The sequence below is a fragment of the Boleophthalmus pectinirostris genome, unplaced genomic scaffold (genome assembly GCF_026225935.1).
Source record: "Boleophthalmus pectinirostris isolate CB_2022bp ecotype Guang Dong unplaced genomic scaffold, ASM2622593v1 HiC_scaffold_21, whole genome shotgun sequence".
Classification (NCBI taxonomy): domain Eukaryota; kingdom Metazoa; phylum Chordata; class Actinopteri; order Gobiiformes; family Gobiidae; genus Boleophthalmus; species Boleophthalmus pectinirostris.
In genome coordinates, this window is record NW_026571175.1 from 21283051 (window position 1) to 21355139 (window position 72089).

General features: G+C 38.8%; 1 protein-coding gene across 2 annotated transcripts; it reads right to left on the minus strand.

Moving 5' to 3' along the window:
• Nucleotides 1–18750: 18750 nt before the first annotated feature.
• LOC110167264 (TGF-beta receptor type-2-like) lies at nt 18751–56122 on the minus strand. 2 transcript variants are annotated; one of them, XM_020932594.2, is made up of 7 exons: nt 55774–56122; nt 50136–50277; nt 47706–47920; nt 36964–37727; nt 35460–35601; nt 22489–22613; nt 18751–20922 (listed from the first exon to the last, which is right to left on the minus strand). In XM_020932594.2, the coding sequence occupies exons 1-7, from the start codon at nt 55844–55846 to the stop codon at nt 20743–20745; spliced, it is 1641 nt and encodes a 546-aa protein (XP_020788253.2). In that variant the 5' UTR covers nt 55847–56122; the 3' UTR covers nt 18751–20742. The 2 variants fall into 2 exon arrangements, with proteins under 2 accessions (XP_020788253.2, XP_020788254.2); XM_020932595.2 differs by having other exon boundaries at nt 47730–47920; nt 55774–56113.
• Between the last annotated feature and the right edge of the window lie 15967 nt (nt 56123–72089).

Sequence of the window (72089 nt, forward strand, 5' to 3'; positions counted from 1 at the left end):
GAGATAGAGAGAGAAACAAAGAAAGTGGAGAAAGAGCGAGAGCAAGAGAGAGAGAGAGATACATAGTGAGATAGAGAGAAACAGAGAGAGTGGATAAAGAGAAAGATAGAGAGAAATAAAGATATATAGAGAGAGAGACGGAGAAAGAGAGAGAGAAAGAGGGAGAGAGAAACAGAGCGAGACTGGAGAAAAGAGAGAGAGCTAGAGAGAGAGAGAGATACAGAGTGAGATAGAGAGAGAAACAGAGAGAGTGGAGAAGGAGAAAGATAGAGAGAAAGAGAGAGAGAAAGTGGGAGAGAGAAACAGAGAGAGAGCGGAAAAAGAGAGAGAGCTAGAGAAAGATACATAGTGAGATAGAGAGAGAGAGAGTGGAGAAAGAGAGAGCAAGAGAGAGAGATACAGAGTGAGATAAAGAGAGAAACAGAGAGTGGAGAAAGAGAAAGATAGACAGAAAGAGAGATATAGGGAGTAAACAGAGAGAGAGAGACAGAAAGAGAGCAAGAGAGAGAAAGAGGGAGAGAGAAACAGAGAAAGAGAGAGAGCAAGAGAGAGAGAGAGAGAGAGAGATACAGTGTGAGATAGAGAGAGAAACAGAGAGAGTGGAGAAGGAGAAAGATAGAGTGAAAGAGAGATATAGGGAGAGAGAGAGAGAGAGAGAAAGAGGGGAGAGAGAAACAGAGAGAGAGTGGAGAAAGAGAGACAGCAAGAGAGAAGGATACAGAGTGAGCTAGAGAGAGAAACAGAGAGTGGAGAAAGAGAAAGATAGAGAAAAAGAGAGAAAAAGATAGAGAGAGAAAGAAAGCGGGAGAGAAGAGAAGAGAGAGTGAGATATGAAAAGAGAGAAACAGAGAGAGATAGAGAGATAGAGGGAGATAGATAGAGAGAGCATTCTCCTGCTCTTGTCACAGAACATGTCTTGTGGATGGGGGGACACAGTTTGCACCTTCCTCTGCTCGTCGTTGTATTGGAATAATTAAAAGCAAGAGTGCAAGAGCATAATGGGATTTTTCAAAGATCTATGAGCCAAAGGTTTTGATAAGACTTTCCAAATCCAAGTCTTAATCCAGTTTTAATAAGTATCTCTTCTTCTTAGTGCCATTCAATTCTATAGAACTTTTTTATTACATTATAACTTTTGTTTTCATTATAAGCGATGATGTATAACTTGCGTTCACATATTTGAAATAAAGCTTAAGGTGTAATCTCTACAGAAACTCAGTCATTCTGACAGCTCTCCACCTGCCGATGATCACTCCCATCCTTCTTCTTCTTCTTCCCCGTCATTTTACTAGTGGTGCACAAAAATATTGAAATATCGAAATATCGTGATACTAAATTTGGTGATACAGTATTGTTATCATGGGCTGCTGTATCAATATATTACTAAGAGTTTTTTTTTTTTTTTGTATATTTTAGCTTTTTTGTGATCGCACTAGAATTTTCAGTGTGCTGATGATTAAAATGGATGTATTTCATATTAAAGGTGCATTGTGTAACATCATGGAGACCAAACCAAAACAAGTTACAGGTCACATCTGTGGAGAGTCGAACCCTCACAAAGCTTGTTTTTCTAGGTATTTTTGAGCTAATACTCCCTGTAAGTAATAATATATATATATATATATATATATATAAATATATATATATATATATATATATATATATATATATATATATATATATATATATATTCAATACGATATATTTCAAATTGATTCGATACAGTTCAGTAAAAAATGAAGGCTAAATCATGGCTGTGATATTAAAAGTCTTTGTTAAACCACTTCCTGTGCAAAGTTAATATGAAACATGCACATTTTAATCATCAAAACAACAAAAATGTCAAATGTGCTGCATAAACGAGTTCCCTCCCATTGAAAAAGCAACAAAACTGTAGTGCTGTAACAAAATTATTTAGTAAAATATACCAAAAAATACTTGGCGATATATCAATACAGCAGTCCTCAATATCGATACTGTATCATTACATTAAATGATACGATATATCGATATTTTAATATTTTTGCACACCCCTAGTTATTACTTACTACTGTAGTCTGTATCCATCCTCGTTGTGGTCGCAGCAGCAGAACCATCTTCCTATTCAGCCTCTCCATCTCCTCCTCTTCATCAGCACGACCGAGCCCCGAGGGAGCAGAGGAAATAAATAGTGTCCCTTATTTGGACTGCTATTGTACAAGGGTTTATCAAACTTATTACAGCTCACTCATGTGTCTGTCCAGATCTTCTCTGGTTGATCTTGCGTGCAGTGTAATAACACCAGATGCCCCGTCCAGGATTGATCCAGTGCACTGAGGAGAAGTGTCGAATCAATACAACTTTATTTATGCTCGGGGGGAAATTTAAGCACATTGAGTAGTTAAAAAAACAAGGAGAAAAATAAATAAAAGGGAGAGCTGGGCAGGTAAGGTCACCACATCTGTGTGAGGAAACAGAAACAGAAGTGAGTAAAACATGTAGGAAGTTATATTAATATACAACTACAACGAGCACAGCACTATCAATACTTCTACCATTAATGTACTTCTACTGTTACTACTGCTACCATTACTACTACTACTACTACTACTTCATCTACTACCACTGCTACTACTAATACTACCACTACTACTACTACTATTACTTCTTCTTCTGTTACTACTGCTACGACTACTACTACTACTACTACTACTACTACTAGTACTACCACCACTACTACATCTACTTCTACTGTTACTACTGCTACTTCTACTACTACTATTACTATTACTACTACTACTACTACCACCACTAATACTAATACTAATATTAATACTAATACTAATACTAATACTACTACTAATTTTCTACAACATGCACACTTACTACTACTACTACTACTACTGCTACTGCTCTTGTGGACACCACAAGACTTCTGCAATTATTACCACAGTTACGGCTCGCACCACTTAGATCCATTAGAGATTCAGTAAAGTCTCCACTGTTATGTGTCTAATTGATCCTGTTTCCACCACACAATTGATGTCTGTCATTAGTACTACCATTACTTCTACTATTATTAGGCCTACTACGACCACTTGTATATACTACTTCTACATCTACTACATCCGATCAACTACATCTGCAGCAACTAGAAGCAAGTAAACCCAAGTGTATTAGGTATACCAATATGCAACAATTATACTACAACCACCATCACTACTACAACTACTACTACTACTACTTCCAATAGACATTACTTTTACAATTATTACCAAGGTTGCGGCTCACACCACTTAGGTCCATTAAAGATTCAGTAAGTCTTCTCCACAGCTCTGTGTCTCATTGACCCTGTCTCTTGTGTTTACCACCAGATTGATGTCTGTAGAGGAGTTTTCTAAATATATTCAATGAGAGTTAATGTCGACAGTCTCCTTTTAGAGCAGGAAGCTGGGTCAATACAAAGTGGTTCACGGGTCAGGAGCAGTGGTCATCTCCGTGTCTTCAGCTTTAGACCGGTCAATACTGCACTGGTCACCCCTGTATCAGAGAGAGAGAGGTCCAGATAAAGTTAACTCGGACGGGGCTCCCTGTGGGATTAAGGACGGGAACAGGGGATATTTGGTTATTCATTACAGTATTTCATGTTTATATTTTGGCACTACTACTTTATACTGCAGTTTTACAATGAGGATTTTTTCCACTATTGATACTTTGCAGCTGACGGCATCAACATTTCCTAGGAGTGTGATGCCAACTGGAGGCTCTACTCTGTCTGAAGCTCTATTACTCATATTAAACTTTAATCTGAGTTTTATTCCAAGGCAATTTGACCATTAGCCAATTTTTTTTTTTATTATTATTTTTTTTGCCATTTCATGTTAAATTAAATACCTTAACAGGAACAAGAATGCTCGTAATGTTCACAGGCTCCTGACTCTTTGGACTGTGTTTGTGACTGCACTGTGTCATCATGGAAACTGCTAAACATTTCATATGGATGTAGAACATCCTCAGTGTGATATCACCGCATCCATCCATCTATTTTCATCTGCTTATCCGGGGCTGAGTCGCAGGGGCAGCAGTCTAAGCAGGGACTCCCAGATTTCCTTCACCCTGGACACTTTCTTCAGCTCCTCTGGGAGGACCCCAAGGTGTTCCCAGGCCAGCCGAGAGACATAGTCCCTCCAGCGTGTCCTGGATCTTCCCCTGGGCTTCCTTCTGGTGGGACATGCCTTGAACACCTCCCTGAGGGAGGCACCCAGGAGACACCCGGAACAGATGCCCGAGCCACCTCAGCTGACTCCTCTCGGCATGGAGGAGCAGTGGCTCTACTCCGAGTGTGACTGAGCTTTGGGATGCCACTGCAAAGTAACAATAAGTAGAGGTACTGACAATGTTCTATATAGTGTCAAAAAGTATTTTAAACTAGGACAACGTTAATTCAATATTGATATAGGGGATAATGACATTTGAAACATATTTTAAGTCTCTCACCTGTTTGTCTCTTAGTTTTATTGTATGGCCTGGAATGTTCCAGGGTATGGCATAAAACTTAGTTACAGGTCAGATCTGTGGAGAAGCAGGCCTTATAAGAATGCATGTTTCTTTGTGATTTTATTTATTTATGCTTTTTTAACAATTAATCCATGAAAAAATAATAAATGCCAGATAGATTGTAGATTGTAGATTGTAGACTAGGTCAAGAATCGGAATACACTAGATGGTTTGCAAGAACCCTGGAAGTTGTAGACTGCACACTGACCAATCAGCAAAGAGCTGTGAAGCCATGATGTCAAACTCAAGCGCCTGTCTGGTCTCTTTTGTGATACAGCACAACAGTAAACAAAGCGGTTGAGATGGATGTAGACGAAGCCATACATGCTGTGTTGGCAACGATTCCAGAGATCAAGGATTTAAAGCCAGAACAAAGAGAAAGACGTTATTGCCCTTATTCCTACGGGATTTGGGATAAGCTTAATATACCTGTTAGCTCATCTACGGCGAATGAACAAATCCTTTTGCTGCAAGGTCAGACGGTTACCACGAAGTGAAAACCGGCTGATTAATCAGCCTAGAGAATTACATCCAAACCAGTAACATCCATATAGAGGCCAGCGGACACCACCAGAAAAGATACATAGTGCATCTAGATAGAAAAAACTGATAAATTCATCATGACTCATTTGAATAGTACTGCTTTTTACTCCCAAAGTTAATGACACACAACTGAGCAATATCTACAACTGGATAACAAGCGCATTTGAGTGACAAAAGTAAAGGTTTGTGTGACTTTTAGAACACAAATGGGCTTCACTGCGCTGTGTATTGGCTCTGGAGTCTTGTCCAAAGACAGCAGTAGAGCCTTTAAGTCCTGCAGCTGTGGTGGGTCATGTATTGATCAGTTTGTCTCTTCACACAGACACACTTTAGAGATACAAAAACTTTCAGACGTCTTTGGACTTTTTAAAACTTTTGCTGCAAGGAGATGTCATTTTAACTTTCTGAATAAAGTTGTGCACACTTATACACGGTGACGAGATTCACAAAACACATCAATCATGTACCACTTTAAAGGCAAGGTCTCTTTAAAAGTGCACCGTGTAACTTTTCAAGTGAAGGGTCAGCCACCTGCTTGTCTGATTGGAGATGGTAAATAAAAATAAACTTGGTAATCACTATGGACAGGTTAATGGTCAGATCTATGGAGAAGCACATGAAGAAGAATTTATGTTTTTAAAGGTATTTTTGACCCTTGAAACACCTATAAGTAAACAAATACAAGAGAGATATTCTATGTTTAATGTCCTACTGTGGAATATTCCAGGCAAAGGACTAACATCTCCATGGTGTAGTTTTGTATCATTTTTCTGTATATTTATAGAGAATTGTCATGTGAGAGCACCGGTGACTTAGGCTTGAGGGCTGAGCATCATGGGACAGAACTGCACAACTAACCGTAAAGAGGGTTTAAATAGGGCCAGGAGAGATCACAAAATTACTGAAACATGCATGGATGACATCTAAAACCTCTTCAGGCGTGTTTTTAATGAGGAAACATTATAACATGACAGAAAGCTCAAGAAAATTGATTTTTCTATTATATCCCAAGACATGCTTTTATGGGGGTAACTATAACCTCACACAATATTGATTTAAAATGGCTTGATAATAGAATTTGTCCATTAACTTCCTGTTCAAAGCTGCAAAACTGACATTTCACTGTATGTAGATTATTTTTGTATTTTTACATTTGAAAAACAGGTTAGATGACATTTCTGAACCCAACATGTACTGCTCAGTTTCTGATATTTAACAAAAAATAAACACAGTTAAATACAGAAATGGGCGTGGATAGGGAGTAAGTGAAAACCAACATTTTCAGAGCATTGAAGTCTTGATTCAGAGGTGGGGACTTGCAAGTCGTGACTTGGACTCGAGTCAGACTTGAGTCACTATTTTTAAGACTTGAAACTTGACTTGATAAAATGGACTAAGACTTGGGACTCGACTTGGACTCAAAGGTCAATGACTTGGGACTTGAGACCTGTGACTTGAGAAGCACTTTTAAATCTGAATTCTTTCTGTTCTGAGCTTAATGATTCACACTAAGATCTTGTCAAGACATTTAAAAAGGAAAAATTAACTAAATGAATCTCTGCTACTCTTGTATACTCTATAAATACTCATATATAAATATACCGTGACTTTTTACGTACAGTTTAGTTTACGAATTCATATAAATTGCAAAAATCTAAGCTATATTTGGTACCTTGGCTTAAAGACTTGAAGCTCAAAGCCGACGTCTTAGACTTAACTTATGGGTCAGTGACTCGAAACTCGATTTGGACTTGCCTGTACTTGAGTTGGGACTTGACTTGGACTTGAGACTTACTTGAGCCTTGCAAAAAAGACTTGATCCCACCTCTGTCTTGAATGCCCAAACATGCATAAATCAGTCAAAATACACCTTGTATCATTGTGGTGAGGGAGCGTCTTTACTTGCTCATTGCTGTAGCAAGAGCTGTCATTTAGTGAAATCTTAATAATAACTCACAAGTAAATAGGCTCTTCCATATTATATGCATTTGGCTTTGAAAGCGACCCCCATAATGTTGATGGCTTTGTAGGATGAGTTGATTAAAGAGACAGGAGACAGCAGTCTGGTTCTGAACACCAGTAAATCACAGCTAAATGGGCGAATAATTGTACAGCCCAGATTACAGCATAGCGAGGCAGATGAGCCCCATATGAATATTATACACTTCACTTAAATAACAAGGGTTTGTGAAGCAAGCAGAGGAGACAGAAAAAAAAAATCAAAACTGCCTTCTATTACAATACTACGTTCATTAATTTGAGTTTAATGAAGAATTAATACTGTAATGGCCATGACAAATAAGAGAACAGAACAAAGTAGAAGCATTACAGGCCTATGGTGAAAAGAGGAAGAAGAAGAAGAAGAAAAAGAAGAAACAGGAATCTGAAACCAAAGTAGTAGCCTATAATACATCAATAACTGCAACTATGATGACTGTACTTCCTTTGCTACTAGACTACTACTACTTTGTCTAGCCTAGAGTTTAACATGGCGTCTAAACAGAAGCTAACCACTGCTGCTCATACTTCTACTGCTACTTTTTACAAGGTCACTGGAGTTAGGAGGGGGGGGGCTCTTTCTAATTAATATTAGCAGGGGGCCCATGTGAAGGTTCTTGCCCCCGGCTCTCACATTTCTGTTGACAGGCCTGCCTACAATACAAATATAACTGCAACTACATTGACTGTACTACCTTTTACTACTACTGCTACTACTACTACTACCATTACTACTACTACTACTACTATTATACTATTACAGCTACTACTACTACTGCTACTACTGCTACCACTACTACTACTACTACCAGTACTACCACCACCACTATTATACCACAACTACTACAGCAACAACAACAACTACTACTACTACTACTACTACTACTACTACTACTACTACTACTACTACTACTATTACTACTATTACCACTACTATTATACTAAAACTACTACTACTAGTACTACTACTATTACTACTACTACCATTACTACTATTACTACTACTACTACTACTACTACTATTACTACTACTATTACTACTATTACCACTACTATTATACTAAAACTACTACTACTACTACTACTACTACTACTACTACTACTACTACTACTACTACTACTACTACTATACTACTATTACCACTACTATTATACTAAAACTACTACTACTAGTACTACTACTATTACTACTACTACCATTACTACTATTACTACTACTACTACTACTACTACTATTACTACTACTATTACTACTATTACCACTACTATTATACTAAAACTACTACTACTACTACTACTACTACTACTACTACTACTACTACTACTTCTGCTGCAACAAACACTACTACTACCACTATTATTATACTACACCAACTACTACTACTGCTACTACCACTACTAATATACTACAGCAACTACTACCACTGCTACTACTACTACTACTACTACTACTACTACTACTACTACTACCAGTATTATTATACAACAACAACTCCTCCTCCTCCTCCTCCTACTACCACTACTACTACTACTACTACTGCTAGTACTAGTATTACAAGAGTATAAAATGAGATAAACAGAAGTCAGTTTCTGTTCATATTTCTTTCTTAGTGCTGCTGCTTGGTCAGTCAAAGCTTTCATCCACCTCTGAGCCTTGATGAAAGCTTTGATTGTTAGCACCAGTGATCACTATTATTAACACTATTATTAACCAGACAGTGGACCAATAGGCCTCCTCAGAAGAATCCTTAGAAATCCTCAGAACAGATCAAATATTTCCATGTAAAAATCCCAGCTTGAGCTCACAATGCGAAAACACAGCTCTGCAGCAGTTCATTCGAGCGAGAGCAAATTAAAGTAACATCGAAACCATCAAAACTCCACCACCACAGTCGAAGCAAAGGGAGAGAGTGGAGAGAGAGCAGAGCCACGGGGGAAATGGTCCATAATAAACTACGTCTGTCTCTACGCTGGGATGTCCTACCAGTCTTATCCAAAGCGCCACATCATCTCTGGAACAGTGCTGAGTGCTTCCTGCTTTTAGGCTTGGAAAATGCCCTTCAAGAAGAAGACAATCTCAAAACTGCACTCTGTGGGCTACCACTACTGCTACTAGGCTACTACTACTACTACTAATACTAACCTAGAGTATAGCATGGTATCTAAACACAATCAAATCAACATCAAAGCTTTCCCTAAAGGACTCTTCCTATTCATTAATATTAGAGTGGGGCCCAAATTACTACTACTACTACTATCACTACTTTAAAACTGCACACGACGGGACAATCATGTTTCGTAAAATGCCACAGGCTAAGTCAGTTGTGTATTAGTCTCAAAATAACGATCTCTAACTGTTCAGGGCTCTGATTTAAAAGATGCCCTGGGAGGAGAAAGGTGACGCAGAGGTATAAAGTCATTTGTCTTACTTGTCGTCTCTTTACTGGAGCTTAAAATATTGTTTACAGCCATCACCGGCCCCGAGTCCCTTCAGAGGAGTATGATTGATGGGTGAGGCGTTGTCATGGTAACGGAGGGCAGGGAGTATTTGGTAAATGGATGAAGGAGTGTATATGTCCATCAGCGCTGTGACCACCAAAGGGCTGTGTTGTATTAATGTGTAGCATCTTTGAACATGTCTATTGTGCAGGGCAGTTAAGGTCTATTCTGGAAAAATCCAGTCTAATCTAGTCTAAAAATAAATAAATAAAACATACAACTAAAAAATATTTATGTATATGCAAATGGGAGCAAATTAAGTGAATTGGAGATTTCAACATTTTGGACAAATTATGCAGCTGGGAAATCACTATGTGGGCACTTAAGTGACCATTATAATACAATAATACTCAGATGTGAAAACAATGCTCTTTTTTTTTTTTTTTTTTCCCCTAAATAAACTATATATTTTAGCATTAAATTTGATCTTTACCATACTAACAGACCCTTCAGTACGTGATGCCTAAAGACTGGATGGCCTGCACAACATAACTCATTTGCACCTAGATTCAACTGTTGCTTGATGTTGTCACAAAGAAACAGCTCTATAGTCTCAAATAAATCCAAGTCAAAATGTTTAGATTAAAAAATTGAATGCAAAGAAAATTGTATGTTTAATGTTGTTTTTGAGGTTTGTTATATTCTGTCGTGGCAGACAGCAGTTAATAAAGATGAGCCTATTTAGACCACTGGTGTCTGGTCATCCAATGACAGAAGACGCCTCTATGCCCAAAACCCTCCATGTGCTCCTTTTCCTCCTCATCCTCACTGCTGGAAGAGACCAGGCAGACTCCGATGTACAGGGTGGTGCACAGTTGCCTTTTTTGCAGAAGCCACTTCCTGGTCTTCATCATCAGAAGAAAGGGTTTGTTTATATGACACTTTCCTGGCAGCAGAAGAGGCTGTGCGCTGCTGTTTGGAGATACTCTCCTCTGTGGGATACGCATGCTTACGAAGGAGGAGCTGAACTGGTCTGAGAAAGTTGAATAATAACAATGGTTATTGTTTTGTTCAAACAATATTTTATTTTATTTATTTATTTATTTGATTGGGACAGAGCATGTTAATGAACAAACATGACAACATGATGTAAACACACCGGATGTAGCCTAAGGCTAATTTCCATCCGTTGTCCAAGGGCTGGGGTCACAGGGGCCAGACACTAAAATATTGCACACTCCACTCATTATATAGTTCCATTCGAGAGCACAGTTCCCAGACAGAGAGAGATTATTGCAGTTCCCATTATTGACAGAGAGATTCAGAGAGTTCCAGACAGAGATTCATTACACATAGAAAAACAATTAAAATCACAGTGCAGTTATACATGTGTACATGTTTGATTTGACCATAACCAAGTTTTTGTTTGAGCTTTAAAAGAGCTGTAGTGGGGCTTTCTTTCAGGGTCAGTGGAAGACTGTTCCACAGATTTCCACCTTGTACAGATAACACATTCTGACCAAAGGTGGTCCGTCTCTGGGGTATGACCAAGTCACCCCTGGTGGTGGCTCGTGTGGTTCTTATTGAAATGTCTTTAGTTTAATGTAATTATTTAATGGTGGTGGTGCCAGGGAGTGTAGAACCTTATAAATTAGACAAGTCCTTTTGAGTTTGACCATGTTGCTAAAATCCAGAAGCCTGTGCTTTTTCAGTATGTGACAGTGGTGGTGGGAAATGGGTTTTTTGTCAAGTATTTTTAGACTTCTTTTATAGAGGTTTTCAATGGTTTTAAGTGTTGTGGGGCAGGCAAGAGACCAAGTAGTTAAGCAGTAATCGATGTGAGAGATAATCATTGAATAGAAATAAGTTTTTGCAGCATTCATGAAAATATGACGGAAGTTCTGAATGTTAACATAAGAGAGAGAGAGAGAGAGAGAGAGAGAGAGAGAGAGAGAGAGAGAGAGAGAGAGAGAGAGAGAGAGAGAGAGAGAGAGAGAGAGAGAGAGAGAGAGAGAGAGAAATGTGGACAAAATTGTTGGTACCCCTCTGGTAATGAAAGAAAATTCAACAATTTTCACTGAAATAACTTAAAACTAAGAAAAGCAATAATAAATTTAAATTTCCTGAAAAATAACCATTGAAAACCAGACACTGTTTTTGAATTGTTGTTCAACTTAATTATTTAAAAAAACTAATTAATGAAACTGGCCTGGACAAAAATGATGGAACCCCTAGAAAAGATTGTAAGTTAATGGACAATAGGGACATGTTAAACTTAGGCTGCATCATAGGTGTCTTCAAACTTGTCTGCCCGTTTAAAGGGTGACATGTGTCATTGTGCTATTTGGAGACATGATGGATACAACACTGAACATGGACCAGAGAAAGAGAAGAAGAGAACTGTGTCAGGGGACTAGAAAGAAAATTAGAGACAAACAGGTTAAAGATAAAGGCCATAAGACCACCTCCAAGCAGTTTGATGTTCCTGTAATTGCAGTTGCACATGTTCTTTAGAAGTTTAAGGTCCACAGGACTGTAGTCAACCTCCCTGGATATGACTGCAAGAGGAAAATTTATGACAAATTGAAGAGATGGATCACACGAATGGTAACCATAAAGCCCAGAACAACCTCCAAAGAAATCAAATGTGAACTTAAAGGGCAAGGTACATCAATGTTAGATTGCCCCATCCGTCACTGTTTGAGCCAAAGAGGACTTCATGTGAGGACACCACTGTTGAGAGCAAACCATAAAAAAGTGAGACTGAAATTTGTCACAGTGCATATTGACAAGCCACAAAGCTTCTGGGAGAATGTCCTTTGGACACAATGAGACAAAACTGGAGCTCTTTGGCAAGGCATATCAGCTCTATGTTCACAGACACAAAAATGAAGCACACCAAGAAAAGAACACTGTCCCTACTGTGAAGCATGGAGGAGGCTTGGTTTTGTTCTGGGGCTGTTTTGCTGCATCTGTTACAGGGTGTCGTGAATCTGTGCAAGGTACAATGAAATCTCAAAACTCTCAAGGTATTTTGGAATGAAATGTGTTGACTAGTGTCAGAAAGCTTGGTCTCAGCCGTAGGTCATGGGTCTTCCAACAGGAAAATGGCCCAAAACACACAGCTAAAAACACACAGCTAAAAACACGCAAAAATGGCTAAGAACAAAAGAGTGGACTGTTTTGGAGTGGTCTTCTGTGAGACCCAGATCTCAATCCAACTGAAAAGGTGAAAGGAGCTGAAACATGCCATCTGGAGAAGGCACCCTACAAACCTAAGACAACTAGAGCATTTTCTACAAGTGAAGTGGGTCAAAATACCTGATGACCAGTGCAGAAGTCTCATTGACAGTTACAGAAATCATTTGATTGCAGTGATTGCCTCAAAAGGTTGTGCAACAAAATATTAAGTTAAGGGCACCATATTTTTTGTCAAGGCCAGTTTCATTTGTTTTCTGTTTTTTCTAATGACTCTGTTTAATAACTTTGTGCACTTGACTGAAATCCCTAAAATGAAAAAGACAGTCACTTTGGACAGTTCTATATTGTGTAACACCGCATTAAGTTAACTTAATAGTTTTATTAAAGTAATTGTTAACACAAAACTTTGAGTCCAGTGTCTGTACAAGACATTGGGAAACAGGTTGCATAAAAATAACAAAAAAAAAAAATAAATCAAAATATCTAAAATTGTTTTACTTACCAATTTTTATACACAGCAGATGCAGCATACTTTTCCACTCTCTGTGCTAGGAGCACAGGAGGATCCATGAATGTGTCAAATTAAGTGTTAAAAAATCTTTCTTTTTTAAAAAATATGGAAGATTTGATGTTGCCATGTCATTCAAACAAACCAATCTTGAGGAGAAGCAAGGGTTTTAACTTTATATTATAGGTGACATTTCAAGGGTTTGACCCTTCAAAAGATATATTATGTTTTGACTGAAAAGTTACTGTGGCAACTGAGCTAATTTTTAACAACTATAAAAGACTTCTCCAGATCCACAAAGCACATGTGGACTGGTTGGGAAAACTCCCATGAGCCCTTGAGCACCCGATGGAGCTGATCCAGTGTTCCGTGACCAGGACGAAAACCACACTGCTCCTCCTGGATCTGAGATTCTCCTCTCCAGTACCCTGGTCCTTACCGGGGAAGCTGAGGATTGTGATTCCCCTGTAGTTGGAACACACCCTCCGGTCCCCCTTCTTATACCGAGGGACCACCACCCCAGTCTGCCAGTCCAGAGGTACTGTCCCCAACCTCCATGCGATGTTGAAGAAACGTGTCAGCCAAGACAGCCCAATATCCAGAGACTTAAGATACTCAGGACGAATCTCACCCACCCCTGGAGCCTTGCCACCAAGGAGCTTGCCAACCACCTCAGTGACTTCAGCCAGGGTAATGGGTGAGTTCACCTCGAGTCCCCAGTCTCTGCTTCCTCTTCAGAAGATGTGATGGTGGCATTGAGGAGATCCCCAAAGTATTCCTTCCACCGTCCGACAATATCCCCAGTCAAGGTCAACAGCTCTACCCCCGCACTGTAAACAGTGTCGGTGAAGCACTGCTTCCCCCTCCTGAGGTGTAGAAAGTAGAACAGCGGAGTTCCTGGTCGGTCTAGTACTCCTTCCAGGGACTTCAAGAAGGCCTGTTACTCTGCACTGCTGTTCGGCCCGTATAGGTCAACACCAGAGTACTGGAGTAAACGTGGCGGCTGAGCTGTGGGGCTATAAGCAAGTCCACACCAGCCTGCCACTGCCTAATTATTAACCTAATGATTAGGTTAATTTACGTATATAAGACCCACCCAATCAAAGGAACTCAGACTAAACCCACTGCTCCTTCACAACAACATAATATAATCTAGTACATAGGCAGGACAACACTGCAGTAATTAGGAACTGGTCTGGACATGTAAATATGATTATGGTGGAACAGCTAGAGTTTGACATGAGGAGCTATTTTGAGAACCAGGCTACTGCTTGTCACTGTATTCACACACCATTGGAGACTATTCTATTCCTGTAACATGGCAAGAGTTTCAATATTCCATCTGGGCAGATTTGTGAGGTAATGTTCTGATAAAAAGCCAGTCTTCCTCTGTCCGAGTCAAAGTCTTTTTCATTTAGCTGCTAACATTTCTATCTCCCCACACAGCAGTCTCATATACTCCACTATACTGTACCCCGCGGTAACTCTTGAAGTGTTAATAGACTCGTTATGATTGAGCAGCTGACAGCCAGGGACCGCGCGTGCAGTAGGTGTACAGCACGAGCCCACTCCATGCGTTATGACGCACGCTGACAGGCGCAATGATGGAGAGTGCTACGAGAAATGAACACCGGAGCACGAGCGGAGTGGGGAGGCTGGGGAAAACACGTCCAGTTATTCAGACACGTATAAAATAGCCGCTGTTTAAATGTAATTAGTTCCAAGAGCGTGACATTTGCGATTGGAGACGTCTGACGCTGACTGTGCGTAAAAATGAAAAATCATATATGTACGTCACAGCTATCAAAATGGAAATACTGGCTCCACTTCTCTCATCACCTTCACTCGCATCTCCTAAAGGCACAAATGATGTCTTTGTATGTAGCCTACACGTTATCCCATGGAACCAGTCCGCCCTCTAGTGGACACACGCCAAAACGCAGGCATCCAGGTTTGCATTGTGCTGAAGTGACGCTGACTGTGAAGTTAATCAGCATTCACCAGCGGTTTGCCTTAATTACACCAAATACTGCACGATGCGCGCTGTGCTGAGAGGCTGACGGCGGCAGTATGGGGGTAATTAATCCCGAGCAGAGCTGAGAAGGCGATGTGCGTTTAGAGACTGCAGAAAATGTGACAAACTGTAAACTACCAACTCATTATCACCCACACAACACTACGAGAGTATCTGGGCTAGATCAAGCCAAAACGGGAAAGGGCATTATATAAAGTCAAGTTTAGACACTGGGTTCAGATCAGAAATGGACAAAAAGATTCATAATATTGAACTTGTGCAATAGTAAGCAAAAATAAATCACATTTTAGTGTATATTTTAATGACCAAGCAAGGTAGCAAGGTCCTTTATGATGCATCATTGACTCTTGTGAGCTTTAAGCTTTGCTCGTATGCTGTTACCTCCTCAAAAACATACCTGGAGTTGTATTTTGTTTCATTCACACATGTTTGAGTAATCCTGCATTATTAGTCTGTTTACATTGCCAACTGTAGTTTTCATGTTAACAGCTCTTTTTACATTTTTTATTCAGAAGACATTGGCAATTCCAGGACTGAAATGATCCAAATGATTCCTTAGAAGGTGTGTGAAGATTAAAAACACAGTGAAGCATTTCCTGTATTACCACGTGACATCACAAAGTGGAACAGAGTGTTTTCTGTTTGAGAGAAAAACACCGCCTAAATATGCAAGTTTCTGTGTGAATGAAACAAAACACAACTCCAAATATGCTTGTGATGAGGAAACAACATTATAACATAGATAAAAAACAAACAAACAAACAAACAAAAGTAATATAAGCCCTTTAAACTTCAATGCACACACTATACACTTCCTATAGGCGAGGTCGTTGACGTGTCTTGCTCAATAACACAAAAACAGTGTGTGTAAACTGCAACTTGCAACTTCTGGGTTTGTGGGTGAACATTAGTGATAATTAATTTGTAACAAAGTGTAACAATGTCAAGGAAAATAATTAACATACAAACCTTAATTAATTCCATCAAGCTAATACCGTAATTTAGCACTGTCCTTGCCTTTGCCGCCGAGCCTAAAATGTCCATGAGAAATAAAGACATCATTCTTCACTGACTCTAAAGTGTAGCTAGAGGATAACTGGCATTGCATTATTTGATTATGAAAAATGAAGAAAACCATGCTTTTGTTGCCTTGTGACAGCCCCAGTGTAATCCTTTTAAAATGTCAAATTATTAGTCATCTGTCATGGGCTTGTATATCCGCCAGAGCTGTCCAAATCCTGTACAGTGTAGCCCGCAGAGAGGAGTGGATTTTGTAAATAGAGCATGTATAATGATTGAGGGGCAGTAAAGAGCGTTCTGAGACATGACAACTTGCAACAAAATGCAGATAAATCATTGTAGTACTCCTGTGTGTACTTGCTTAATGGGCTGATAGGTGCATTTTAAGGTAAAGCTTCACTGGCACTATGTTAATGTGGTTTTAGAGGAAAGATGCAGCTATACTCTTGGAAATAAATGGTCAAAGATTGATGTTTCTGAGGTATAAAGTGCTACCACGGCCGAAGAAAGTCCAGACTGAAAGTGCTTTAAATCTATAAATCATGGCAAAACTAGATGTAAGCCAACCAGGATAAAGGACACATCCAGACAGGACAATGGGGAAAAACAGCTTCTTTCCAAGGAGATGTTGCCTGAAATGTTACACAGAATGGCATTAAACTTATTCATCTCTGTGGCAATAACAAGTGACACCATAAGGCCAAGTAACATGTCAAAACTGTGGAGAGGCGAGCCCACTCACACTAAGAATGCAACTTTTTAGGTCAAGACAAAACAATAAAATCTCCACGGAGACAAGCAGTTGGTGGATCCCATCACCAGTAAAATTCCACAGTGCACCTTTAAATAAACTTTAGAATATATTTTCATCCCCAAGAATACCAACATGAGAATCCTGTGTACCAGTTGGTCCCAAATATAGCAGTCATATCTTACCTTGTTTTTTGATGTTTAATGAAGAGGTTTATTTTGGGGAGCTGGAAGGGGAAAAACAACAACACAAAAATTGGTTCATACTGTTACTACAACATCATATTTACTGTGATTTATTGAATTCTAAGTTATTTCTTCAGGTAAATGTAGAATCTTTTTCTTTGAGCTGAATCTGCAACTTTAAAAGTGAGGCTCAGGAGCAGTGAAAAGAAACCAACACACACACACACACACGCACACACACGCTCAGACACACACACGCACACGCACACACTCAGACACACACACATGCACAAAGACAGGAGATTCAAACAATAGAATGAAAAATCCCATAAACTACAGACTAAATGGTTATACAGGTGTACGACGGTGGAAATGGAGTTGGAATTGCCTAAATATATTCAGCTATATATAGGCCATGTGGATGCATTTGTAAAAGGTGAATTTTTATGCAAATAGTAACTTTAAAATATTCATTCTGAGCATGTGGTGATTTTTTGGAGATATAATAAATCCACGTACATAGAAAACCTATAACTGTAAACTCAATATATAATGCTAGACCTGTGTATGTTAGTATTCAGCTGCAGATGTGTGTAGTACTGCAGTAGTAGGCCTATATGTAAATACACTCATGTATATGCAAACACCAGCTGACAGGCCTGGTTTACACAAGTACACACAGAAGTGTGCAGGTCTGAGCTGGAACCTGCAATAGCACCATAACTATTTATGGATGTATGCTAATTCATATTATATAGACTAGTGTGTTATTCAACAATGTAAACAGAGCCTTTAAAATGCTTTGTCATCACAATGCTGCAATGGACTGAAGGCAAAATGGAGGAGAAAATAATATATATAATGATTAATGAGTGATTTTAAATTCAAGAAATAATAAGCCACAACTGTCAATATTCTGTGTAGAATGTCATTCCAGTGTAGAAATGTAAGTTATTTTGGAGCTTCATTTCAACAGAAACGATGGATAAAATACATAAATATAAAACAGGTTATACATTCTAGGCTCAAATTTGTATTTTAATTTTGAAAAAGAATAATTTGTGATGACGTATGTAATAAACAAAAGACTCTTAATCTGTTAAATAAAGGTCATTAAAATAAATCTTTAGGTACAATGAAAAAATATTGAAGGGTCAACATTTATCTAATCAATTTTCCAGTGAAACATGGAAATAAAGATATTATCTTTATCAAAAATACTATGCATGTTTAAGGCTCTAAATAGATATAATATCACTTACATGTATCCAAGTCATTATCATGAGCCAAACCTCTCGTCATTTTTCATATATTCATGAGCTAATCCCATTTTCTCATTGAAACTGCTTTATGTTCCACTTCAGTTTTGCCTCCATTCTTATTAATGAATTGCAATAATACTGTAGCTGGTTATAGATACTTACCAACAATTTTAAAAGGTATAGCAAAGATACAGCACAATGCTCATGACTCCTGCAGTCTCCTGATCTTGATCTGGGTACAGGAACAGGCATCATGGACATTACGCACAATCTTATTTCCACAATAGTAAACACTTTATTTACAACACTGAGCATTTAATTACACAATATAAAAATGTCCGTAAATCTTTGGTTGTATTTGGCATTGAACTGTGACTTCCAGTTAAGAGTCCCGAGTCCTGTGTTCCATTTGTCCCTTTGTGAAGCTGCTGTGGCGATTAGCCCATCTGTCTGTATCCACAACACTGACTCACTCATTCAATTCAGTCTTTCCTTCTGGTGAGTTTTTCGGAAATTGCACCATTGAATCCCTGGTCGATCTCTCATTTCAGATTTACTTGCAATGAACCAAGGTCACTGCTTCTGCTGCAAAATCCGGAAAGCAATACACAAACTTGTTTGAATACACAAAAATATTAGTGTCTTTTATAATCATATTTACAGTTTCCTACATAAAAAGTAATTACCTGAATGAAAGAATAAAAGGCACATAATACAGATATATATTATATTTGGTGTGCATAGATATTAAGTCCTACATCAAAAAATGCTGAATACTGCAGAAAAAGGTGATTATTTCAGTAGTTAGTTTCATATTTATTTTGAATAGTTGCTTTAAGGGCCAATATTACGCTATTTTCTATGTTATAATGTTGTCTCCTCATCGCAAACAGACTCAGATTGTGTTTTGTTTCATTCACACTTGTTTAACACACAAATGCTGCACTGCTCCACTGTGTTTTTAAACTCCATTCACCTTCGCTAGATTCATTTGGATGATTTGAGACCTGGAATTGCCGATCTCTACTGAAGAGGTAACTGTTACTCAAACATCTGAATGAAACAAAACACAACTCCAGGTATGTTTTTGAGAGGTAAATAACATTATAACACGGCTTAAAGCTCACAAGAGTCAATTTTGCATTATATAGGAACTCTAAATATAGAAATGTATGTCTCAAAAACGTTAAGAACTTCAAAAACTGGGGTACCTGGCTGAAATATTGTGAATGAGACCAGTGTGTGCTGTCCATATCTAATAATAAAGTTTTATCCATAATAATCCCTGTAGTTTTTGAGAGCTTGGAACTAAATGCACACTTTGTCTGTTTGTGGTTTGTGATGCATCTTTAAAAAAGAATTTAAAAAATGCCAATCAACCAATGGAAACAAGCCATATGTTTCTTCTAGGTCTGTCACAATAACTTTTTTTTTTATCACAATAACAATAATACAAGATAATCCCAGACACCCTTTTTTAAATATACTGTATCATTAAAAGGCCTGAGCTGCACCAAATAAATAACAGAATATACCAATAATTATCCATAAAAGTAACTTATTTACCCTTTTACAGCTCAAATGTTACTCTATTAAAACAAAATTATGACAAATCTCTCCACAATCGCAAAAAAACAGTACACAATAAATACTAATCCTCAAAATATAATCTGGAAATAGGGATCTAATTATTTTTGCATTAAAGGTGAACTGTGTACTTTTTCTAGTGGAGGGTTCGTCATCTGCTTGTTTCCATGGAGATATCGCCTGGAATGTTCCACAACATGGCATTACGCTTATGTATCTGTATTTGGAGACAGAACAGGGTCAAAGTTATGCGTCATATCTGTGGAGGGGTGAGTCCACTCAGAGCAAGCTAATGCAAGTTTTAACGGTAAATAAAAGTAAGTGCAAGGTGGATACGTTTAATGCCACACTGGGACATTCAAGATAAACTATAAAATCTCCATGGAGACAAGCAGGTGGTAGATGCTCAACCAGAAAAGTTACACAGTGCACTTTTAAACTGCTGAAACACACTGAAGTTGCTTTTCTACAACTTTATAAAACTGTATTTTCTAATTCCTTGATGTAGGACTGTGAATAAAGTGCTTAGTTGAAAAGCTTTATTATAAGGTGTACACCCTGAATGCTGAAATGACTGAAATGTTGCATAAGAAAACTTTGGTCCCATTCTTCAGTCTGTACTAAAATCTCCCAGTAAAAACACCGGTCCCGTCCCTGTCCTGTAGGTGGCGGTATTTCTACTTGAGGTCTCCCACACAGATCTCCTCAGGGATCTTCTCTTCTGAAATGGAGCGCTCGGAGAGTTTGTCCAGGTATTCCATTTCGCTGAACCGTTCTGAGACACAGTGAGCCGTGAGCCGTGCCTCTGGGTCGTGGTCCCAACAGTCCTGGATGGAGGAGCAGATGAGCTGAATGCCCTGCAGGGGGAGCACATCAAAAGAGCAGCGTTAAAAAACATGTTTAAACTGTAATAGAGGAGCAGTATGTCACTTTCGGTTGGGGGTCCGTCACCTGCTTGTTTCTATGGATCTGAATGTTCCACAATATGGCATTAAAGAGCTTTACCTTACATTTATTCAATTACAGGTGGTTTTAAAACCTAGAAAAACAGGCATTCTGACTGTGAGCAGGGTTGCCTCTCCACAGATCTGACCTGTAACTTGGACTAGTTTGGTCTCCATAAAGATAAAAAGGTTTAATGCCATACTGTGAAACATTTCAGAGACAGCAATAAAATCTCCATAGAGAAAAGCATTTGATGGACCCTCCACCAGAAAAATGTGTTTTATTTTACTGTGTTTTTCTCCCAAGTATCCATTCTAAAATTTGATGATAACCTTAGAGGCACACTTGTCTGTACTACATAAATCCTTACACTACTACATACTTTTGTCTGCCCATCCAAATATTAGTAAATACACAGAGGTTCCAATTCTGAGCCCCTAACACCCTGAGGCCCCGGTGTGATTTCTGTTAGACCATTGGCGTAGGACCATAACATAACCTGGGATTAGGCTTTGCCACAGGAGCCCTTCTATCAAGGGACACAGGGACACTTCTCAAAATAAGAGGTAAGCAGAGACCTCAAACATCTGCACATTGGTCAATTTAACTGTAAGAAGGCTGTGCTCCTGTTGTTTTAAAAAGGGTAATCAGAATTGAACCTGGGTTGTTAGAGCATTAACCTGCAGATAAAGGACACACACAAGTCTGTCTCCTTCTCAGTATATGGCAGAGTTGAGGACTTGCAAATCGTGACTTGGACTTGAGTCAGACTTGAGTCACAATTTTTAGGACTTGAGACTTGACTTGATAAAATAGACAAGGACTTGGACTCGAAGGTCAGTGACTTGGGACTTGACTCGGACTTGGTGCCTATGACTTGAGAAGACTTGATGCTTAGACTAGTTGACAAAGGAACTGTTATTAAGCTCTTAAATCTTCACTCTTTCTGTTCTGATCGTAATAATATGCACTCTTGTCAATACATTTAAAAAGGAAAAAATTGCATTTCTACAACTCTGAGATAAATACTCATATATAAATACACCACGACTTTTAATGTACAATTTAGTTTAAAAATCATATAAACTGGAAAAATCTATAAAAGCTATATTTGGTATTTTGTTTTAAAGACTGGAAATTACTTGAAGCTCAAAGAAGATGACTTGGACTTGATTTGAACTTTTGGGCCAGTGACTCGAGACTCGACTTGGACTGGCCTGTCTTTGACTTGGGAATTGACTCGGACTTGAGGTCAAAGACTTGACACTTACTTGAGACTTGCAAAATGACTTGGTCCCACCTCTGCTATATGGACAGGACATGCCTCACGTGAAAGCTCAAAACCTCCAGAATTCACTAAGCAGCTGCACTAGAACTGATTAAAATGCCTATACAGGTTGAATTACTAATTTTGTTGAAATTTTGTTAAACTTTGTAGTTCCGCCCCCTCCCCTTGTGTGTACTACATAAATCCTTACAGTGTGGTTGGTCCATGAGTTTGGTATATCAGGGCGTCCTCTGTCTCTGACCACACTGTCCTTCATACTCTCCACACACGGGTGCTCGCGCAGGATCCCAAAGGGGGGCTCATACTCCTTCACCTCTGCAAAACAACATCACAAATATAAGTTTCACCATAACATAAGTCAATGAAGCACCGGTCGAGTGTAGTTTAACATACTCTAAAAGTTTAATGTAGACTTCAACTGCACCCAAAGGACTTCCTCCAGATTTGAGAGGCTTTAGTATCAGTCGAGAGTCGCAAAGGACAAGGCGATGCAGCTATAGAAAAACACTTGTTGTTCCCACATTTTAAACAGTGTTCTTCTCAGAGTCTCACAGAGCTGAAGCTTTGTGCAGAGCTCCTACACAAATACCAAAAGCTTCAAAGTTGTGTACAGTAAAGTTTACTCCAGGCCACAGCCCACAATGTTTGACAGACGAAACACAAAAGAGTTCAAAGATAGAAGAATAAATCTAGAAACTAACAAGATGAAAAAAAAAAAAAAAAATTCGAGTCGAATTTAGATATGCGTTTTTTATTTTTTGGGAGGAATGACTTGCTTAAGACAGGGGTGTCAAACTCAAATTCACAGAGGGCCAAAATTAAAAACTGGGACAAAGTCATGGGCCAAACTAAATATTTTAATGGAAAATTTCAACAACATCTCTTCTTTGGAGATATGTGATGTTAAACCTTTTCTAATTAAAATAAATGTTTAATAATAGTTCTGCTTAAACACTGAATCCAAAACAAACATAATATAAAATAATAACAACATTTTAAATAAATAATGTCTCTATAGCCTATCTGTAGCTGGCGGACCAGATCTAATACATATTTGATATAATCTCGTGGGCCAAATACAATTATATTTCTGGCCAAATTCTGTCCCCGGGCCTGAGTTTGACATATCTGGCTTAAGACAATGTGAAAAAGTTAAGCATCTGTATTTTATCTATTAAACTACATATCACAAAAGTGAATCTTGAGAGTTTTAAGTCATGTCATAATGCTGTTACCTCATCATAAACATACCTGGAGTTAGTTTTGTTTCATTCATCTGTGGAGTTTAAAAACACAGTGGAGCACTTCTTGTTTTACCATATGACATCCCAAGTGTTTTCAGTTTGAGAGAAGAGCTCAGCCTAAATATGCAAGCTTTGTGAGTTAAACAAACCAAACAAAACACAACCAGATCACAATTTAGTGTAATATGAACCCTTTCAGTGTTCCACAGTGTTGGTAACTCGGTAACCATGGAGACGAGCTGGTGACGCCATTCGGCCAAGTTTGAGTCTAATCTGTGGTGAGGTAATCTTGCTCACAGTAAGATTTCATGTTTTTAGTGATTTAGTGATTTTAGTGCTTTTTAATAAGAAAATACTTCTGTTATTGAGTAAATACAAAATACAAAGTTTAAATCCATACAGACAGTGCCCCCCCCCTCCCCTCACCCACAACTGTGTAAAAGTGTAAAAGTATTCTGGTATATTAAATAATAAGCTCAAATCAAACACACGTAAATCACACCACGTTTAGTACACAGCCAACTGTCTCTTTAACAGCTCTCAGACTCATGTCCTAACCTGTGCTCCTCCTGCCTGAGCTCTTACTCACTGAGCATTTAAAGAGGCATCTCTGCTCACTCAAGTATCTTCGTCTCTGTGACAGGAGCGATCACTACGAGATCAAAACATCTCATCTCACTTAACTCAGGAATGCTTTTCACTCATGGCTCACGGCTACTAAATAGAAAAGTATTAGTATAATAATTACAGGTACTATTAAAGCTTAAGTGGTGGAAAGAGTAACAAAAATGTGTATGGAAGTGTACAGTACTCAATAGAGGTAAAAGTACTACAGCCAAAATTAAACTTACAGGGCACATATTACAAAATTTTCTGATCTATGTTAAAATGTTGAAAACTACATGACATCACAAGGTAGAACAGAGCATTCTGAGCTACGGAGATGTAGACAGACTAATAATAAAGGATTACTCAAACATGTGTGAATGAAACAAAACACAACTCTGGGTATGTTTTGATGAGGTAACAACATACTAATACAAGTCAAAGCTCACAAGAGTCAATTTGGCAAAATATTAGACCTTTAAGTACAAAGCACACATGAAAAAAAAAATCTCAAAGTATTTTTTGACACACTTCTTGTGTCATTTAAGATCAATATTTTCCACAAAACATTAATTAAACAACTGAGACTACTGGGCTGTACTCACTAATTCATAAGTGCATGTACTCAAAAAAGTACCATTACCCAAAAATCAACTCTAATGATAGTAACATGAGTATTTGTAATAAGTTGCAGTCCATTCCTGAAAAATATAAAACCTACAAAAGAATAAATAGAAACTGAAAGATTTGTATAAACAAATATGTCAACAATTTCAGACTTTTTAACATATATCTTACTTATATATAGGTACAGTGCTGTGTGGGCTTCCTACAGCAGAACAAAGTGAGTGAGTCTGTACACGACTGGACTTGTTCTGCTGCACATTTATCTCCATCATTAAAGGCCCTGGAAATACAGACATGATTCATATAGAGCTGTGTGTGGAAGTGCATTATGGGAAAACCCTCCCACCTTTCCAACAGTTGTGACTCAGATGTGGAACAACAATTCTGAATAATTCGAGTTAATGTTTAAAAGGAAATGAACTCAAACTGCAAATATTTACGAAATCATTTCTGGTATCAAAAAGTTATCTGGTTAAAAGTCCCACATTATGCTATTCTCTGATCATCACAAACATATCTGAGATGTGTTTTGCTTCACTCACACATGTTTAACACTCAAATCATGCATATATATAGTTTGAATTGAACAGAAAACACCCTGTTTCACCTTGTGATGTCATGTAAGGAAGTGCTCAACTGTGTTTTTAAACTCCATACATCTTCACTAGAATTATTTGAATAATTTCAGACCTGGAATTGCCAATCTCTGCTGAACAAAAGGCAAAAACTATCACTACATGACATCACAAGGTGGAAAAGAGCATGTTGAGCTTTAGAGATATAGACAGACTAATAATAAAGAGTTACTCAAACTCATGTGTGAGTGAAACAAAACACTACACCAGGTATGTTTTTTAGGAGGTAACAACATTCTAAGATGGCTTAAAGCTCACAAGAGTCGATTTTGTCCTTTAAACATAAAATCATCTTAAAGAATATTTAAATCCAGCAGTGAAATCATCAAAGCATCGAGCAGATTGTAGCAGCAGTGGTTTTGAGGTCTGGAGCCCCACCCAGCCGTTGGCCAATATTTAACAGAGAGGAGACACATGTTTACTTTCTGTTATGACAGGTTAAAAGTACATTACAACTTCGGACGCAGTGAAAATCCACTTTGTAAACTCTCTATCTGAATATGTTTATGTCTTCATTTCCAAACAATAGCCTCCCAAATACAGAAATCCCAGCAGTGAGTGGGAGCGTGTATACAGACATGTAAGTTCACAATTGGGTCCAAGAGCCAGAGGAAAGGTTTTCATTGTGGGAAAATAAATTAAACTTTAAACCTGCCACTGCGATTTTCAAGCGAGGTGCTGCATGTGCAAAAAGTCACGTTGTACTTCAACAATGGTCCAGCAACAACATATGAAATAAAAGAGAATGAATAACTCCAGTCTGAAACAGCTAAAATAGAAATGTGTGAAATTTGCAAAACAGGCAAAAAGCAGGTCTTTACTGTGGGAAACTGCTGCCACAAAAAGGGAGTGAAATTTTGATGACAAGAAGATCTTAACAAATTCTCAAATCTTGAAAAACAAACAAACTATACAGGCTTCAAGGCTCTAAACATAAATATTGTTTTTCTATAGCAATGACAGTAAAAAATCTTGAACCTTAAATATTATAAAATGCTGGCTTTAAAGGAGCATTATGTAACTTTTCGGTTGGGGGTCCGTCACCTGCTTGTTTCTATGGATATGCGATTGCTGTGCCTGGAATGTTCCACAGTATGACATTAACAACTCTGCTTCACATTTATTCAATTACAGGGTTTTTTAAAATTCAAAAATACAGAAAAAAACAGGCATTCTGAGTGAGGTCGCCTCTCCACGGATCTGAGCTGTAACGTGGTTCGGTTTGGTCTCCATAAACATCGAAAGGTTGACTAGCATACTGCGAAATATTCCAGACAAAACAATAACATCTCCATGGAGAAAAGCATTTGATGGACCCTCCACCAGGAACGTAACACAATGCACCTTTAAATAAATGTCATAAGTAATTTTTTTCTTTGTTTTATGTTGATCCAAAGACCCCCAATGCATGTGAAAAGTTGTGCAGATTTATGTGTTGCTATGGTAATATGGTGTGATGAACTGCACTTGTGTTTCTTTCAATTGCACTAGCAGCTCCTGTGGTGAAGTTTACACTTGTTTGTGGTTAGTAGCAGCCCTTTAAAACCCTTTTACACTAATGAACAAAACACACAACAAGACCATTACTTTGGGTGAGACTTTGTCAGATTTCTTCCAGTTCTTCCACTTGTCCCTTCTGGGAAGTTGCATTTTGAAATGGTTTTAGATCTGATGCCCTCCCTAACTAGCCAGGCTGACACCACCTAGTGCCTCTGCTCAATTTCATTTCTCTCCTGCAACTAGGTCAGGAATCAGAATACACTAGATGGTTTGCAAGAACCCCGCAAGTTATAGACAGCGAAGAGCTGTGAAGCCATGACATCAAACTCAAGTGCCTGTCTGGGTCCCTTTTGTGGTACAGTACAGCAGTAAATGAGATCGAGGATTTAAAGCTGGAACAAAGAGGATATTTGGTGAACTAACTCAACCTTCTTCAATTTTTTCCTACAGTATTTCGTTTTTTCTACAGTATTTTTTGAAACAAGTTCAAATTTAAAGCTCTTACCTTATACAAAATTGATTCTTGTGAGCTTGTTTGAAGATTCTAGTGAAAGCCCATGAACTTTAAAAACACAGTGAAGCACTTCTTGTATTACCACACGACATCACTAGGAGGAACAGAGTGTTTTTCATTTCAGATAAGAACCCAAACCATAAATATGCAAGTTGTGTATATGTGTGTGTACACAACTCCGGGTATGTTTTTGATGAGAAAACAACATTATAACATAAATCAGACAACAGTGTCGCTCATTTAGCTCATTTCTGAATATTGTAATTGGGATAATGAACATATATAAATATGTTTCTGTGAATAGTAAAGACACCTTCCTCTTGTTAGAATCAAATCCAGCTTAAATCCACATTAACACATCTATTTGCGAGTGTTTATGTGACAGTGACAGAGTATCTTCAGTCCCAGTGGAGTTGCCCTGAAACACTTTTAGCTCTTGTGGTTTGTCCTGTTTTCTGTGGTCTGAGCTCGACAGGGAGAATTTAAACACGGAGCACGGCTATACGGAGTACACCCAATGATCTATTGAGTTAGGATTCTCAAACATTCATATGAAAATACAGAGAAATCAGGACTAAGGCTATGTTTACATGATGAACAGGAGACACAAAAGTGGCGTCATGTCTTCACTTTTTATTCCGCATTTAGACAAGCGTTTTTGGAAGAAATCTGCATGCATACGGTGACGCAAAAGTGTGTGGAGTTCGACTGGGTATGCATGCCAGTGGGCGAGGAGGTGATGCTAGGTGGTGATGTGTGTGATGTAAACGCGTAGGTGACGTGAGCAGATCTGACCAGAGTTTTGCATCTTGGGCAGTGTAGACGGAAACACTACAGCGGAGTGTATTCAACTTTTCCACTCTGGAGGGTGGTTTCAGATTTTTGCGTTCCAAAGCTTCAAAAACACCGTCACCGTCTAAATGAAAGGCAATTCTGATAAAATATTCTGTCGTTTTTACCCGCAAGCATTCTCATATAAACAGGCCCTAAAACTAGACTAAACCTGGACCAAACCAAGTGACAGAAAGACCTTAAAGGTGCATTGTGTAACTTTAATGGTGGAGGGCCCATAAAATGCTTTTCTCCATGGACATTTTGTCTGGAATACTAATATTGTACTAAACCTTTCTATCTTCATGGAGACCAAACCAGACCAAGTTACAGGTCAGATCTGTGAAGAGGCGACCTCTCTGACAGTCAGAATGCCTGTTTTTCTGTGTATATTTGTGCAATTACAGCTAACACCTGTAATTGCACAAATGTAAGATAGAACTGTTTAATGTCATACTGTGGAACATTCCAGGGAAAGCAGTGAAATATCCATAGAAACAAGCAGGTGTTGGACCCCAAACTAAAAAAAAATTACATAGTGCACCTTTAAGATTACACTATATCTCATAAACCTAACTCTGAAATATCACCAGAAGTACCCTGCGTCCCCTGGTAGTGCCCACACCACAGTTTGAGAATCCCTGCTCTATAATATAACAGTATGGTACATTTAAACATCTGGGACACATCTGCTCGTCCTGGTCCAGACCTCTGCCTGTGGGGGTGAAGGCGTAGCTCCGTCCACATTCATTACACAGCCCCACCCACCTCAGAGACGACCAAATCTGGACCAGCCAAATTATACAGTAGAGATGGTTAGGGAGTATTTAGAGAGGCAACAACACAAGGCTGGCTTATTTACTGGAGAAACACAGAAAATATAGGCTACATTTCATTTGCTGCAAACCCCTTTACTTAACTTCAGAAAATTCAGATACCTTTAAGATCATGTTTCATTTAATCTTAATGTTGGGTATTATATTGATTACAAACTATAAATGTCCCAAAAAAGAGTTTAAATCTAAACATATTTTTTAGTACAGAGCAAATACTAAGAAGTTAATTAAAGGCCCTATATGATGCAAAATTGACCCTTGCGAGCTTCAAGACATGTTAAAATGTTGTTACTTTCTCAAAAACATACATTTATTATTCATTACTACTGGCAGTGGTGAAAACAACCTGCACAGGCTCATGACATCTACACTACTGACCTATAGTGACCTGAGACATGACGGAACCAGGACTGAACCAGAACTAAACCAGGTCTAAACCAGGTCTAAACCAGGACTAAACCAGAAATGAACCAAGACTGAACCAGGGGGAATAAACCAGGACTGAACCAGGTCTAAACCAGGACTAAACCAGAAATGAACCAAGACTGAACCAGGGGGAATAAACCAGGACTGAACCAGGTCTAAACCAGGACTAAACCAGAAATGAACCAAGATTGAACCAGGGGGAATAAACCAGGACTGAACCAGAAATGAACCAAGACTGAACGAAGGGGACTAAACCAGGACTGAACCAGAACTGAACCAAGACTGAACCAGGGGGACTAAATCAGGACTGAACCAGGTCTAAACCATGACCAGAACTGAACCAGGAGTGTTGGGACAGACCCGGAGGTGCGCCCGCATTGTCTGTCGAGTGACCGCAGGTGAAAGGACTAGCGCAGAACTCCGTGCCCCACGGGGCTAAGTGTAGCCATCGCCCGATTGTGCTTTGCAGACACCCTGCTCTGCGGGCTCGGGGTCCTCTCTCACTCTCAAGTCCAAGATTAGTCCTGGTTTAGTCCTGGTTTAGTCTTGGTTTAGTCTTGGTTTAGTCTTGGTTAAGACTTGGTTTAGTCCTGGTTCAGTCCTGGTTCAGTTCTGGTTCATGTGTTGTAGCCTCTGTTTTATGTTCTGTAGGTGTATTATGAATGGCATTAATGTTAATAACATGATTAGGTGGGTGAGGTGTGTGAGATTTATCACATTGACAGTCTCCATTTAAAAAATCCCCACTACACCAGTGCCTATAGTTACACATATAAGCACATAGAGAGCTGGGGGAGCTGCATTAGTCAGTTCTGTGTCACCGCACTGGGCACAGCTGGTCCTGTTTAGTCTGAGGTTAAACTGTCACTAGTGAGTCAAGGATCTACACAGTTTTATCTGAACAACATCAACAGAACAAGACACTACAATACCTGAAGTGCTGCTCAATTTGTATGTATACTTGTAACTCTAAGCGCTGTGAACTACTTTGTGTATGGACTTTTAAAGGGCCCACATTACACTATGTTCTGATCTATGTTATAATGTTTTCTCATCAAAAATGTACCTGAAGTTGCGTTTTGTTTTAGTCACACATGTTTAACACACAAATCCTGCATATTCAGGCTGTGCTCTTCTCTCAAATTGAAACCACTCTGTTTCATCTTGTGATGTGGTAATACAGGAAGAGCTCCACTGAATCATTTGGATAATAGTCTTTTGTTCAGTAGAAAAGGGTAATTCCAAGGCTGATACTATCCAAATGATTTTAGTGAAGGTGTATGGAGTTTAAAAACACAGTGGAGCACTTTCTGTATTACCACATGACATCAAAAGGTGGAACTCAACCTAAACATGCAGGGTTTGTGTGTTAAACATGTGTGTGAGAAACAAAACACACAACTCCAGGCATGTTTGTGATGAGAAAACAACATTATAACATACATCAGAAAATAGTGTAATATGCCTTCCTTTCCCACTACTTCGTTAGGAAATAACACGTAGTATTTATTCACTCGTATGACCTTGCAGTGTTCTATTCTGTTCCTGTCTCCTCTTTAATAAAATACAGATCCTATGGCTGATCCCAGACCAGTACCATATAGCCGTTGTAAAAAACTACCAGTAAAAGTCTGCCCCAGCTGTTTTATCTATTGTCTCTATTCTGGGCCTAAGGTGAGCCTGGGACCCTCTGCTTCCTGTCTCCTGCTTTAGATTAGCCTGTGCTCTGTCTGTCTGGGCCTATATAGTAAATGCACATTTCTGGCTACCGTTAAGAGCGGCCTCGGGGATGGAAAAAATAACTTATTCAGAGGGTTTACCAAAATCTGGGTCAAATAACTGCACAAATAACAATTCCAAGACAACAGCCTCTGTGCTTTTTTGCCATTACAATAAACATATACTAATGGCAAGGTTGTAATGTGAAAAAATACTAAATTGAAAGAACATTTTCGGATGTAAATGAATAGACCGGGTGTGTTGGTCTGTAGTGTGGCTCAGTGGCAGAGACGCAGTACAAATGCTGTTCTTTCAGTCATTACAATTAGGGTTATATCATGATTCATGTACTTCCTGACACTGGCTTTCTGTAATTGGTTAAATCCCCCTGTCATTCACTTAGAACCTTACAGTACAACACCTGACCAATAGGAAGAGTAGAATTAGATCAGTAAGTGGATGGAATGAAGACACTATAAATCTGACAGGAATCTGACTTGCGATTGGATCTGAGTAGTCACACTATGAGTCTAGTGTTTAAACCAGAACGCCAGATAACTGGCCTAGTCCTATTACAACCAACAGACCTATGACTGAGAAGTCGTGAATGTAATGTCAAAGATCCCAGTATCACATCTGAAGAAGCAGATAGGTACTCAGATTCCTACTTCATGTCCATGCAGTCCATTTTACATTAGGCACAGACGAGGAGAGGCGTTCAACTGCACTAACACAGTCAGGAAAATATCAGACAGTGTTTAGATGTATCCTGACATGACAATTAACAAGCCAATGTTGGCCCAAAACACCTCATATTATTAAGTAAGTAAGTTTTTATTTATATAGCGCTTTTCACAGACATATGTCAAAAAGACGCTTTAGAGACTATTATTCATTCACCCCATTCCTGTTATATATATATTAAACTTGTATTTTTTTGTTCTGTAGTTACATCAAATAATAAATAACAGTTATAGCACATGTTGTTATGTTAAATATGTTTCAGTGTGTTTGTTGGTGTTTTGTTTGTAAGAGCCTTGGATTAATGCAGTCCCTAGCATGTATGGTTGTTTAGCGCACTCAGAGCTCCCTGTGCACGTAGCTGTAGTGGGTGAAACATGTACTTTTGACAGGTTTATCACAGACAGAGCACGGCCTCCTGCGGTCTCTTGGAGCCGAGCACATCCTCGTCTCCGTCCTTGTCCCTCTTAAGATTCAGAGCGACCCTAAGGCTGTGCGCTTTGAAAAACAGGAAACTCTTTATTTTTGTTCACAAGGTGTACCCACAGGACACACAGCACTGCTGTGGCTCCAGAGAGAAAACAAGGGGGATTGTGGGTCGTAGGGCTCTGTACAGTGTGGGGCAGGAGGTCCTGACCATCGACACAGGTCCAAACAGGAAAGAACCAGCCACATACCCACAGCTGGTATTTCCCATTCCCGCAAAACACCACAGTGACCCCAAACTATACCTTAGTCCCACAATCAAACTTATGTAAAGACATAATGTATTTGTACGAGTCAAGACTATATGCATAGTCTATATCACAATGCAACTCATATTTCTCCTATGCATTTTTTGACGAGCAGATTTACTTATAACTCTAAAGCTGCATGCTAACATGCAGACATGGTTTTAAATATTGTACTGAAAGAAAAAAAAAAATTAAAAGTAAACAAATAATACATGAACATATATAGGACTATAACTAGCCAAAACTAACTAAAGTAAAGTCTTTACTTTTATTAGCCTACAAATAATTTATCTGTGCAAATCTGTAAATTCTGTAAAAAAAAAAATATATATATATATATAAATAAATAAATAAATAAAAATCTAAATTCAAATCATGTGCACTGTCATGGCATATACTTTTGTACATGTAATGTACTTATGTTTGTGTGTGGTGATGAACTGCCCTTCAAGGGACTGTGAAAGTTTTCTCATTCTGATCCTGATTCCAAATATTTGTAAGTTTAATACAAAATGTTTTTACACAAAATTGTATGTATTATATTTTTCTGGTCGAGGCTCTGTCACCTGCTTGTTTCCCATGGATCTATTAAAATAACCGGATAGGGTATTGTTAGATTAGAGCTCGACTCACTGATACTTCAGTGAAAAATCCTGCCCAGACAGGATTTTTCCCATAGAGCACAATGTAATCACAAAGTGCTGGTGTTTGGCTGACAGGGGACCTACAGTTTCCAGAAAGGGATTGGATTCTGTGGCACTTTTAACAACTTTCAGATCAACTTTTTCTCGGCTCAAAATCCTTCAGTTTGTTTTAAAAACAGCGTTTTATGAAGTATCTCCAGCTTCGTTCTGCTTCGCTTTAGCTACTCTCACTCTGATTGGTCAAAGTGATCATGTAAGCGCGTGCAAAGAACGCAGTCTCTGCATTTGCATTGTGCCCGCGTCAGAAAAGGGCACTTACTGCACATGTTCAGTGGGCAGAGAGCCACCAGGAGTACTTATTCAGACTAGACTAATCTGAAGACCTGTGCCTTTGACCTCAGCTCACTGACTTGAATGGGTGGCCATATTTAGGCCCCGAGGCTTGTTGTGTCTGTGGTGATGTCATTGCTTAGTCTGCCCAAGAATGTTACATGATAAGGCATTAAACTTATATATATCTCCATGAAGCAAAGCAGGTGACACCACTAGGCTATGTTACCTTGAGAGGTTTAATAAAAATGCCTGTGTTTCAAAGAGTTTTGAGCAAAAAAATACAGGTCTAATTGATCTAATTAGTGCAAAGACAAGTTTAATGCCATACTTTGGAACAAGTCAGTGGGTGACCCTGCACTAGAAAAGTTACATAGTACATGATTGAAGGCTACACATACTGTATAAACCTAAAATAACATTTTTAGGCTGAATTCGTGGGAACCCGGTGGTCGTGGAGACAGTGACAGGCCAAACGGGACCTCAGAGACACAAGAGGAAGTGAAACAAACGGAGCGGTGTCACAGTGAAATACTGCCCCACGCTCTGTTCCACACAATCACACACTGTATTATTCACACATATCCTGGCCTTGTTTTGGTTCCACTCGCACAAACTGGGGGAAACATACTGATCCTGGACGCACACAGACGGACGCAGCACACACAGTTCTCACAGGCAGGACGGGGGCAACAGGGGCTCGTACGTACCACTGTCAAACTGTTACACTGCATATGATTTACAATAGACAAATCTATTCAGTGCAATAACAGCAAATTGAAAGGTGCACTATGTAAAAATCTAGTTAAGTGTATCGGCCTGTGTCCATGGAGACAAGCATACAGGTCAGATCTGTGGAGAGGCGCCCCCCCCCATAGGTCTTTGATAGGAGGTTGAATGTATGTTTTTTTGTTTTTTTTGTTTGTTTGTTTCAAGGTAATACTTGTAATTGAAAATATGTGAGATTTAAAAGTCTAATGCCATCCTGTGGACTATTTTGGCCAAAGGTCAAACTATAGCAGCCGTGATTGTCTTTCACACTGCGGTACATGTTTACACAGAGTCTGGAGGGAGATAGATCAATCAACTGTGTTACTAGTTTTAATTAAAGTGAGCTCTCAGGAGGATAGAAGCACCAGAGAAAGGCCACAGGTTAAGTTTACCACTATATAATGTCCAGTATACTCGAGCAGCAGAAGCACAGTACAAGAGAGAATATAGAACAGTTGAAATAGTTGTTGTTTGTTTCCAATGAGGCAATGTATAAACCAGAAAACGATAAACATAGCTAACAAATCCTCTCATAAGCAGTGCTGAGAAGGACAGAGAATACATGTTCTGAATACTAATCTTGAGTAACTGTATTCAGGTACAGTTACTTTATCATATGGTGGTTTTCAGAATACAGTTACTTTCCTAAATTCATAGGATTACACTGTTGACAGTATAATTTTACAATTTAGGCTTCAAATTGTTCAATATTAGTGAGAAAAGTAGAAAAGAGTGTGGTAAGTGCAGTTTCTCCTTTTCTCCATTTAGTGATAAAGAAATGTGCAACACTCAAACAAACATAAAGCTGTTTTAATACTATGTCGCACTATAATTTAAAAGCAATTTGATGCAAAAGTATTTTAAGTATTCAAAATACAGTACTCTGATTGGACCATGTATTAGAATTCATCACAAAATACATTTTAATGCAGGTTTTCAGTATTCTTCCCATCACTGCTCATTAGCTTGAATATATAATGCCATGAACAGTGTGAAGTCTTACCTCCGATGGCACTGCACCTGGAGGTGAGCTCCCACAGCACCAGGGCCATGGAGTACACGTCGGCCTGTTTAAAAGACTCAATGTTTTCTAAGTTGATCCTGGACTCGAGCACCTCTGGAGCCATGTACCGCGCTGTCCCCACCTGAAAACACAGTACACATATATAAAACATGCACAAGAAAATCTCAAGTCAAGTCCCATTATTAGGTTTTCAACAGTGGTGGATCATAACAAAGTAGAACTAGTTAAGTACTGTACTATAAAATAAGTATAAATTTTAGATAGATGTACTTTACTTATGCAGATTAATTTTCAAAAATGGCTGTCTTCGAAGGAAAAATCATCTTTCTTGGACATTTTTTCTGTTAGCTGTGATATTTTAATTGTTTTGGAAATGCTGCAGTCTGTTTGGAGCATGTCAAAGCTGGCACAGACACTTGGTCCAAGTTGAAATTGAGTCCTAAGTCTTAATCTCAACTCATCTCATTGCAAAATAAAGTCCACATTGCTGGCTCTGAATTCCCACATTTATGTATTCACTTGTGTCTTTGTCCCTCCTCCATACAAGTCCTAAACATCTCAATGTGGATGCATCTGACTTTATCACTCCAAAACATTTAACTCCTCAAAGTTACCCACCAACGACTTCATCGACCTTTTGCTTGCAAGTTTTAAATGTTCAGATGTGACATTATCTAAGCCATAGGACTTTCCTCTTAAGCTTGAGTACTGCATCAAAAACTTCTCGTTGCTTGACTATTATCTTATTCTTCCGCCCAACAGTATCTATACTTTCCTTTATACAATTAAACACATCACAGTAAAATTTCCACCATAACTGACACTCACCCTGTCAAGAACATAAGGGCCTCTTTCCAGAAGTGATTATACGTGTTATTTTGCAGTTTAGACGCCACTCTAAAGCCACTCTCTCAGCTGACCTTCATTTTTCTTTATATACCTCAGTGCATATTTGAATTTAGCATGAGCATGTTTCATGTGTCACTTCCCAGCTTCCTCATCAAAAACATACCTGGAATTATGTTTTGTTTTATTCTCACATATTTACCACACAGTCCCTGCATATTTTGGTTGAGTCCTTCTCTCAAACAGAAAATATACCGTGTGCTACTGTGTTTTTAAACTACATACACCTTCACTAGAATAATTTGGATAATTTTAGCCCTGGAATTGCCAATCTCTACTGAACTAAAGGTAAAATGTAGCTGTTAACTTGAAAACTACCACTTCATGACATCATAAGCTGGAACGGAGGATTTTGAGTTCTGGAGATGTAGACAGACTAATAATAAAGGATTACTCAAACATGTGTGAATGAAACAAAACTCAATTCCAGGTATGTTTTTGAGGAGGTAACACCATTATAACATGGCTTAAAGCTCAGAAGAATACATTTTTGCGTAATATATGACCTTTAAATGCTATAGGCCTGCCTACTGTAATCATCTAAAACCCAGCCTCTTGTAATTGTCTCTGTACGTACCTGTCCACTGTTGGCCAGTTCATCCACAGACAGAGAGCTGTCCAGTCTCAGAGCCAGGCCAAAGTCACACAGGCAGCAGTTCAGGTCACTTTTCACCAGGATGTTGGAGCTCTTAATGTCCCGGTGGGCGATGGCGATCTTGTTACGCCCACAGCTCGTATGGTCGCTATGGAGATGGGCCACTCCTTGCGCTAAAGATCCCCCCAAAAGCCAAAGATCGTGCCAGCTGATCACATGATGTGTCAAAAAGTCCTGGAGATTCCCTTTGGCGTGATAGGCGGTTATGATCCAGTACTGTCTTTGCACTTTCCTCTCTTCCGCTGTCAGAAAATGTAACACGTTTTCATGACGCAAATCTGCATCTGAAAATACGTCTTTTTCGTTTTTCCACGATGCATACTCCTCGTAAGGAAATATTTTGACAGCAACAGTTTCGAATCCTTGCTCCTCACTCACTGAACCTTGCTTTAGCTTGGCTCTGTACACTTCTGCAAATCGTCCTTTTCCAACCAGGGCATCCAGCGCAATCGGGAGAAGTTCGGTGTTATGGTTGAGGTTGTTGGCGTGGGCGGAGCTGCTGTCAGATCCTTCGTCGTCGATCATGATGGCGTGGGCGTCGCTGTCCAGAGGGGCTCCTTTTTTGCGACGGGAGTTGGCCCTGCGTTGGCGGTAAACTCGGTAAAAGTAAAAGGAGGTGATGACAAAGACGGCCATGACCAGGAGAGGGACCAGGCTGACCAGGACTACAGCCACCACCGGGGAGTCTGAGAGAGTAAGAAGAAGAGAATCAGTCTAAAAACTACCTGAGCAAATACTTAATACTTGTATGTTACTTTTATATATGTCATTATATAAAAGTAAACATTTTTAATCTGTAATCAGTGTTTTTTTCTGGAGAGTAGAGGCATTTATACACCAAAATTTTGTATTAAAGAAAATGATTCAAATATGGACGCTTGTGCCACAATAAACCTGTGGGAAACACTGAGAATTATAGTTGTTTAGTAAGTAAGTACACAAGTATACAGTTTAAAAAATAAGATTAAAAAGATGCAGGTTTACTTTTATGCTCTTGAAGAAACGGCTTAATATTACACAAACAAAATGATTCTTAAAGAGGAGGTATTTTACTTCTATGGGGCAATAATTGCTAAAACATAACATACTACGTTACCTTTTATTGTATTGTATTGTATTATATTAACATATTATGTTTAGTAAGTTTCACTGAGGCCCCCTGCCTTTGATCCCAGTGTTAAGTCACTCCCCCTTCAGAGCGCTATCACAACACAATCAGTGTGCATCATGCTGATGAAACTATTGCACATTGCATCAGGTTTGTCAAGTTGCCGTGTGCAGTTTCATATCATGTTTTTGCGTGTTTATGCAGAATTATCGTGTGGGAGCATGGATGAAGCAGGCTTGTGGGCTGAGTATTTGACAGAATTTAACTGTAAGGACGGTTCAAATAGACCTTCTTCACGACGGCCAGAAGTGCCACGATGAAGGGTAAACATCACTTATGTTAATGCTTTTCTATGGCAAAATATCTGTGGAAATGTCTTGCGTATTTTCTACCAGCTTCATAAATCTGCCTTACCTTGATAGTTGTGGATAAATTCTTAGTTGACAGAATACGTCCTTTGTCGACCTTGTTGGATGAAGATTTGGTGATGGGGCAGATTTATGAAGCTGGCGGAAAATACGTGACACATTTCCACAGATATTTTTCCATAGAAAAGCATAAACGCATGTGATGTTTACGCTACATCATGGCACCGTTGTGAAAAAGGTCTATAGGACCTGGGGGAGATTGTTAAAATACTCAAACATCTAAAACTTCTTCAGGCATGTTTTTGTTGATTTTGCCTAATACATCCTCTTTAAAGGTACACTGTGCAACTTTTCTGGTGGGAAGTCCAAAACCAGCTTCTTTCCAAGGAAATATTGTCTGAAATGACCACCACCACCACCACCACCCTCAGCTGACAGTCCTACTCTGGCTGAGGACTTAAACCTCTTTTATGCCCGTTTTGACAGGAATAACACCGACCCTGGCCTGTCCCCTTTCCCCTCGACGGACCCTGCTCCAGTCCTGAGCACTCATGAGGTGAGACGTGTGTTCCGCAGCATCAACACCAGGAAGGTGGCCGGACCAGATGGAGTACTGGGCCGGGTGCTAAAAGACTGTGCTGCAGAGCTGGCGGATGTCTTCACCTCTATATACAACACCTCACTGTCCTGTTCACTGGTTCCAGCTAGTTTCAAAGCAGCAACCATTGTCCCCATCCCAAAACAGTCAAACGTCACATGTCTGAACGATTACAGACCTGTGGCACTCACTTCCATTCCCGCCAAATGCCTGGAGAGACTGGTCATAAAACACATCAAAGCCGCTTTGCCACCATTCCTGGATCCATACCAGTTCGCATACAGAGAGAACCGGTCAACTGAGGATGCCATAGCCATGGTGCTGCACATACTACTGGAGCACCTGGAGCACAAGAACACCTATGCTCGGCTCCTTTTTGTAGACTACAGTTCGGCTTTTAACACCATCCGGCCATACAAACTTCGGTCCAAACTCCACCAACTGGGACTCAACTCCTCTCTGTGCAACTGGACTGTGGACTTTCTCACCAACCGTACACAGAGTGTCAGAGTGGGCAAGAACACCTCCCCCACCCTTGTTGTTAACACAGGGGCCCCTCAAGGGTGTGTTCTGAGCCCTCTGCTATGCACTCTCTTCACCCATGACTGTCTTTCCTCCTCCGCGTCCAACCTCATCGTTAAGTTCGCTGATGACACCACAGTGCTCGGCCTCATATCCAACGACGATGAGGTTAACTACAGGAGGGAGGTGCAACACCTGGAGTCATGGTGCCACCACAATAACTTGGTTTTAAACACCAAAAAGACCAAGGAGATTGTTGTGGATTTTCGCAGGAAAGGTCACAACAACCATCTACCTCTCCTCATTGGCACCGAGGTGGTGGAGAGGGTGAGCAGTTTTAAATTCCTGGGGGTAACCGTGACTGAGGACTTGTCCTGGGGCAATCACATCACCTCAGCTGTACGGAAGGCCCAACAGCGCCTTTCCTACCTGAGGAAATTGAGGAGTGCCCACATTCCCAGACCTCTGATGTTGAACTTTTACAACTGTGCCATCAGCAGCGTTCTGATGTATGGATTTTTAGTGTGGTTCTCCAGCTGCACTAAGGCTGACCAGCAGGCACTCCAGCAGGTGGTGAAAGCAGCCGGTAGAATCATTGGAACAACTCTGCCAGAAATCAGCACCATCTACTCCGCTCGCTGTCTGAGAAGAGTGCACAACATACTGCGGGACCAACATCACCCTGCGCACCATCTTTTCCACCTGCTGCCCTCAGGGAGAAGGTACAGGTCCATACGGGTCAGAACATCCAGACTGGCCAACAGTCTGTATCCACAGGCTGTGAGGCTCCTAAACTCTGCCCCTCTCCCCCCTTGGCCCCTCTCTGCCCCCCTCTCACGGACAAAAAACACATCCAACCCTTAATAACACTGAACTTGTTGCATTGTTGCATTTTTCTGTCATGATTCTTGCTGCTATAAGAACCGTCTCATGTTGTACTGTGGCCACACTGGGTTAATGTTTACACTTGAGTTTAAGGGGTATTTATTATTTATGGTTTGCACTTTATGGGAGGCTCCAAACGCAATTTCGTTGTTCTGTGACAATGACTAGAAGTTGAAATAAACTAATAAACTAATAAATTTGGAAATGTTCCACAGTATAGCATTACATGTATTTATTTCTATGGAAACAACAGATGAAACCACAGGGCCAAGTTACATGTTAGATCTGCAGAGAGGCACGGTCAGTCATAGTACATTTTTAGGTTAATAACAGCCCATTTTATTGAGTTAATGCAAGATACATATGTTTAATGTCATTCCAGGACATTCCAGACAAAACAATATATATCATGGAAACAAGCAGGTAAAGTTACACAGTGCACATTTAATAAAATAGTTCAATATAATATCAAGTACTGTGTTTCAAAGAAGCAGTTTTTCTAAGATAAATTATAAATGTTTAATCTCATGAGTGTGGTAATAACCCTGTAGTTCAGACTTAATTCTCTTGCTTTACACTGAGACACTAAGCAGGAGCAGAGGAGCTTGTCTCTGCTGCGGTGGCCCATATCTTCAGACAGTCACAGGGCTAAAGTTAAACCTGCTCCACACTCACAGGGCTAGACCACATATTGTGTTTTTGTCAAGTCTGTGTCTGCTTCTTTTAACTGTGGACCATTTTGGGAAACTTTTACTTGTGGTTTGCTCTTTACAGCTGAAGAGGAGACCTACAAAAATGTGTATCTCTAGACACAGTCAGCCATTTGAATAAACATTTGACGCACGGAACAACTTCTGAGAAATTATCAGCTTGTAAAACTTGTATACCGTACATACTACACTATTACAAATTGTTGCTTTCCTTAGTTTTTTTTATACCATATTTGTCGGACTATAAGTGGCACTTTTTTCATGGTTTGGGTGGTCCTGCCACTTATACTCCGGTGTGACTTATATATTAAAACTTTCAGCCTGATAACTGTGAGAGGGCGCTCTAGGCTTGTGTGTCAGGATCTGCCACTCCTGTACCACTGTCACTTTGTGCCCTACTGCGTACGTCTCCTACACCTGTCCTGCTGCAAGTAGTGAAGTATGCAGCTGAAAACGGTAATCGAGCAGCAGAAAGAAAATTTGGAGTGAGCAAGAAACTTGTGAAGACCGGGAGGATGCATCATTGATCGACAAAGCCTGGACTTCAGTGACAACCGAAACCATCCTGTTGGGATTCAGAAAAGCCGGAATAATTCTAACTGGAACTGATGCTGAATCTGACAGCAGCTACACAGAAGAGAAAGCGGTGCTCCTTTTAGCTTCGGAGGTCGTGAAGTTGCTCAGAAGTGAAACTGAGAATGAAGAATTCAATGGATTTAGTGATTTGGAGTGAGATGGAGAGTTTGGTAAACTTGTTCTGTTCTGTTGTTTATGTTATAGTTTATCTGAAGAACTGTTCATATGTGACGTTAACAGTCTGTTGTTCTCTGTTCTGTTGTTAATGCTGTAACTTGCCTTTCAGGATGAAATGTCAGTTCTTGGTCTATGATTTTATAAAATAAATTTCCCCCAAAAAGTGCGACTTGTAATCCGGTGTGACTTATATATGTCTTTTTCTTCTTCATTACGCATTTGTTGCTGGTGCAACTTATAGTCCGGAGCAACTTCTTGTCCGAAATATATGATATATATAGTTGTGATAATTTTGAGCACATTAATAACAAAATAAACAAAAACAAAATAAAATATAAAATTACCTTGAAAAATATGTCTTTTACTGTAATCAACCCACCTCTCCTCAAATCGTAAAACAAAACCTGTGGCTTAGAGCTTAGAGAGGCCTAGAGTTGCCTCTCCACAGATTTGACCTGCAACTTGGTCTGGTTTGGTCTCCATGAAGCTAGAAAGGTTTAATACCATACTGTGAAACATTCCAGACGAAGCAATAACATGTCCATGGAGAAAATCATTTGACTGACTCTTCACCAGAAATGCAATACAGTCCACCTTTAAGTTTTGCTTTAAAAACAAGTGCAGAGCAGAGTAGCAGTTGTAGGGCGTTAGTTTGCCCAGCCCTTGCCTTCACTGTTTTTTTTCAAACAGGAAACCACATGTCTGAAATCCTCTCCGTGGCCCCAGACAGTTTGTTTTGATTTTTGTAGAATCAGAAGCAACAAACTCAACATGAGTCTGGACAGCTCGCCTCAGGCCTGGGACTCAACAGAAACTTATAATGGCTAAAAAATGTTGAGAATCCAGACGTAGGGGGCATTTTAAACCAACCTCAAACTGCAGAGTGTGAATGCGTAATGTGAAAGTGAAGGAGGGAATAGACAGAAGCACGCACCTGTGTTTTTTTTAAGGATTGACTTGCAAATGCAGCTACAACAACACTGAGACTGGAAAACTTGCAAATGTAAATTACTGTTTGCTAAGAGGCACAAGATTTGGGGGCAAGTAGCTCAGTAGTAATAGTGTTAACCCACAAACCCAAAAGTAGGTAGTTAAATCCCTCTTCTGACCAGAGAATGTTGGTATTATTATGTCCTTGGGTGCACACAGACTGCCTTGTATGATTTTGTCTGTAATATTTTGTGTGTGCTGTGGTTTACACTTGCACAATCAAAAAAACAAAACTAAATCTGGACTAAAACCAGGATTAGAATACAGGACCAAACCGAGTCTATATCAGGACTAAACTGGGCTAAAACCAGAACCAAACCAGGATAAGAATGAATGGAGAGTGTCACAGATCGACAGCCAGGCTTGTCTCAGTCTACCCCGAGGCAGCTGTGGTTATAAAAATACTGTAGTTCCCACCACTGAATACGAGGAGTGAATGAATAATGCATGAAATTGTAAAACTATTAAGTGTCTGGAGAGGTGAAGCTCTGTATCATTCGTTCATTTGTTTTTCAAAATAAAACCAAAAATAAGAAAATGAAAAAACTAAAATTTTCTTCATTATTTGTTTCCAAACCACAATGAAAAAACAGATAATAATTTGTTTTTTCAGTTTTCAATTTTGTGTTTAAATGAATTTAAAAGTTTCCTGGTTCAGTCCTGGTTTTGTCGTGGTTCAATTCTTTTTTAGTCCTGGTTAAGTCCTAATTTAGGACTAAGAGCGGGACCAGACCGGGACTGAGGCCAGGACTGCAACCGGTTTAGACCTGGTTTAGTCCTGGTTCAGTCCGTATGCGGTGCAAAAGTCCGGCATTGCAGTTTAAGTCACGGAAATGGGAAACTTTTTTTTTCAAGTATTTATTTAAACACAAAATTGAAAACTGAAAAAACAAATCCACCTTTTTCCATTTTGATATTGGAGACAAATAATGAAGAAAATTGTTGTCTTTTTCATTTTCTTATTTTTGGTTTTATTTTGAAAAACAAATGAACAAATGATACACAAATTGAGGTGCTAGAGAAGACTTTACCATGTGGATCAATAAAGTTTGTCCATGTTTGTCCAAGCCGCTGTGCTTCCAAATTAAAGTCAAGCGGGCAGGACTGAAGATATTCTAAACCCAACATTTCAAACTCTATTTCAGTGCCAATTTTAATACCACAAAGACAATTTAACAATATGTTTTCACAGTATGTAATTGGCAGCACATAATAACAGTAATCTCTGCTGTATTGTGTAATTTTTCTGGTGGAGGATCCGTCAAATGCTTTTCTCTATGGAGATGTTATTGCTTTGTCTGGAATGTTTCACAGTATGGCATTAAACCTTTATATCTCTATGGCAGGGGCCTCCAACCTTTTTTCCTTCAGTGAGCTACCTTTACAAAAAACTAAAAATAAAAATGCCAGAGAGCTACTAGTTTTAGCAGTTTCCAGAAAAGGAAATATAGCCTATAAAAGATAAACCATTATCCAGTTATCAGTTCACAAAGTTAGGCATAAAAATTATACACTTGCGATGGAAACAGGCAATCAATCACATTTTAGTTATTCAGCGCAATACGTATAATTCAAAAATCCCTTGGTGAGCTACTTGGAAGGGGGTGGAGAGCTACTGGTTGGAGACTTCTGGATTAAGGTGACCAGATTTTCAAAATAAAAATACTGGGACATCCATAGTTTGGGTTGGTTGGTAATAAAATTGTGAAATGAGTGCGTAATTAAGGAAAATTGTTATGCACTTGGCCGAGTCAGTGTAGTCACATTTTCTTAATGTTTTGGTCATTTTTAAGCAGCTTTTCTGTATTTTACCTAAACAAATGACAATTTATGCCTGTGTCTACTGTTGGTAGGGATCAAATTGGTCAAAAAAGGGACATCTGGGTTATTTCTTGTATAAAACTGGGACAAATCACTGATTTTGGATAAATCTGGTGGGTCAGGGGACACAGGGCTCAGGGGCTAAATAGGCATTTAATTGTAATTCAGAAATACCTTGGCGAGCTACTTGAAAGGGGTGGAGGGCTACTGGTAGCTCCCGAGCTACAGGCTGGAGACCCCTACTTTATGGAGACCAAACCAAGATCTGTGGAGATGCGACCCCGCTCACACTCAGAATATCTGTTTTTCTAGGTATTTTTTTAGCTATAAAACCACCTCTAATTGAGAAAATGTAATGTAGAGCTGTTTAATGTCATACTGTGGAACATTTCAGGCAGAGCAATGACATGTCCATAGAAACAAGCAGGTGACGGACCCCCAACCTAAAAGTTACACACTACACCTTTAATTAAATCCTGTATGGCTCAAATCTTGTCATATAGTCAAAAAATAACCACAATTTTCCCTCTAGTGCAAAGAAAATATACACAAGATAAATACTGACCCCCAAAAAATAGTGTTCCATCTGTCCTGTATTAAACTAAACTAAACTAAAGTCGATATAGTAATTATTGTGACAGGTCTAATGCTAAAAGGCTAAAAAAGTCTATTCTACACTCTAGCCTTCTTCTACTACATTAGCCATTGAGTAGTTCCCCAGACATTCCCCACAGTGAAGGAGCATATTTCCATGACGCAACCCCACTCCACAGATGCTTCTAATTTATCTTCAGAGCAGAGCCAAGACAGGTCTAGGAAGTGTAGCTTTGTGTTATTGTTGTAGTCAAAATACACAAAAGTCCTATGCCAACAAGTAACTGGAGACTTCACGAGTGACTGTCCAAAAGCTGTTAGTGATCACGGCTCTGGCAGACGTTTGCGTGCACACATGTGAGCATTCATGTGTGAAAGGCTAACAAGACGACATGACAGTAAACGGTCTAATGAAATGTGAATGATGTAACAGCTGCGGCGTGGTACAGATGTGGTAACGGCGCTGTCTGTTTTGGCAAAGGGTTAATGAAGTGTTTAGTAGAAGAAGACAAGAGTCAGCTGGTCTTAAGATGTTTAAAACTAAAAATGTTAATTGGCTTGTTGCAGAAAGAAATGCACTGATAAAATGGATGATGTAATACGAGGCTTATTTCTGATCTATTTTAAAATGCTGTTTCTTCATCAAAAACATACCTGGAGTTTTGTTTTGTTTCATTCACTCATGTTTAACACAAACCCTGCATATTTAGACTGAGTTCTTCCCTCAAACTGAAAAACACTCTGTTACAGGAAGTGCTCTACTGTGTTTTTAAACTCCATACACCTTCACTAGTCTAGAAGCATTAGGATAATTTCAGGTCTGAAACTACTAATCTCTACTGAACTAACAGTTAGGGACGTAACAATTACTGCAATATTGTGATAACGTATCGTAAAAATTCTCACAGTAATATCGTGGACCATCACAATATCGAATCTCAAGTCTCTTTGCTTAAATTCATTGTTTTGGTGCAGCAACATGATACTTTGCTCTGTTTCAGTCCAATTTACATGAAGAAACAACTGTTATTAAACATGTTTAAATCTTAACTCTTTTGTTTATGATAAAACCAAAAGGTTGTGAGGACACTTTGAAGGAAAAGTAGTATATTCACAGTTTTGTTAGCATCTAAAACATATTGCAATAAATATTTGACCGTGAGATGCATATTGAGAAAATATTGTACAGAGAAATTTTGATATCTTTACATCCCTACTAAAGGTAAAAGGTAGCTGTTAACTTGAAAACTACAGCTTCATGATATCATAAGGTAGAACAGAGCATTTTGAGCTTTGGACATGTAGACAATAGATGTAGACTAATAATTAGTAACTCAAACATGTGTGAATGAAACAAAACACAACTTTTTTCCTAAAACAAATTTTCCATAAAATAGGATCTTTAAACTGCATCACAATTTGGAGATATACAGGATTTTATACTGTTATAGACACCATTTTGAGGTAATATATTTTTGTTTAACCCAATTTAGCCATTTTAAGGTTCAAAATTTTACTTCCTGGTTGGGAATTGTGTAGCCAGGCTGGCGCCACCTAGTGCCTCCACTCAATTTAATTTCTCTCCAGCAACTAGGTCAGGAATCGAAATACACTAGATGATTTGTAAAAACCCCGAAAGTTGTAGACCGTACACTGGCTTATCAGTGAAGAGCTGTGAAGCCATGACGTCAAACTCAAGTGTCTGTCTGTGTACTTTTGTGGAACAGCACAACAGTAAACAAAGCGGTTGAGATGGATGTAGACGAAGACAGACATTCTGTGTTGGCAATGATTCCCGAGATCGAGGATTTAAGGCCGGAACAAAGAAAATGTTTAGTGAATTTTATCAAGGGGAAAGACATTATTGCCCTTCTTCCTACAGGATTTGGTGCAATACATAACATCACGACCAAATAGCAGTGATTGGTTAAATAAAAAAAGGACCAGTCTACCATTGAGTGAACAAATCCTAATTCTGCGAGGTCAGACGGTTTCCACAAAGTGAAACCGGCTGATGAATCAGGCTAGCAATTGTGACATCGCAGTAGGGAATTCACAACTGTTATCTCTAAAACTCCTCTAATGTACATAAAAATATGACAAAACTTAAATCATATTAAAAGTATCAAAAAAAAAAAAGGTTAAAAAATTCTGTATATTTAAACTCTCTACTTCCTGTCATTTTCAACATATTTTCAACTTTTCTTCAGAGATTGCTTCTTGTTTGGTGTAAAACTATCATTTTTTTGTACAACAGGTATTTTCCCACCACATTAAGTCAAAATGAACACTTTAGGCACAATCAATCTACTTACACACATAACAGCACTGGTACTCACTGCTGTTGAAGAAGATATGCTCATTGCACTCGTCCTCGGAGCAGGAGCAGATGTAGAAGAGCGAGCCCTGTCCGCTCCTCTCTCTCATCTCACATTTACTGTTGTTATAATCGTCCAGACGCAGCCCGTGAAGCCTCAGCTCTGGGTTATGACATATCGTGTCAAAGGTCACATTGTCCTCTTTCTTCCTCCTAAAACAGAGTTAACAACATTATAATCACGTGGTTTGTTCGTAGAAAATACTCAAAAGGACACTTCAGATGTTCAAATCCTGTCTTTTTGACTCTCTTGTGATTAGACCCAAAGTGCAGACATCCTTCATCCTCAGCTTCCTGCACCAACCAGGGTATTGCAAAAATTTAAAGGTCCAAAATTGTCTTTTGGGAGCTTTAAATCATGTTATAATGCTACCTCATCAAAAACATACCTGGAGTTGTGTTTTGTTTCAATCATATGTTTGAGTAACCCTTTATTATTACTCTGTCTGCATCCTCAAAGCTCAAAATGCTCTGTTCCACCTTGTGATGTCATGAAGCTTTAGTTTTCAACTTAACAGCTACCTTTTACCTTTTGTTCAGTAGAAATTGGCAATTCCAGGTCTAAAATTATGTCAAGATTCTAATGAAGGTGTATGGAGTTTTAAAACACAGTGGAGCACTTCCTGTATTACCACACGACATCACACAGGTGGAACAGAGTGTTTTCTGTTTGAGAGAAGAACTCAGCTTAAATATGTAGGGTCTGTGTGTTTAACATGTGTGAATAAAAAAAATACACACACAACTCCAGGTATGTTTGTGATGAGGAAACTACATTATGACATAGATCACAAAACAGAGTAATACGGGCCCTTTAAAGCTGCACTATGTAACTTTTAGTCAGAGGCCTATCACCTCCTTGTCTCCATAGAGATATACAATGTTCCACTACTTGTAAAATAAGCAAGTTCTGGACCTGCCACCAAAAAGTTACATCGAGCATCTTAAACTGATTTATTTATTACAAAATTGGTCTAGTTCTTATGAGATGTGTGATTTTGTCCAATCAGAACATGCTATGAATTTTTGTCAGTCCAAAAAAAAACATTCTCCTCTTTTCATCTGCTTTGTGATAAACCACAGATTCTATATTTATCATATTGAGCCTATATCCTCTACAGAATAGAAATAGTTCCAGCAGCTTGACTTCCAGTTCCCATTACAAACAGGATACGAGGAAAAGGCCTGAACGTGCACAAATGTACATGTAGATGGAGCTCCCCGCTGTGCACTGGCTCTATAAGCAGCAGAGAGAGGCGCTGCTGCTGTGTGCTCATGCCTCTGCTCAGATCATAACAGGACTTAAGCACGGACACAGACAAAGGTTCAAATGTGCATCATCAGAAGAGCAGAGACTCGCAGAGGATTCAACTTTGTACTAATGATAAATGGTCACATTTTTGTGTAACATTTTTCCACCGTCAAGGCACTCAAAGCTTTACATCAAGGAACCAATCACTCATCCACACACACACATTCATACACCAGTGTACACAGACACTGGGAGCGAGGGCGTTAAATGTCTTGCCCAAAGACAAAACAACAGTATTTATCGCCAACCTTTGGGCCAGTGGATTTGACCTCTCTCCTAATGATGTTTTATGCTGAGAGTGGGATTTGAACTGCCAACCTTCCAGATTTTTAGACACCACGATGCAAAATGTAAAAACAAGATGCTTTGACTACTGTTGACACAAAGAAAAGTAATAACTTCACTTTGTTTTACTCACAGTATGTTAAGTCTGTTTTTTAAACTGTTATGTAACTACAGTACTGAAAGATTGTGACACTTATATACATATTACCACATTCTTGAGTTACACCACACAGTGAACTACCAGTACTTTACAATACATTCCCTGTCAGTGGTGGAACATAACAAAGTAAAAGTAGTACTGTACTTAAGTATACACTTTAGATATACTTAAGTACAGTATTTACGTAAATTGTACATACTTTTTACTTTTCCTGCACTATATCTGAAAAAAGGCATCTGTAGCTTTTACCTCACAATATTTTAAACTAAATTTAAAAGTAAAAGGTTTTTTTAATAGTTTGAGACTTGCTAAAAAGGGTTTACTTTTCACAAGTTCATCATTTGAGCAAACAGACATATACTAAAAAAAATAACAATTCAATTGCTTCTGCTGAACAAAAGTCAGCACAGATCTTTATCAAAATCACAACATTTGAAACTTTATTAGATCTCAAAATCTGTGCAAAATACTTTTACTTTTTACACTTTAAGTACATTTTTAAGCAAGTACTTTAATACTTTTACTTAAGTTTATTTTTTTCATATGATACTTTTACTTTTCCTTGAGTATTTTTTTGCTCAGGTGTGTACTTTTCCTTGAGTAGCTCTTACCAGATGGTGACACAGACGTCGCTGTCATTGGGGCAGATGGAGGTGATGTTACAGTCCACTTTACAGCTGCCTTTGCCCTGACACCGCGTCTGCTGCACATCACAGAACTTACACAGACGCTTGATCTTCAGCATGGTGCCCTCTGCAACAACAAAGATAAAGAGAGGAGGAAGTCAGTGCAGTTTCACAACCGCTTTTGGTGAAATGTGTAACTTTTCAAGTGGAGGGTCAACCAACAGCTTGTCGCCATGAAGAAGTAATTTCTCTGCTTGAATAACATTCAAGCAGAGAAATTAAAAAGTTAAAATTTGATGGTTTAGTTGAGTTTATTTGGCCTTTCTTTACACTTAGTTTACATTACAGGTGAACAAACTAGTAGAAACATACATAGTCCAAAAACTAGGAGGCAGAGGCAACTGCTTATTAGCACCTACACCCAAAGGTTAGATCTGTCTGAGAGGTAACCCACTCACTTTAAGATAGACTGTTTTTCAGAGTGTGAGCTGAAGATATAAATTTTTTAACCTCAACTGTATTTGACTTTTCTCCTTATTCAAAATAACACTGCCTCAGAACTAACCTAAAATGCTGATATGCATTAACGAGCATGTCTACAAAGTTTTCACACTAAATAAACTAGCTCAAAGCATCACAATTTCTCACAACCCACAACACAAAAGCAGTGCTGAGTCAGACTTCCTGATTTGTTAAGAGGTGAGTTTGCACAAGTAGAAAACTCAGTGACACCATATCTTGATTTGAGTTTCTGCTTTAAACAGAAGTGACAGTCGGAGAATTACTATTACACATTTAATCATCAAAGAGTGAGGCACGTGAGAGTACACTCAGACCCAAACCACAGCACCACAGTGTGCTAACGTATGCTCACGCAAACTATAATGTTACTGTAACTGCAACCTGTCACGTCCTGCTGGTGTTCGAGGTTACTGCAGTTTGGTTAGAGCTGTAACCACTGCAATCATGACTACTACAGGAGAGCAAAAGGCTGCATCGTAACCTCATTTAAAACCGTTTGTACCTTCATTTTTGGTGGGAAATGAATGACACTGTAAGAGATTTGTCTTTGTACCTCTTTGAAACTTTTATGCTCTCAGTCAGTGTGGTCTGCACCCGCGTCTGCTACTATTTCTAACAATATTTTCTAAACATACTAATATTTCAAATTTGGTTTTGATACAAAGGAGACTCGATACTCAATACCACTTTAGATAACATAATGGTAATAAAAACACTTTAAGAATGTTATATTCAGCATTAAATCATAGTACTTTCTTTTATATTCAGTTTAGTATCAGATTTATGATACTCCTGGCAACCCAACCCACTACTACCTATAACATATTATTACCTACTATTAGTATCTACGACTAAGTTCTACTATTACAAAATTCATGTCTTCTTTAAAACCTTATCTAAGTATAAATAAGCTTCAATGAGGACTTGGCATAGGCTAAGGCTATTGTAATTTCTTTATCCGGACTTATACACTTGAAATATTTGGACTTAAAAATACTCAGAATACCACAGTGATATTGTTTGATGATAAGCAGACCTTTTGTATTTGTGGTTAGTTCAGAGTTAGCCTTTGTACAAATATTTGCCAAGTGAAGATGTTTCTTATATAATAAAGGCCTATAAGAAATCTGGTCCAAAACCTTACTAGTTACCGTAACTATTCTTACTCTCACCTCTGAGTTGTAGAATAGTTCTGGTCACATGATTTTCTGTTATGGGAAGTGTAAGTGAAAGCAGACAGTGAGAAGTCTGTCTGAGTGTTTGAGTTCACAACCAGACGAGGAAAAGGCAGCGGCCGTGTGCGCTTAACCTCTGCACACCGCCCACAACCCCTCTGCACACCGCCCGCTGCCCGTCCATAACACACAGGGCCCCAGTGTTTGGGTCAGAGGAGCATTACAGTGTTTGGGCCTAGGTCTGTCATCATAAATACTATAAATCGACTTATTGTTCAACAACGGGACAGATGCAACAATTAGGGATGCACCAATCCAGCTTTTTCAATTCTGCTATCAATATTTCGGCTTTAAGAATCCGCCAATACCTGATATTAACCGATACCAATGTAGGGACTAAAATGACACTTATTTCCTTAAAACACAGCAAACTTATTACACATGAGATCCAATAGTGTTATCTAACTGTTACTTATTCTTCAAATGATGACTGAACAGTTTTGTATGAATTAAAGTTCAAACATTTGAGATATTTAAGGCCAAAATCAGCCTGCAAATAGTCTCATTACATCCAAATAAAGGCCCAACCAGGAACCATGGACTGAACCGATATCGTGGAACTGATACCCTATCCAGCCAATTTTTTATCTGATACTAGCATTGGTATTGGTTCATCCCTAGGAACAATCATGTTTGGGAGTCAGTATTTATCGTGGGGACTTTTTCTTTGTACTAACTGATGATTTTAGGTTATTTTTCTGTATTATGAAACGATTTGAGCCGCAGAAGATTGAATTATGAACTTATATGACTCATTACAGCTAGATGCTAACTACTTAACTGTTGCATTCTGTCATTTATTTATTGAAGCTCATATTTTTAACAGTATTGCACATTTAGAATAGTTTTTAGGGATAATTCTGCTTCATGATTTGGTTTCAGTATTATCGGTTATCGTCTATATTTTCATCAGTAACACATCGCACTTCAAAATTTGTTATCGCGACAGGCCTATTTGTTCCAGAGGAGCATGGCGATGTTTTGGTCAGAGGAGGAGGGTGAGGTCGGAGCTGAGGACAGGCACTGGGCACGAGCAGGGAGGGAGAGGAGTCTGCTCTAGAGATTGATTCACTCACAAGTGCAATTTGATTTCTCACAGTTTAAACAAATCGGGATCTAACTGTTTCAAAATCATAAGTTATACATTTTTAATCAAGAGCTCAACTGTCAATCCACCTTCAGTAAAAGCAAGTTTTATATATATATGTACTGTATATTTAAAAGCATTTCTCTTAGTTTTTTTCAGTAAAAACAAACTAAATATAGTAAAAAATGATGATCAAAACATGGAAATCCCTATCATCCAGCTCTTCTGACATCCCCAGAACCCTAATCCGTCAGACATCTCAAATAAGAGCTTCAATCTAATTAACTAGTGATCCTACAAAAACAAAAACACAATGTATACTGTCATGAGTTATAGTATGAATGCATATATCAGCAGTAATACTACTAGTGGGAACATTAGTGACTTAAAATAAAACTTTTCAACTGTGCATACATTTTCCACTCCTTCTTCCAGACAATACAATAACATAGTCTACCATATACTACAAAATACTTGTACCAACTGGAGCATAGTAGACCCACTGTAGTACTCTGTGCACAGTACGACGTAAACATTGCCCAAGTGTCGGTGGGTGTTTGGGGTAAATAAACATTTTGTGGATGGTCTTGAAGTTATGATGAAGGTAGTAAGGCTCCACTGCAGTAATTATATCTCTCATTAAAACAAACTGGTCTCACAGAGCTTGTCATTTGGAGGCAGGGGGCGGGACATGCAGAGGATGAATGGCTGTAATTGTCACTCAGGGCCATGCGTAATTGCAGAGAGGGGAGGCTTGGATTAGGAGCAGCCAAAGCCACTTGGAGCCACTGGGATGGAGTTTTAGACACATTAAGTTGTATAGGAGTCTGCTCTGGGGTACATAGACCTGTCAGGAATGCGCAAGATCGCGGTAATGGCTCTGAAGGAGTAGTACACAGGTTGTATAATGATGCCAGAGCTGTCTAGTTTAAAGATGGATTGTGTAACGTTTTGGTTTTGGGGTCCCTCACCTGCTTGTTTCTATGGATATGCCATTTTAAACAGCTCTTCTTTACATTTATTCAGTTATAGGTGGTTTTATAGCTCTCCACAGATCCGACCTGTCACTTAGTCTGGTTTGCTCACCATGACGATAACAAGATTTAATGCCATACTGTGAAACATTCCAAACAAAGCAATAACATCTCCACGGAGAAAAGCATTTGACGGTCCTCCACCAGAAACGTTGCTCCTTTAAAGATGCGATGTTGAACTTTTATGATTGCCTTTATGGAGGCTGTATTGTTTTTCCTAAAAGGTTCCACAGTATGGCATTAAATTCATCTATTTCTATGGGGACAACTACATTACAGGCCAAATTACAAATCAGATCTGTGGAGAAGCAACCCCACTCAAAGTCAAAATGCATGAGTTTCAAGAAATTTCTGAGCAATAAAACAAATTCAGTTCAATAAACGAAAAATAAATATTAAAAAAATGTATAAAAGCGACATTTCAAACAATACAATAACATCACAAGCAGGTGTCGGACCCTCCATCTGAAAAGTTACACAGTACACCTTTAAATTATACCAGCAAAACTTGTAAGGAGTGAGTAATAAAAGCTACAGGAAGCGAAGTTCACTTCAATATAAGTGATGGCAATGTACCAAATTCCTAACATTTTAAACATTTCTGAATGACTAGGTAATTACTGCTTCAATCTGGGAGCAATGGGCACAGTGTTGTTAAGAATGCGATGCTGGTACTTCGCAAACATTTACAGAAATAGTACAGATTCCTAAACGTGATGTTATTTATGTCTGGGAGATAGAGATAACAGAATAACTGTGGCTAGTACTTGGTATGGTGGCTACTGATAGTAAATCACGTACACTAGTAGTCAAAAGTTGTTGTTTTTTTGTGTGTTTACTACTTTCTACTTTTGATATAAATATAGATGACATCAAAAATATGAAGCAAAAGATATGGAATTATGTAGTAAAGAGTCAAGAGTTAAATACCTGAACTAGACATTTTGTATATTTTTTTAATTCAAACTCACAGCCACCTTTTACTTTGTTGACAGTACTGTAAACCCCTGGCCTTCCCTCAACGAGCTTCTTGATGAATTTACAAGAAATGTTTTTACTTCACTGCGTCATATCAGGGTCAAGAAATGCCAAAAGTGCAAACCAAGGTTCAAACCAAAGGATGGCTATAAAACAAGTTTTGAGTTATTGTTATTGTAAGTTCATTTTTTTCTCTACTACAATCTATATATGCAAATTCATAGTTTTGATGCCTCCAGTGAGAATCAACAATGTAAATAATCATGAAATGAAAGAAGAAACATAGATGGAAAAGTCTGTCCAAACTTTTGACTGGCAGTGTAAGTATAGTAGCAACTTGAACTGCAAATACTAAGTTGCAATGGAAATACGCTATAGTGTTTTGTCCTGTCTGATTAAATATAGTTTTAATACAATTTCAGAAGATTAGAGACCATAATAAAGCTCAAGTAAACTTCTCTTCCTCCAAGTTCTTGAAGATGAAGTTGTTAAGCTAGAGGCTGCTGGCAGAAACTTTGCCTATGGGTTTAAAGTTGCCTATTCTGAAAAAAGAAAATAGTAAATACTCAAATTAAACCTTAACTCAGTGTCGAAACACCTTTTGTAAACCGGACCACGTTAGCTTTGAGAAGGAGACTGTGCGTAGTGGCACGTTTTCCATTGAGTAAGCAGCGTTGCGCATAGTCTACTGTAGCTAATAACGCGCGTGTGAAACTCAGACAAACTTCTCTAACAAGTTGTTGAAAAGCATAAAAACTTGGACTCACCGCTTTGCCCGAACAGAAAACAACTAAAAAGTATCGTCCCGCACCAAAAAGCGGAAAAGCGCAGTAAATCCATGGAGAATCGGGCTGTCCACTCGTTTGTCTCATGAATTTGCCTTGAAGCCCAGACAGCGCTGAATGTCTCGGAACGGTTCGTGCTCCGGTCCTCCGCCTGTTGCTCTAAACGCGCTCTGAGCGGTGGAGTGAACGCGACAGGCTGGACGTGCGTCTGACTCGGGGAAGACGGAGTCTTTAAACAGGAAATCTTCGGAGGGGCTGGCCGTTTCTCTCGTTTTCTTCACTTCTTCTTAGTCATGATCATGTGGCTCCCAAAAGTGTTATTAAGAGCCAGAGCGGGACTTGAAATGACACGCTCCAGAGAAGTTGAAGGAAAATACAGTAGACACAAGCCTCGAGAAAGTTTAAAGTAGGTCTACATGTGGATAAATGCAGCCTACGCAAATGAGAGAGATCTACCTTGAAACATTACGCAAAATATTACGCAAATAAACAAAGCGAAATATAAGGTAATGTCTTAAATATACATAACAGTGCACGTATGTAATAGATAAATACTACTAATACTACTACACTAAACTGCAGAACTCTGATTATACATGCTCTATGTGTCTCTTCCTGTAACTCTGGAGTGTTTACACACTGACAGTGAATCATGACCTCCACATTTGTAGTGAGAGGATCTGTATGAACATGTGATTGTCTGCTCAGGGGTTAAGTACAACACTCACACACTCATGAGTTACAGGTGTATTGCTCAGGGCTTATAGGGCATGTGTTTTCACTTCAGACTAACGCTGATGTCAGAGCGCCCTGGTGACCTCTGACCTCTGCACGTTGTAACACTCCAGGAGGGATGTATTCTGGACCAGTCATATGTTGTGTGTGTGTGTGTGTGTTTTAAAGGGTTGTGAGAAATACAAAGGATAATTTTAAAGGTATTTGAAAGACAATATCGTTTGATCATAATAGGCCAACACGCTTATAATGTATCTGAGATGTCAACAATAAAAGAATATGGTTCAGTGTGACTCACAAATGGAGAAATATTATGTTTTATACAACTTTACTTTATCTGATCGCTCCGTAATGTTCGACTCTATGGCAGTTTAATACCATACGGTGGAACATTATAAGTACAAGTAGATAAAAAGTGAAATGACTAAATAAACTAAATATATATTCTTTTATATTTTAGATTCTGATTCCTAAAACTGGCCACACTTTGCTTTAATGACAGCGCTGCAAACTTTGTATGTAAGCCTTGCTACAGTGTTTATTTTACAATATTTTGGGTAGAATTTGAGTAATAGCTGAATCGTATGCTTTTAAGAAACACATGTACGTAAACCATTAGACACTTCTCTCTGTAATTGTCATGATGAAGTCTCCTGAAATGGTTTTCACTGTGCCAAAGAAAAGAAATGCTAATTGTCATAAGCACTGATCAAAGCAAAGGGTGGCTATTACATTTATGTTGTCTGCCGAGATGCCCATTGTTCTAAATTTGTAAATTAATACATATATGTGCATTGAAAGGTGAATATTATTTAATAAGAATATGTAAAAAAACAACAAAAACAAAAAAAAGCAAAAATCTAAAATAAGTTGAGTTATTTTGAGTTTATTTTTTGTTTATCACATTGTGTTGATCTGTAGTTTTGATGCCTTCAGTGAGAATCCACAATATAAATAATGAAGATAAATGTAAACTGTATCCAAACATTTGATTAGTAGTGTATTGTAAAAGTCGCTGTAAAAATCCACTCATGACTCAACACAATAAAATGATTTGGGATAAAGTAGTTCCCACAATCAGTTTAAATCTGAGCTGAGGCCCATAGGCACGGTGTCCAAATATTGACTCAGTGAGATTCTTGGCCCAGTTTAGCAGAATGAGTCATAAGTCACGTCTATGTCAAAATGAGCCATTGTTTATCACTGAAAAAGTTTATTTAATTAAACTTACCCAAGATGTTTGATTTGCCCAAGTTATTCTCTAAACTTTAATCATGTGGCAAAAACTGAAAAACAACTAAGAGCTCCTACTTTCACCGTGGCATTAAAGGCACTGTTAAAGGGTCCATGTTACACTATTATGTGATCCATGTTATTATGTCGTGTCCTCATCACAAACACACCTGGAGTTGTGTTTTCTTTCATTCACACATGTTTAACTCACAAATCCTGCTTATTTAGGCTGATTTCTTCTCTCAAACTGAAAATGTCATGTTTTAATACAAGAAGTTCTCCCCTGCGTTTTTAGCTGTCAACATCTCTAAAGCTTAAAATGCTCTGTTCCACCTTGTGATGTCATGAAGCGGTAGTTTTCAAGTTACTCTAGAACATGCTCTACCAACACTAGCTCAGTTGGTAGAGTGTTTATCCACTGACCTGAAGGTTGACATAAACATCACTGGTTGATCGGTCAGATCCACTGGCCCACAGATCAATGGTGTCGTGTCCATGATGTAAAGCGATTTGAGTGACTTGAAAAGCGTTATAAAAGAATGTGACCATTTACCAGAGGTGTTACCAAGTCGTCGTTTTGCAAGTCTCAAGTAAGTCTCAAGTCTCTGACCTCAAGTCCGAGTCAAGTCCCAAGTTAAATACATGAGTCCAATTCAAGTCTAGAGTCACTGGCCCATAAGTCCAAGTCAAGTCCAAGTTGTCTACTTTGAGCAGTCATTTCAAGTCTTTAAACCTAAGTACCAAATATAGCTTAGGTTTTTGCAATTTATGACTTTTAATATAAATTTTACTTTAAAAATCATAGTATATTTACATGTGAGTATTTATAGAGTATAAAAGAAACAATTTTTTTTCCTTTTTAAATGTCTTGACAAGATCTTAATTTGAACCATTACAGTCAGAATAGAAAGAATTCAGATTTGAAAGTGCTTTTCAAGTCACAGGCCTCAAGTCTGATTCAAGTCCCAAGTCACTGACCTTCAAGTCCAAGTTGAGTCCCAAGTCTTAGTCCATTTTATCAAGTCAAGTCTCAAGTCCTAAAAATAGTGACTCAAGTCTGACTTGAGTCCAAGTCACAACTCTGCCATTTATTATTTCCCTATAGTTCAGTAGAGATCAGTAATTCCAGAGCTGAAATTATCCAAAAGATTACAGTTAAGGTGTACGGAGTACTTCCTGTATTACCACATGACATCACAATGTGGAACAGAGGAAACAATATTATAACATAGATCAGAAATGTGTAACATAGGAGAGATGTGTAATAAGGGTCCTTTAACATACTGTATGAGTCCTTTAAAATACCCTTGTACTCCTGTTTTCTCAAACCAATACCCAATTTTCACTCATCACTTCCATTAAGATCTTTTTTTTTTTTTGTTGTAATATTCCTAAAAGTCTTCCTCTGCATAAATGAATGAAGATCGTAATTTGTGAGAATGTGTTTTCATTTGTATACAGACACATAAAGAGCCAAGGAAGTATTTATCTACCTCCTACCTACCTACATACTTCCTGCTTGGGGGTGTGTTTTGTAACCTATGACCTTTGTTTGGACGTTTTTACATGTTTTTTCCCCAGTGGAGCAGTGTGTGGTACAGACCAGTGCCCAACCACAAGATGGAGACCCCACAGCGCCAGAGCCCAAAATGTCCCATCCCATCTGACCTCAGCATATGTGGGCAAAAGAACCATCATAACATCCTGCCAAACACCACAACACCAAAACACTTTCCAACTTGTATTTGTTCAACTCAGCCCACACTCTGAGAAATACTGATTTAAGATTTTCTGGAGAAATATTGTTTATATTTGAGGGTTTTAAACTATTTTCTGATCTATGATATACATGCTTCCTCATCACAAACAGACCTGGAGTTGTGCAAAACTTTGGGGGCAGCAGTGCTACTTGGATATACAAAATTTGTGCAGAATTGTCCTTTTGGTGCTCTTCAGTGTAGGGACCAGTCTCAAATAAAAAGTAAATTTTCTGAAGTCACCATCATCTGCTTCAGAAGATGGAAATTTTCTTCTTCTCAATCCTCTCAGTATCATCTTCACTCGCCAGTAGTCTGACAAGTTAGTCATATGTAGGTGTAACTTCAGATTTTTTTCAGAAGCTTTTTTCAGGTCAAGTAAAAGTTTCATAGCATCATGTGGCTGTGTGGGATCTTCATCCTGAAAAGTGTCTGAAACTAGGATGCTCTTCCCTTCTTCATTTGAATAGGAGAAGCAGCCAGTAGCCATTTTATATGAAAGTGATTCCAACATTCACAAAACTGAGCTACTCCAGCAAAGGACGTCCAGGGGTCTCCTTATAACTCTGCAAAACTTTGGGGGCAGGAGTGCTACTTGGATATGCAAAAATTGTGCAGAATTGTCCTTTTGTCCTCAAATACAAAGCAGACTATTACTTTCTACTTTATATCTGGAGTTGTGTTTTGTTTCATTCACACAGGCTGAGTTCATCTCCCAAACAGAAAACACTCTGTTCCACCTTGCGATGTCATGTGGAAATACAGGAAATGCTCCATTGTGCTTTAAACTCCACACACCTTCACTAGAATCGTTTGGATAATTTCAGCCAATCTCCCATCTCTACTGAACTAACCGTAAACGGTAGCTCTTAAGCAACAATTGTACAGCCCTACATCAAATTCAGAGCATATTTGTCATGTTGTTATCACATTTCTCCCGATAGCAGGTCAATGCACACACCTCTTCAATGTGCCAACACTGCATGTTTACAATCTCTTTAGGAGTTTATGGAGTGGTCACTTACAGCTCCCTGTGGCACTACTTTCTCTCTTGGAGCCATGTTTTTCCAGCCTATTGCACAGATGCAGATAAACAGTGCTATTATTATGGAACAGGTGCCCAGTGCTGCTCCGGTCCAGTGAAAGTCAAACAGAGAGACAGGCTCAGGACAACAGTCTGGACAGTGCCTTAGAGGTCCCATATTACACAAACATGACTCTTGTGAATTTAAACCCTGTTAGAATGTAGTTTCCTCAGCCAAAACATACCTGGAGTTGTGTTTTATTTCATTCACACATTTTTAAGTAATGCCACATTATTGGGCTGTTAACATCTCCCAAGCTCCAAGTGTTCTATGTCATGTAGTGGTTTTCAACTTAATAGCTTAATAGCTAATAGTTTACATATTGTTCAGTAGAGACGGGCAATTCTGATAAGGTAAAAAAAAAAAAAGTATAGATCAGAAAAAAGAGTCCACTGATTCAGCCTCATAGAGCATTATTGCCTGGTGTGCACAAAAAAAAAACTGCAGTTATATGGTTGCCTAGAAATCCAAAATGACATCTCTCTGTAGCAGCTGGGACAGCGCTGAGTCCAGAGTTTTCTAAAATGCTAAAGTTGGCAAAAATAACTAGAAACCATAAAAAATGATATTAAAACACCATGCAGTTTGGTAGCGAAAAAAAAAAAAAAAAAACTTAAGTAAAAGTGGAGGCTCTGCCATCTGCTTGTATATAGAAAAGTTAATTGTCCTATACTACAACATTAAATTGTCTCTTTGAAACTTTAAGTCATGTTATAATGTTGTTACCTCCTCAAAAACACACCTGGAGTTGTGTTTTGTTTCATTCACGTTTGAGCAATCCTTTATTATTAGTCTGTCTACATCTCCAAAGCTCAAAATGCCCTGTTTCAACTTGTGATGTCATGAAGCGATAGTTTTCATATTAACAGCTCCTTTTACCTTTTGCTCAGTAGAAATGGGCAAATCTAGAGCTGAAATTATCCAAGTGATTCTAGTTGAAGGTGTATGGAGTTTAAAAACATAATGGAGCACTTCCTGTGTTAGCATATGACATCACAAGGTGGAAGAGAGTGTTTTTGTTTATGAGAAGAACTCAGCCTAAATATGCAGGGTTTATGTGTTAAACATGTGTGAATGAAACAAAACAGAACTCCAGTCTGTCTATTATAACAGATCAGAACAGAACAGTTAATTCTTTAACAGTTGTTCCACAGAAGGTATTTAGAAATATCATCATTACTATTTTATTATACTAACTTTTACTGTGTATTTGTTCATAGTAAAATAACAAGTAAGCCTAATTTGATTTTCACAAGGATGGACACTGACAAAACTTCATTACAGTCCTCTCTTGCAGCTTACAGCTCTACTCACTCATCAATAACAAGGAAATTAAAATACTACTGAGTCAGTGCTAAACAAAATATTTTCAATCAGGGACCTTTTGATATACATTATTACAGAGTTTTGTTTTTGTTTTTTGTCATTTTTGTGAATATTTTTTACATAATGAAACTGTACTATGCTGCCACCTGTCTGTATGCAAGCAACTCTATACACCACCAAACTAGGTCAGATCTGGCAACACTGTTTTGTTTATTTATTCTTGTGAGTAAATGCCTGTCACCTGTCACCTTTCACCTGTCACCTGTCACCTGTCACCTCTTTGCCACTGCTGCTTCTTTTCATAGATTGAAAACTGAAAACTGAAAAATGTATGTTATTAGGTTCGTTTTTACGGACCAAGACACTGTTTTCATACCTTACACTTCCGATTGCTTCCTCAGAGTGGTCACGTGATGTTGCTGTGACATGTCCGGTCAGCTGATTTATACAGGTTTTGACGTTGTCTTCCTACTGATGGACGCAGGATAACGTTGCCTTCTGCAGTCCCACTTCCTCAGGACAGTATCCCAGGTGCGTGAGAGTAAAAAAGCCCCCTCGTCCCGGTTTATAGTCCCGTAGGCATGTTTCCATAGTTTGATTGCCTCTTTAATCTAGTGACAACAGGTCAGAAAGAAAGAAAAACAAAATCAGAAAAACTGAAAAAAGGAGCACAGACATGGTAACATTACTGTACATCAGTCAACATCACATTATCACTCTGGTTGTTGGTTTAACTTTTTAACTCTTGACTTTGAACTTCAAATGAACTGTTTGAAAAGTATTGTACGTATAGTGAGTGTACAATGAGTGTGTTTTATGTATAGTGAGTATGCTGGTTTTATGTACTTTTGTGTGATTGTTGCTGTATTTTCCCTGTCCTGTAGATGATTTCACATCAACCTCAACCTAAATTATCTGAAGACCAAATGAACCACATTGGGCTGAAAACTGAGACCAAACAAAAACATTAAAATGCAATAATAATAATAATAATAATAATAATAATAATAATAAAAGAAAAAATTTAATCAAATTTGGCAAAACAAGGACCTATCCCACTCACACACCCAAATCTCCCTTTCTTTTAATGCACCACACTGTTTTTAATACATCTCTTAAAGCTAGACATACACAACTGCACAATGAAGTAAACAAAGCAAAACAAAACAAACAGATAGGTCCAAGTTATATGTCAGATCTGTGGAGAGGCGAGCACCACTAACAGTAAGAATCCAAGGTTTTAAGTCAATAAAAACCCATGTTATTGACTAAATACAAGATGAATACACTGAATGCATATCGGGACATTCCAAACAAAGCAACCACATCTCCATGGAGACAGGCAGGTAAGCAGGCAAGTTTTCCACCAGAAATGTTACACGGCACACCTTTAAGTAAGAAAAATTTGTAGTTCATCCATCACTATAGAAGTTCCATTCCCTCATCAGAAGAGTATGTGCTCAGCTCTTATAAGATTAGACTCAGGCTGTGGATCCAGCTGGAGCTTTGCCAGATACCACTAGAGTTATTGAATCCAGAAGACTGTGGAGATTAGAGAAGATGCTGAAATGCGTGTAGAGCAAATGAATTTACACTAAAGAAAGACACCTGGGCCACTGGGAACACATTCTAAGCAAATTTATGCACTCTGCAGATAATTATGGCTTTTGAAAAACAATATTTCAGTTCAGGGAAATTCCAGTAACATCAAGAGACATTGATATGAAATTCAGAAGTTAGTTTCTTTGTAAAATGCAAATTATCATTAAGAAAAAACTTGCATAACGTTGAATAAAAGCTAAATATATATTACATTTACTCATTGTTTAAGTGGCATTGTGTTTTGTTTCATTCCCACATATTTAACATACAAACCCTGCATATTTAGGCTGAGTTCTTCTCTCAAATGGAAAACACTGTTCCACCCCATGATGTCATTTGGTAATACATGAAGTGCTCCACTGTGTTTTTAAACTCCATACACCGTCACTATAATAATTTTGATCATTTCAGTCCTTGGATTGCCAGTCTCATCTGAACTAAAGTAAACCAACACAAGCTGGAACAGAGCATTTTGAACTTTAAAGATGTAAACAGACTAATAATAAATAATTACTCAAACATGTGTGAATGAAACAAACAGCTCCAGGTATGTTTTTGATGAGGTAAGAACATTATAACATGGCTAAAACCAGAGGTGGGAACACAAGAGTCAGACTTGAGCCACTATGTTTAGGGATTTGAGACCTGACTTGATAATATGGTCTAAGACTTGGGACTTGACTTGGATTTGAGCCCTGTGACTTGAGAAGACTTGGGAAGCACTTTAAAATCTGAATTCTTTCTATTCTGACTGTAATGATTCACTTTAAGATTTTGTCAAGACATTTAAAAAGGAAAAAATAGCATTTCTACTACTCTTATGTACTCACAAATAAATATACCATGGCTTTTTAAGTACAGTTTATCTTAAAATGTATATAAATTGCAAAAATCAAAGCTATATTTGGTACTTTGGTTTAAAAACTTGAAATGACTTGAAGCTCAAAGCAGACGATATTGACTTGACTTTTAGTCATGGGCCAGTGACTCAAGACTCGACTTGGACTTGCCTGTATTTGACTTGGGACTTGACTCGGACTTGAGGTCAAAGACTTGAGACTTACTTGAGACTCGCAAAACAAAGACTTGGTCCCACCTCCGGCTAAAACTCACAAGAATCAGTTTTGTGTAATGTAGGACCTTTCATTTTCAAATCAACATTATTTTAATTTATAATCTATCTATTTCTAAAGCTAGTAACCAAAAAAGGAGAAAAAAATATTCTAACTATAATAATTAAGTAACTTCCTTCATACCAGGATGTGAATACCTGAAAAAACTCTTGTGTCAAACACAAAGCCAAAAATAAGGAGAAAAACATGTTATGGTATTTCATTTGTTAGATTTGTATACTTTTAATATTATTATAACCAAAGTGCTTCCTCTGAACTCATAACAATGGCAAGAGTTGAAATTCCTTCAGTAAACAGTGCCACTGATCTGCCCAAACAGAAGCTGGTGCCAAAGAAAACACGGTAAGAGCCTCACACAGCAGACGGGCACATGTTTGTACAGTGTAATCTACCTGTGAGGGATTATGACAAGAGAGACTCAACACCATCTGGCAAAAAACTACATTCTGCCTTCTTCTAAGTTAGATCAATGTAATTAAAGTGGGACTAAACACCTCAGCTCTGCCCACAACCACAATTCAGATGGAGACGCCAACTTGGGCAGTACCTGCATGACTAAAAACGTGAGTGAGTGAGGGGGAAGGACGGGCGGAGTCTGGACATACAGTATGAGGAACAGTGTGATTGGTCGAACAGGTATCCACGCTTCAAACTCCAAACTCCCCTACAGCCAAGTGTTTGTAATCAGAACCCCCTGGCTGTAATCAGAGCAGTGCTGCCCGATGTCACCAACTACTTGAAATTGCACAAATTTAGCACTTTTGACCAGAAAACTGCAAATGTACCTAGTCTGAAAGTCAATCAATCAAACTTTTGTACTTTTCATACAAAAAAATGCAACAGAAATGAAAAAGTTGCTAGGAACGGTAATTTTTTAAATTAAAACACCATATTTATTAGCAAAACAAAATTGATCTAGTGTGTAATTCCACTTCAGTTCAAAACAGTTAATGATCAGTAATGTTACGTTATCAGAAATGTTCCACAGTATGGCATTAATCCCTAATGTGTTTCTTGTAGCTAAACACCTGGAAGTCGACAACAATTTCCTTAGACTTGCTGACTTTCAGCTGGAGATTGTTGTTTCTGCAGCACGTGGTCAGAAGGTCGGCCTCTTTCCTGTAGTGAGTCTTGTTGCCCTTGGTGATGAGACTCAGAGTTGTGTCGTCGGTGAACTTCACAAGTTGGTTGGTGCTGTGGGTTGTTGTGCAATCATGTGTCAGCAGGGTGAAGAGCAGAGGACTGAGCATGCAGCCTTGGGGAAACTCGTGCTCACAGCGATGGTGCCTGACGTATTGTTGCCAGCACGTACTGTTTGTGGTCTCAGGCTGAGGAAGTCGAGCAGCAGCTGCAGAGGAAGGTGCTGCAACCAGCTAGTTTACAGATGAGTTGTTGTGATATTATGGTGCTGAATGCTGAATTCGCACATATGAGTTTAATGCTATATATGCAACATTTTAGGCAAATTAAATGAATACCAACTACCAAAATACTCAAATATTTCCGTTCGCTGTTTTGATAATTCAAAACAGTGCAATGCAACAAATAACATGAATAAAAATAAACATAATAAAGAATATTTAAAACTCCAGAAAAAAGTGAAGTGAATAGCAGCAGCAACAGCAGTAGTACTAGTAACAGTAGTAGCAGTAGTAGCAGTAGTAGTAGTAATATTAGTAGTGGTAGTAGCAGTAGCAGTAGAAGTAGTAGTAGTAGTAGTTGTAACAGCAGCAGTAGCAGCAGCAGTAGTTGCAGTAGTTGCAGTAGTACAAGTCTCTCCATGGCCGAGCACCAAAGTACATCTGTGACATGTTAGTGTCATATGAACCATCTCGCACTCTGAGGACCTCAGGGACCGGCCTCCTGCTGGTGCCCAGAGTCAGGACTAAACAAGGGGAGTCAGCGTTTCAGGTTCATGCAGCTAAAACCTGGAACAGTCTTCCTGAACATGTGAGACAGACTCTTCTGTGACGCTGTTTAAATCCAGGCTCAAAACATTTCTGTTTAACTGTGCATATAACTGAAAGGTTTTCATTCCGCACTCTTCTCTCCAATTTATGTCTCTCTTTTTTAATTTTAATCTTCATGATTATTTATGTTTTGATTTGTTTTTATTATGATTTTAATGTATTTCTTATTCTGTAAAGCACTTTGAATTACTTTGTGTACGAATTGTGCTATACAAATAAACTTGCCTTGCCTTGCCTTGCCTAGTTGCAGTAGTAGTTTGAAGTAAAGATAATAGTACTACAGATTCAGTGTTGCCCAAATCTCACAAATAGAATAGGCCATGACATATAATAATAACGACCACCTGTGTATTTCTGAATAATAGTTCTTACGAATAAATTGCTTAACCACTTGTGATGAACTGGGATATTACTGTAACATCAGAAAGTGAAGAAATATGAATCACTGTGTTGAGCATTCTGCTGAAATACAAAGCTTAAGTTACACCACAAACACAGAAAGAGCTGCTAATGGTTATTCAAAGCTGCTCTTAAACTGAAGGAAGTTACTATGACAACAGCTGCTTGATCTCAGAGGAAGGGAGAGTAGATTAAGGGTGAGACACTAATGATAAGAGACTACACCTTTAAAGCATTGTTCAGGGCCAGAACAATCATAAGTGTTCAAACAATGGAGTTTGTTATCTTGCTTGTCAACATGGAGATGTGACGGAGATTGTTCATTGCTTTGCCTGGAATGTTCCATGGTATGACTTTAAATATTTCCACCTATGTTTTATTCATTACGAGTGTTTCTATTGCTCAAAAATAAATCCTTGTCTCTCTCTTGATCAGGGGTCATCAAACTGAGGCCTGCGACCCGCCACACCCCTTTAATCGGCCCCCCAGTCCCTCTGCCCCCCACCACTTGAACTGGTCCTAGAGGCAATCCTAAAAAGTTGTCATGGCCTATTTTTATTTATTTTTTATTACTTTTTGGCAAATAATAACACATTGGCATCTTGTATTTTGTTGATTTTTTTCAATTTAAACAATACTTATATGAAGTATTTATATTTAAATAATTATATGACGTATTTACATTTGCTGCTAATTTGCTGCTAAATTTTCATCACCTGACAAGCTTGAGATCAAACAGTGACAGTCAACACACGCCACAGTCCTGCGCTGGGTCAGGTGCCCACGGGTATGGGTAAACAGTTGCTGAAACAGGCGGGTTTTAATGTTCAAGAATTTTACAGGCAGGTAGGTGGCCGAGTAATGATTACACACGGGTGGGTCAGGACTAAATCAGGACTAAAGCAGAAATACACCAGGACTACACCAGGGCTACACCAGGTCTAAAACACATACAGTATAAACCAGGTCCAACCCAGGTCCAAACCATGACTAATCTTGGACTTAAGAGAGAACCCCGAGTCCGCGGAGCAGGGTGTCCGCAAAGCGCGATCGGGCAACAGCTGCACTTAGCTCCGTGAGGCATGGATCTCTGTGCCGGTCCTTTCGCCTGCAGTTACCCAACAGTCTACGCGGGGGCACATCTGAGCTCGTCCCGACAGTGAGTCCTGGTCCACGTCTGGTTTAGTCCTAGTTCAGTCCTGGTTTAATCCTTCTGTTTTAATCCTAGAATCAGTCCGAGGTCAGTGCTGGTTTAGTCCTGGTTCAGTCCGTGGCATGTGCAGCAGAAAAGTCCGACATCTCGACCAATGTTTCTTCTGCTCAGTAAATAATGCCTGTGAAGTGATGACAGTCAAGTCGTGTCTGTGAATTTGTTTTCGTACTGATAAACGTTTCATTTCATAATTGCAATTGTTAATATTGTAACTTTTCAATTCGTATTCTGATGGATGCTTCAGTTAGAATGCTTTTAATTTGTGTGTGATTTACCACGGGCACAGGCGGATAATGGGCGGAATGTTAATGGGTCTGGGCGGGTCTGGATTTATCTTTGATATAATCACGGGTTAACGGGTGGGTGCGGTGCTGTACAGCGTGGGTGTTGGCGGTGCAGGTGGGTGCGGGTCACCAAAGTGGACCCGTGCAGAACTCTGACGCCCGTGCAGAGTTCTGTAGTGCAGTTAAGGACAGCAAAATGGCGAGTGTTAAAGTACAAAAAGTCGACAGAGTGCCATCAGGGTCATACAATTCTGTTAAACGCCCGACCCCGGCCCCCATCACAGTCAGGAGCGATAATGTGGCCCCCAGAGAAAATTTTTAAACAAACAATTATATTTCCATAGCAACATCAGGTGGCGGACCCTCCATGCGTGAATGAAACAAAACACAACTCCAGGTGTGTTTGTGATGAGGAAACAACATTATAACATAGATCAGAAAATAGCCCAATACACTGTAGGACCTTTAAATTAGGAGTGTGGAGAAGGTTGCAACAGTGGTCATCTGGACGTTGTTTTTGTGAGTGGACATTTTGCCTTGACCTGGGCTTCAATTTTGGACAAATCAGGAATAACACCGTCTCATTAAGTTCGGAGATGGATTTACCTTGATGTTGTTGTTGCTGACAGTTCTGAAAATGGCTGACAGCTAGCAGCCAAAACATGTCAACAAGTGAAATACATCAGCTGACTTATTGTCCATTTGTCTGGTCTGGAAGAACCAGCGTAGTGAATGTAAAAGAAGACAAAATGAACACTTCTGGATTAAATCATAGACTGTGTAAAGAAGTGGACTAAGGGACGACACCCAGCGTTCAGCTCCAGTCAAATGAAACTCACAAAGCTAGAAGTTACAGAAACAAATTTGGAACCAAGTCCATATTAGGAAGAGGAATTTATTTATGTACAAAATAATGAAATGAAAACACTAGGATCATGTAAAGCAGGTTAATACAAACATTTTCGGACCAAAAGGGCGATGCTCACCACAGCAGTTACACAAAGAGGGATGACAAATTTTCAATGTAAAGTCAATTGGAAACAAGAGTTGATGGAGCCGGAAGCACCACCATGAACACTTCCTATTTGGAACGCAGCAGCTAGTGGGTTAGCTATGTCCATTTATATATACAGAAGGAGTCATTATCCAGCTATTATCCAAGACAGTTCTCATGTTGTGTCAAATATCCAGTGGTGGAATATAACAAAGTAAAAGTGGTACAGTTCTGTTCTCATAAAATGTATATATAATTTTCAAATCTGTAAAAAAAAGGATAAAATATGTATTTGATAATATGATTTTTTTTTTACAGTGGATTTGAGAGCAGGTATTTGTACTTTCTACTCCGCTACATTTTTGATCAGGACTGAAAAGTAATTTGTAGTTTGAGAATATACAAATAAAAACAACTAGAAACAACACAACTATTCAATGTTCAACACAATTCAGCACAAATTGTTATCAAAGTCGTTTGAAGCTTTATTAGATCTCAAAATCTGCACGAAATAACTTTAGATTTTACTCTTTAAGTACATTTTTAAACATGTGCTTTAATTTTTTTTCATGTGATACTTTTACGTGAGTATTTTTTTGCTCTGTACTTTTTCCACCACTGCCTTTGACACGTACAACAATGTTCCAGATGAGTCCCAAATCCTGTCTAAGCTCTCTAAAAGAGTTGGACCTTTAACAGAAAAAGTCAAAGCTTTAAAGAGGAAGTCACATGTGCCTGCACTCTGTGTGATTCCCATCAGTGTCACACACTTCCTGTTTCCTGTGGTTTGGACAAGAGCCTCGGATCAGAGCAGCACAACTCTGATCATAAAGTCAAATACAGTGACTTTTATTACAGAGGGGCCTCACCGCACATTAGTCAAACTCTGTGCAGCTAATGGTTTCCAGGGAAGCGGCATGTATCCAACCAAATGATTACAGACAAGAGTATTTTATATAAAGATGCTTCTGTATTTCTTATTAAACATTCTACATTATGCAAAATTGACTCTTGTGAACTTTTAGCTGTGTTCTAATGTTATTTCTTCAAAAACATACCTCAAATTGTGTTTTGTTTCATTCACACATGTTTGAGTAACCCTGCATTATTAGTCTGTCTATATCTCCAAATCTCAAAATACGTTGTTCGACCTTGTGATGTCATGAAGTGGTAGTTTTCAAATAAAACTAATAGACAAAAATAGAAATAGACAGTTTTAGAGCTGAATATATCCAAATAAATCTGGTGACGATGGCCGGAGTTTAAGAACACAATTGAGCACTTCCTGTATAACCACATGACATCAACAACAACACAACTCTCGGTGTATATTGTACATTATATCATAGATCAGAAAATAGCATCACATGGTCCCTTGTGTGAACAGTTGAATTATTGCTTTAATACAATGTTAGAACATATGGGTTTCAGCTTCCTGTTATGAAACATTTTGAGGACCATTCAAAAGATATAATATTTTGTTTTATATTGTTAATCGCTATGCCAGCAGTCCTAATTTTTCATCATTCTGAAACTCATCATAGAATAACATAAATACTATAAAACTATGTGTGGATGCATTTACTTACACACTGCTGTATAGACCTACATGTGGAAAAAGATCTGGTGTCATCTCAAAATGTCAAATGTGAAGCAACAAAGGAAGCACAGCTGGTTTCATAGTTTCCTCTGTAGATAAATTTGGTTTAAAAATGAAACTATTGCAAATGTCAACTTGATGTCTTAAAAACATGAAAAAACTGAACTACCGGTAGTTCCTTTTTAACAGTTTGCAGTGGTCCAGAGTTATTCTTCCTCACTTCCCTTATAGATTCAGAGCATCCTAATTATTCACCACAATGAATTTATAATCAGAGGCCAAAGTAGAGTTTTGCGCTGGAGTCAAACCATACACAAAACTCTGCCAACAACTAGTACACCCCAAAGATAAAATCCCAAAAGAACAAAAATGCAATGCCATCTACAAAATCCAACGCAAATCATGCAATAAATCGTACATAGGGGAAAGGGGCTGGGCAGTCCACATTCGATAAAAAGGAACATCAAAAGGAATGTGAAAAGGAAACATCAGGGAGACTCACCAGAACACAAAAAGACAACGCAGAACAGGAAAACCTAAAATCCGCCATATCAGACACTGTAAAAGAAATGACCACACTATAGATTAGGACAGGGCTCGGGTCATTGGATCGGAAAACAACAAGTTCAAATGCTGGATCAGGGAGGCCATTGAAATCAAGAAACGAGGCACGGACAGCATTAACCGTGATGACGGAGCGTTCCTCCTTTCACACACCTCGGACACCCTCCTCCAGAGAACACCGGGCGACGGGAGGCGTGGTCAGTCTGAGCCACCTGCCAGGTCCATCAGGCTGACCACGCCTACAGGAAGTAACAACATCTGATATACGACACGTCACCACCAACATCGGACACAGGACAGTTCTGAAGATGGCTTGCAGCTAGAAGCCGAAACATGTCAACAAGGTAAATACACTTTACTGTATTGTCTTTAAAAAGAACCCAAGAAGTTATCAGGAGGTGTG

Excerpts from the sequence above, each read along its gene's own strand:
- LOC110167264 (XM_020932594.2), bottom strand. The coding sequence starts at position 55,846 with ATGGATTTACTGCGCTTTTCCGCTTTTTGGTGCGGGACGATACTTTTT. Across the intron at positions 50,278-55,773 it reads TTTTCTGTTCGGGCAAAGCG|AGGGCACCATGCTGAAGATC; the intron begins GTGAGTCCAAGT and ends TTGTTGTTGCAG. Across the intron at positions 47,921-50,135 it reads GACGTCTGTGTCACCATCTG|GAGGAAGAAAGAGGACAATG; the intron begins GTAAGAGCTACT and ends ACTCTGTTTTAG.